Source organism: Strix aluco, chromosome 15 (genome assembly GCF_031877795.1).
Source record: "Strix aluco isolate bStrAlu1 chromosome 15, bStrAlu1.hap1, whole genome shotgun sequence".
Lineage (NCBI taxonomy): Eukaryota > Metazoa > Chordata > Aves > Strigiformes > Strigidae > Strix > Strix aluco.
In genome coordinates, this window is record NC_133945.1 from 21,560,166 (window position 1) to 21,624,834 (window position 64,669).

A 64,669-nucleotide genomic window follows, 5' to 3' on the forward strand; every position below is an offset into this window, starting at 1 on the left:
CACCTTTGATATTCTCTTCTGTATTTTAATGTTTTTGAACTGTACAGTAATCTGGAAAGCAGGCTGTCTTTACTTGGGATTGAACATTGTACCATAAATTTTAAATTATTTGAGGACAAGTGCATGAGACTGTGTCAATGCCTTTTATTATTTATTTGTATGTTTTATTATTCAAGGTGTATGCACTTTTAATATGCAGAATTTATATTTTTATGTTAAAAATCATTTTCTTTCAGAAAGAAGAGTTTGAATATGAGGAATTGGAATTAAGTGCAAAAAGGGGAATATGTAATAAAATACAATAAATTTATTACTAGGCATCCTGCCTGATTGAGCATTTTTCCAGGCCCGTGTCATCGCCTGACGAGGTGGCAGTGGCTGCTCCAGCCTCGCCGTGCTCCCTGCTCTCGCTCGTGGGGCGTGCGGCCACCCCCCCGCCCTGCCTGCTCTCCTGCTGCTGGGTGCCCTGGGGGGGCCTGTGCGGGGACCCCCTTTCTCTTGTCTTGGGTTTGTCTCGAAGCCGCTGGGCTGCGGGTGCTGTGTGCCCGCAGGGAGTCACGGGGGGCTCTAACCTCAGCGGGGCTGCTCTGCCCCCTCCCCACGCAGGTGTGGGGGGGTCAAGTGCTTAGTGACTTCCCTCTGCACCCTGAGCAGGGCTCCTCTGGGCCCCACAGTCGGGCCCCTGAGCCCCATGGGCAGGGGGATGCGAGCCAGCTCCTCATCGGGGCTCGGGGGCTCTACGTGTCCCCCTCCCACCCCGCTGTGCCTCGTGTCTGGGCTCAGCCGCCCCGTTCCTGCCCCTGAAGCCCTGCGAAAGCTCAGGCCTCCGCTCGAAGGCTGCACCTGCCCCGGCTCCTTTCTGCCCGTGGTCTCTGCTCACGGCTCCCCGTCCGTGCTGGCCCCATGGCCCCCTCGCTGTGGCGGGTGCAAGGCTCTGGTGGCAGCATCCCCGTGTCCCCTCTCGTGCGGTGGCAGTGCTGGCCCTGCTCCAGCCTGCTCCTTGGCCCTCGCCGTGCAGCTGTGCTGCTTGAGGTTTGGTTTATTTGGCCTTTTTTTAATGGTTCTTTGCTGAACTGAGGCTTAGACTGTGCACGAGTAACAGAGTGTTTAATTGTGTGCTCCTCTAGCTCTGTCCTAATTAAACACTGCTTTTCGTTTGGCAGGGTGTGCAGCAGTGGCTCTGCGGTCGTGGAGGGGAGCGTGGAAATGCAGAGGGGCTGCTCCTGCCGCCGCCTCGCCTCGGCCCAGCGAGGAGAACGAGGAGGATGGAGTGAGGTAGGAGGAAGACAGGCTGAAGGGAGGATCTCTCCGTGACTGCGTCGTCTGCAGGTGACCCCATGGGCTGGGTGAGCTGCCCCGCTGCGGGCACGGCTGGGCAACCAACCCTGTGGCTGCTGGGCTGCCCGGGCCCCGCTCTGGAGGGGGAAGGGGCTGCGAAACGCTTTAGTAATGCAGCACGTCACCTCGGCTGAGGAACAGGAGGGAAAAATGGAAGATGACGTGGTTGGAGCTGCCCGGGGGCGTTTCCACTGGGGCCTCTGATCCTCCTGCTTGAGTGAGCCGTCAGATCAGCGTGGTAGGGGCTGGTGCTCGTGCTTCACAAACTTGCCTTTCAATGCAATTTTGATTCTTAAGGGTTTTTTTTTTTTCCCCTCTCTCCTCCCTCCTGTGTGTGTATTTTTATCTTCCCACTCTGAGGTGCAGCGTCGCATATGTGCCCAAGCACAGCCAAGGCGAGGCAGCCTGGCGCACGCTGCGCTGCCCGGGCTCCCGTCCCTGCCTGCGGGGCTCTCGCGGGGGGCTGTGGCCAGCTGACTCATTGCGGAGCCGGGGCTGGCTCCTGCTCTTCAGTTGTGCCTCTGCTCTGTTGGTACTGCTCCTGGTCAGCTCTGCAGGGCCTGGGGCGCGAGGGCCAGGCGTTGCCCCTTCCCTGGGGTTCTTGGCTGCTGCTCCTGGGGCTGATCTCCAGGAGTCAGCAGGGGCGAGTGGGGAGAAGGTGGAGAGTCTATTCTGCTTCATTCTGGCCAGTTCTGGGGTGAGGCAGCTCTGCAATGTCCTCGTGGTGTGGAGAGGAGCCTCAGCCCAGCCTCGGTGCTTGCAATAGCTGCTTTTTCTTGCTGTCCTGTCTCAGGGCTGTAGAATATCGTCACCTCTCCGGCCCTGGGGACACCAGAAGCTGCACCACACCGCAGGGTGTGTTGGTGATCTCCAGCTCTCTGGAAAAGAATGGGAAAGGGCAGCTTTGCCCCAGAGCTGCCCAAGCCTGGTGTCCCAGCAGAGCATGGTGGCTCCATGAACCCCCTTGGTCCCCACATCACAGCCGTGTCACCGGCTGTTCTGATCTCCAGCTGCAGTTACAGAAATACTGAAGTTGGCTGGTTTACCAGAAGCCGGACTGTGCTGCCCCGGCCCCAGCGTGGCCCTGGGACCTGAGGGGGTATGCGGGCTCTGCCAGCCCAGCCTTGGTCCCTGTTTGTGTCCATCCTGCTGGGAACGGCCCCCCGGAGCTGAGCCCCCCACGCAGCCCCCCTGTAGGAGCTGGTGGCTGCACGGGGCAGTCACACGTAGGATTCCCATCCTTTTGTTGCACACCGGAGAGAGTAATTGCTTTGTGTCTTGTATGGAAATGGGTATGACAGATGTCATATTAAATCATAGGGTCATCACTTATTTATAGGTGATTACATTAAAGAGATATTAATATAGCCAAAGGCTTCGCAGAATTAGAGTTAATATATTTTTGTTTATTATATTTGCCAATATTTCTCCAATCCAGTCGGGTTTTTATGGCCACTTATTAAATAGAGAGCCTGCTGCAGTTCCCTGAGCCTAGCTGGGAGGGTGGCGAGAGGACGATTGGAAAACACTTGAGAACTTTGATCTTCGAGTGATTAAATTTTATTGCCTCCTTGTTTACGAGGGTCTGAGGGCAGGTGCTTCGTGTGCTGGGAAATTAAGCGAGGGCAGGTTCGGTCTCGAGTGGTTATTAAATCTGGGTCAGCAGGGGAGGCTGAGTCTGGGCACAGAGCTGGAGCCCGCAGATGTTGAGGTCCTCGGCCCAGATTACCGCTGTGCTAAACCGGGATTAGGTCACTGCTGCCTTCTGACACCCCGGGGAGCGCGGGCTGGGAGGGCCCGGCCTTTCCGCCTTGTCCCCGTGCCCCGGGAGCCTGGTCCTGGGGCTGGCAAGTGCCTGTCCCGTGGGGCTGCAGCTCGCTGGCCACCAGCCTGGGGGGCACCAGCAGCCCCCGCGGCCTATCTGCAAACTGGCGGAGCCGAGAAAGCCCCGTGTTGGGCTGGAGACCCCCACCCACGGTGGCTGCACCGCGCGAGGACGGGCCGAGGGCGCGGGGGATGGATGTGCGAGGAGCTGCCCGCTCCCTGCCCGCAGGCAGCTGCTGTCTGTTGGGATATTTATGAACACCTGCCTGCCTCTGAGAGCCAGAACAAAACCCAATCTTTGGAGGCTGTCAATAAATTATAACATATTAGGCACTGTCATCCGTACCCCTGGACTCTTAAATTTTGTTCTAATTAGAGTATCGCTTTTCCTTTCTCAGCACTTTTTCCCCTCTGCTGGGTATTGATCCTTTTTCTGTGGGGATCTGACCAACTGTTGACAATTTATGGAAACATAAAACTAGTACCTCTTATAGCAAAGACCCAGCTTTTAATAAAAACGCTGACACCAGCCTCTCCCTGGCAGCCTAACCTGATTACCAAATGGATTTAGCAGTTAAGGCCGTGCTGATGCCCCGGTCATTTTGCACGTAGGGATTTTTACTGTAACACTTAACGGGCTTTCAATTGTCATAATATTTCATAAATACATATGTACCTAATTGAAAGCTTTGAGGCCAGGAGGAAGTCCTGAGAGCGCTCCCGAAACCTCGCCTGGCTGGTGGACGCTCTCGCAGCTTTTATTCGCGGGTTCGCTGGGGCAGCCGCGGGCCTTGGGGCTGGGTCGCTGATGAAATCGCTCTTTCCGTCTGCTGGGGGACACTTGGGCGCGGGCTTTTGTCGTACGGAGAGAAGAGCCTGGCGAGATCCGAGAGCTGCTGCGGGGGGCTGAGCAGCACCCCGGGGTCTGCCCTGTGGTGCGAACTTGGGGAGCAGAGAGCGGCCGCTGCCCCGGAGCAGATGGTTTTGCGGGTACCGGGGTTTGCTGGCGGGGTGAGGCCCCTTCTGAGGCGCCCGCCCGGCCGGGAGCGCTCACTGGGCTGGTGCTGGTCCTGCTGCCTCTTTTCTGGAGACGTTTAAACTGGGAAACAAGCGCAGTGTTGGCTGCTAGAGCAATTTATCAAGGCACCGCATGGCCCTTTTTCCACATTAGTTTCATCCGGTGAAAAAATAATAAGAAACTGCATGTCTAACATAATGACCTGAATTTCTGAATACATGAATGCAGTGTGGATGGCTGTATGTTTCCCCTTGGTCTGAGCCAAACTGTGATAAATTGATCCTTCCTGAAGGTATTGAATATTTCTCAAACTATTCATCAGCCCCACAACAAATTCCTCTGTCAGCCCTAGCTGACATCTGATTTTAAACGCTTCTTCCAGGCCCGGTGCAGAGGAGTGGCTGCTTGGGAAGCAGGGACCTTATCATTTTTTAATGCACTGCAGTTCCTGGGCTTATGGAATATTTATAACAAAGTCGTTATTTACCAAACAAGCAGAGCATTCACAGAGCCCCTGGTGGGGGATAACCCGGGCACCTCCCGTGGCCCTTGCCTTGGTGGCTGAGGGTCCGCCCGGGGTGTCCCGGCCCCAGATGCCACAGGACCTGGATCCCTGACACGCCTCTGGCTGCGTGCCCCTGCCTGGAGCTTGGGCTCGTTGCTGGGGATGACAAGGAGCTGGTGGCCAGCAGGCAGGCCAGGGCCGGGGCCGGGGCGCTGCTGTGGGTGGGGGCTTTGATGCTGGGAAGCCTCTGAGCCCCTTCCCTCATGCTCCAGCCCCCCTGGCCCCTTCACCGCTCTCCTCCGTTGACAAGCGCTGGTGGCTGTGCAGGTCGCGGCTGGTTGTGGATCCCTGTGGCTCCTCGTCCCACTGGTGTGTCCCTGCGGGTCTCTGGGGCAGATGGCACAGTGGCACTCGGCGCTGGCAGCCCAGCTGCTGCCGTGGGGCACCCCGGTACCCCAGCCCGCCCGTGCCCTCCCTCCCAGCCCGCGGCTGGGGCTGGAAGCTGTAACGCAGCGCTATCAGCTTGTTCTTCTGGGTGTCACCAGCGCTGGAACATCTGCTCTCCCTGCCATTTGCTTCCATCTAATTCTTTTTTTATTGAAATGAGTTTAAATTGTCTGAGAATATATTAGATTACTCTTTCCCTGCGGTTAGCACACTTGTATAGATGTGAATAAACCGCACGGGTAGCAGCGCTCGCACGCGCTCTTGCTCCCTTTTTTAATCTAGAAGCAGCCGGCTCCCTGGAGAACTGGCGCGTTTCCTAACGACCTTAATGAGTTTCCATAGCCGGGGTCAGATTATCTAGAAAGGCGGTAATGGCAGGCCCGGGAGGTGGTTCTCCCTCCACCGCTGCGCCTCTCCGATAGCTTTGTACTCCAGCCTGTAAATAAAGCAGAGTTTGATAGCTCTGCCTGGGTCCGCGATGAATACATTTTCTCCTTTAATAGGCAGAAGTGTGTGTGTTGCAAAGCAATTCGTGAAGCCCATATGACAGTCTTTAAGCATTTTAATGTTTTGCAAATGATTTATCATTGGTAACGAGCAGATGATATACTCCACTTCAAGGGTATGGATTACCTATTAAAGTCCATGTGTAAAAGGCATCTGCAGATGACGTACTGCTGCAGAAAACGGAAAGTACAACTTATCTTTTGTTTTACAGGAGGGGTCAACAGCTTCTGCCACAGCTCAGGAGAGAACGGGCGTCCCCGCTCACTGCTCTATGACGTCGGTAAATATCTGCCGTGGTGGGGTCCTGTGCTGTGCCAGCACCCATCCTGCCCCTGCGCGGCCTTGGGAGGCCTCGGCCCAGCGAACCGCAGCTTGTTTCGTGCCTGGTTAAGAGCGGGGGGTGGTGCTGATTCACTCCCGCGCTGGATGAGTTTATGGGCTGTGATCTCATCTCCCGGGGCTCCCTCTGCTCTGAGGAGCGCGGGAGGCGGCAGCTTGATTTATTTATGAAGCACTTTGTAGGGTGGGGCTGGTCACACCGAGCGCTGCCGCAGCGGGGCTGGGCCCGGGGGTGCTGCCCGGTGGGTGGGGGGCAGCTCCGGGGGGGCTGAGGTGCTCCATCCCTGCCTGGGGCTGCAGAGGGGCTGCCCCCCTCACGTTCTCTGCGCGCCATGCTGGGGGGATTGTGTGTGTAGGGGTGTCTCGTTGCTGCGGGGAGGTGTCCGTGACTCTGGCCTGCCCGCACTGCCCACGCTGCCTGCAGCTCCAGTCCCCAGTGGTGCTGGCTCCATCGCTCGGGGAGGTGCAGCAGGGCTGAGCAGCGCACCTGGACCTGGCTACCTGCAGCAGGTCTGCCCGGGGCTGGCAGAGCCACAGCGGGGGCTGGTGGTAGCTTGGGGACACGCTGGTGGCAGCCTGGGGATGCCCCAGGACCGGTGGATCAGTTGCTGGAAGAGGCCTTGCTGTGCGCTGGCCTGGGGGGCCTGGGAGTCTCGCTGCTGTGAGATGTGTGGGATGGAGAGTTGCCACCTCCCCGTTGGGAAGAGAGCAGGCTGGGGCTTTGAGGCTTAAAGCCCACCCTGGGTGTCCCTTGGAGCCGAGCGTGGACCTGCGAGTGCGAGGTGTGACGCTGTTGTGTGTGACAGAGCTGTGACACTGCGCCTGGCCCCGCGCCCTGGCTGCTCCCTCTGCAGAGGACCCACAGCATGGGGCGTCCCCCATGGGTGCATGGGGCGTCCCCCCTGCCCCCCCAAACCCAATGCACCAGAAGGGGCCGTCCCGCCTGGTTTTGCCAAGACCAGCTGCCGCCCTCCCCGCACGCCCCGGGGGGTGCCGACTGCGGGACTCGTAGCTCTTCACACCCCTCAGTGCCGACTTCGACCCTCTTACACGTGTTTTGCTGTCGGTGCTGCCCGTCCCGGCCATGCTCTGGGGCCGAGTGGGGCCTCCTGGGCTCGGGGTGACAGTGACGGGGGCATCTGCGGCGAGTGTGGCCGCAGAGGCTCGGTGGCCGCAGGCAGGACCCTCGCTGCCCCATGGCAGCTGCCGTCGGCGCGGGGAGGGCGCGTGGCTGCCCCATTGCTATGCCGGCTTCGTTACGGTGAGATTAATGCTGGTTATCGGGTTGGGAGTTTTATCACCTGACTGTTTCCTCTTAGCTCCTGAAACCAACTTCAGCCCAGATTTATTACCTGGTGAATAAATGAAAGTGCAGGTTTATTTTGCCTCCTCGTTCATCAGAAAGGAATGAAAATGTAAGCAAAATATTAAAAATAAAATAGACTCAGTTTTACTTTAATTGACCTTTGATTTTTAACTTAATACCTTCCCCATGTTGCTGCTTCAACCTTTAATTTCTCTTGGTGAAGTGGCTGTGTTCAATGATTCATTCTGTCCCGAGGCAAAGCACACACTGTAATTGGTTTTTAACTTCCTGGAATGTCAAAGCCAGGATTGAAATTTTACGTATCACACCACCAATTCAATACTGGCTTTAATAATAATGTTGCAGAAAGGAAGGCAGATTTACAGCTGTAGAAAAATGTAATCAAATTTTGAGCCAGAATGCAATAAGTCCAAATGCTAGTTTTCATTTGGAAGCTTGTTAGATAAATGTGGTATCACCTGAGCAGTTCCCAGATCATTTCTGCCGCTCCCTGCCACGTCCAGCGGTGCCGGCAGCTGCGGGGGAGCTGCGGGAGCCGCTGCCTGCGGCGCTGCCCTGGGCTGGGGCCAGCCCTGGGTGCCTGCGTGGGCGCCCACCGGGTGCCCCTTGTCCCTCCCCAGTGCCGCAGCCCGGGACAGGCTGACGGGGAGCGTGTGGACGGGAGCAGCCCGTGGTGGCATCTGCCCCAGTGCCCACCCAGGATGGAGCCGTGCTGCGCCTGGGGTTGTGGGCCCATGCCCGGGCCATGCCGTGGTGGCCACCGTGGAACCGCTGCTGGCCTTCTGCTGCGCTGGCCAGGGCACTTCTAGGGGGGAAACACCCCTAATACACTGCAAATGCCAAATAAGTAATCGATTTTGGCCAATTAATGTCTGATAAAAACTAATAACCCTTCTCTCCCTTTCTTATTACCGAATGACCTCCAGCAATCCATTAGTTTAACAAACGAGATGCGAGTGTTCAGCATGGCTAACGACTCTGGATTAAACCCGGTGACACCCAATCCATCAGCGCGCTCCGGCGCCGCAGTGCCCGTTCCGCCCGGCTCTCCTCTGTCACCACCAGTTTCTCGCACCACGCGTCAGCGCGCTCCTGGGCCTGGAGCTGCCCCACGCTGCCTTTGGGGGGCTTCAGGAGAAGCCATCTCGGGGTTGCAGGGCCCGGCAGCCCCGTGGGGGCTTGTGCCGGCGTGGCTGAGCAGCCCGGTGCCGCGTGCCCGGGAGCCGCAGGCTCTGCCATCGTCCTGCTCCACCGCCCGCCCTGCCGCCTGCAGCCCTGCTGTCCCTGCTCTCTACTTAGGCTGTCCTAAAAAGCTAACTAAGCTGAAATTATTTTCTTTCCGTGGAAGAGCCTTTAAATAATGTATCGCCCTCACTTGCTGTTACTGAATGTTTTAAAAATCCAAGGGACTTCTCACCCGTGTCTTTGCATCTGTTTGTTGTGGGGCCGTGAATTACCCTTGGCAGCGTCATTAGAAATTCCCCGTGGAGGCCGCGGCCCCCGCAGCCTCACCGCAGCTGACATGCCAGGATGGGAGTTGGGGCCGAGCCGCCGTCCCTGCGCGCCCAGCGTTGGGGCGTGGGGTGCGTCACCGCAGAGCTTCGGGGGCACCCCCCGTGCAGCTGCACCCGCAGTGTCCCGCCGCCATGCTGCTGGGGGTCTCCTGGCTGGGCTGGCAGCCCCCACCGCCGGCCACGCCGGAGCAGCTGCCCTCAGCTCGGTTTTGATGTCGTACATCACGCTCCCTTTCCCGCGTCGCAGACGCAAAGCCCAGTCCTGGCTGCCCCTGCAGCTCCCCGTCCTGCGTTGGGATGGCAGCGAGTTGCAATTACATTCGAACCGCTGAAGACAGCTCCTGAAACCACCCTCCAGAGGACCTTACCTCCTGGGAAAGGGCGATAAGGTGCTGAAGGAAGGATAATTAAATTACGGGAACTGTCAGCAAAGCAAAGATGTCCTGTCCAGAGCGGCGAGGGAGATGTTTTCCTTTCTGTGCTGATGTTGGATGGAGCCTCGTGTACTCTGGATGTTTTAAATATTATAATCAAAATTTATCAGGCTGTCAGGGGTCCAGCGCTCACGTCCCGGTGCGCGATGCTGCTGTGGGCTGGTGCTTTCGGTCACTTGGAGGGAGATCACTTATTTGAGGCACTTCCCTGGCTGGCAGAGCAGCCAAACTCATTGGCAACCTGAATTTCACAGGAAATGAAGCTCTCCCAAAAGGGCTAAAGAAGACATGAAACTGGGTAAATGTTAAACCTGTTAGAAATTCTTCCCGTGAAGTGCACTGCCACATCGAACGCCGAGATGAGGCGCTGGATAAATATGACATCAAACTCCCCAGGTTGCTTTTAATGTCGGACCCGCCACCTCTGGCTGAGTCCTTGGGCTATTGGGGCTACTTGGGGAGGCAAAGGGCTGCTCGGGGGGGGGTGCCCGAGGAGGAGGAGGGGTGTGGGGTACTGCCTGCTGTCCATGGGCGAGGAAACCTCCCGGTGCTGCTGCGCGGGGCAGCCAGCGGCGTTTTCTGAGCACCGGGAGCTGTCGGGGTGCGCGACGCCCCATGGCTCAGGGCCCTGCTGCGCTGCAGGCGGGGCGGTGGTTGGCCCAGGCCCGGCACCACGGTGATGGGTGCCCGGAGCAAGGCGAGGGGATGCGCAGCATCGTGCACCTGGGCACGAGCGAGACTCGGCCCTCCCCGGCCCCGAGGGCTTCTAGCCTGCGATGGCCAACCAGCCTTTCCAGTAGCCTTCACCCAGAATTCCTGGCCCTGGGGGCAATGGCTGTTGCCCAAAAGGTGCTGCAGGAAGAGAGGCCGTGGGCTGCAGAAAGCGAAGGGGAGTAAATGAAAAGAGGTGGGTGTGAAGCTGTTGCACAGTGCTCCCAGGGAAGCTGGTGCCGGGCTGGGGCTGCGAGGTGGCTGCAGGATTTTCCTTCCTGCTGGACAGGCTTCCCTCTGCATGGGGTGTGTCACAGTCCTGGCGTGATGTGGGACCCCAGGAAGGCGTCCCGGCACGCAGGGCTGTCGTTTCTTCCAGCGGTGAATCCCAAGGAGCGTTTCTCAGCCTTCAATTAGCTGCGGCTTGAAACCTCCGTCCCTCTCCGAGGCCGACTCCTGCGTTGCCGCTCATGCTGGCAGGGACCCCAGGGGCCGGGCCCTTTCCACCAGCACCACTCCCTCCCAGTCCAGCCAGTGTGGGGGAATGGTGAGTCTGGGAGGCCGCAGGGGGGTGATGACACTTTCTGGGGAACTTGCAGCCCCCCGAGCCTGAGAGCAGGGACATCTCACCGCTCAGGCTCAGGCACCGGCTCTTTCTCCAGCCTGGCGCTTTCTCCGGCTGCCGCTGACATTCAGGCTGGGGCTGAGAATACAATAAATAGTGTAATATATGGAAATGAATCCCCAAACTCATACTGTGTCTGTTTTGCATGATTGGTTTCTATTAAATTACTGCTGTGCAAACACGCTGGCAGAGCCCGGTGGGTTTGTGCGTTCTCAAGAGCAGGAGTCTCCGCGCCGGCTGCTCCGAGACGCGTCTCCTGTGAAGAGCCACTCGCGTGATTGTCCTCTTGTTCCCTCCTTCGCAGTGTCTGACTCTCTGTGATGATTCAGCTTCGAGCTTCTCACTCGCTTTAAGGGATAGTTAAATATTTAAATACTTGTCACCAGCGCTGGAGGCTCTGGGCACAGTCACGAGGGGCCTCCTCCTGCCAGCCCCCGTTACGCCAACGGAGCCGTGCACGGGCACCACCGGGACACCGGCCCCAGCCCTCGTAAGCAGCACTCTTAATTACTGAAAGTCCATTTTCAATTCTATTTCTTCTTTTACTTCATTTTTTAATCCTAATTACAGACGATAATCTCAGGTGTCAGTCTGAGGAGCGGAGGAGCTCATCGGATGTGACAGTCCGGTTGTTTCTGCCATTGCTCATGGGTTTGGCTGCGGGTCGTGCCGGCAGCGGCGGGGCTGGCTCTGGTGGTCGTGTCCTCCATCTGCTGGCTGCCTGGGGGTGGCCGGGGTGTCTGTGTCTGTCTGGGACCGTGGCTGAGGGGGGCACGTTCCCAAGCGCACCCCTGGTCTCCTGCACGCCGACACTGCTGCGCCCGTCAGCGCTGGCGGGGCCGCGGTCGCCCCGAGACGTGCAAGTCCTGGGGCAGCCCCCAGGGATGCGCAGCTCACCCGGGGGCTGGGGTGTCGTGGCCGCAGCCTCCTCCCAGTGGCCTCCCCAGGGCAGCTCCCTGGACACTCGGGATCGGGACTGGGGGCTGAGAGGGATTTGCAGAGCCGCAGGGATAAGAGGGAAGGTGGGAGCTGCTCACCAGAATAACGTCTGTCCCCACCACACCGGTTTCTGTGCTCGCTGACTTAGGAAACGAGAGCAAATGAGCCTACTTTGCAGAAATTGAGGAAAATCCCATTTGTCAAATATTTTTTCATGAGGTTTGCAACATTCTATGTTGCTTTGATTCATTTCACCCAACTCTGCCCAAGACTGAGCCACTGTAAGATAAACACGGTGTCTTTGGAAGGTAACAGCAAAGAGCAGGGACTTGATGTGGCTCCTCGCCCTCACGCCCTTGCCCGGGGGGGCAGGGTGGGCACCAGCAATAGCCCGATGGCATCGGTGCGGTGGCCGCTGTGCCACTGGCTAACACCATCGCGTCCTGGTGCGATGGCCCTGCGGCAACCAGGGCAACCAGCTCGGCCACTGGAGCAGAGGGAGAAGTTTGCAGGTGGGAGTCTGAGGCGCTGAGGGTAAAAGCTCCTGGCCTAATTTGCAGCAAAAAAAGCTGAACAGCCCGAGGACTGTTGGGGGAAGGATGAGAAGGGCTCTCAGCCTTGCAGGCTTCCATCCACCAGCTCCACCGCTCGCCCCATCACCCTGCCGTGTGCCCGGCGGCTCCCGGTGGCTGCTCGGTCCCATCGGGAAGAGCCCCCGGGGCCCGCGGCGCGTCCCTGCCACCCGCAGCGGGGCTGCAGCAACTCCTCCGATATCAGCCAAGCTCCTTCCTGCGAGGGTTTGTGAAAGAGGCCCCAGCCTAATTGGTGCTATTGCCGGCGCTGCAGCTAATTCTGGTGTTTTACAGCACCAGGGCTGTGTTTCCTATTGATTTCATAGGTTGCTAATGGTCTTTTTCATACAATAAGAGGCTTTTGTGGGAAGAACTTAATCCAGTCTTATCGCAGGGTGAAATTGCACGGCTTTACTGCTTAGATTTCCAGGACATGATCAGCTTTAATAGCAGGAGGAGTTTTATCTAATATGTTTAATGCTCCAATATTTTTACGGCACGACGGATCCTAATTGAGCTGCATTTCTGTACCGGGAGCGCGGGAGGCCGGGGCTCTGCCGGGGAGGGGGTGGAAGCTGTTGTGGCACGTGGTGGCTCGTGGGGACCTTTGCGCTGTGGCCGTCACCTTCACCAGCTGCTGCGCCGAGCCCCGGCGCTGCCACGATCGCGCGTTATTAAGGCGATGGCGAGGCTGGTGCTGAAGATGACAGAGTTGTGCAGAGAAGTGGAACTTTGTTTTCCCCAGGGTTATTTCTTGTTCTTTCCTCTCTCAGCATCGCTGCTCCTGCCGCTGTGCCGTGAGTGCCATGCGCTGTCGGGCCCGGAGCTGTTTCTGCCGGGTCTGAAGCCGCCGGGCCCGTCTGCTCCCGGGCTGGCGGGGCCGAGAGCCGAGCGCTGGGGCAGCGGGCGCAGGGCGGATGGGGCTGTGCTTCTGCCTTTGAATTCAGCGTGCGGGAGAATAGCTAAATGGATTGTGACGGCCAGGATTAAAGGTTAGGAAATTTCTCTGTGTATCTTATGTAAATGAGGACTAATGAGGTTTTCATGATTACCTTTAATTAGCTTTTCCACAAGTGGTGGTGATTTTCATGGCGTGAGCCTGGACAGATGACACACGTAGATACACGCAGTGGAGCCCTTTCATTAAAACCGTTTTAAAAAATGAATCTGCAATATGCAAATTACCTATTAAATGCTCAAGAAGAAGATTTTAAGGGGGAAAAAAAGGCACAAGCAAAGCACCAGCACCACAAGACTTCCGGGGCGGCAGGCTGGGCTGCGCCATGTGCTGGCCACGCCGCGGGGGACACTGCTGCCCTCGTGGCCGTCCCATGGGGACACCAGTGTCTGGTGTGGGGCATCCCCTCGGTGAAGAGCCTGCAGTCCCAGGGCAGCTCTGCTGGCTCAGCCGTGACTGTGGGTGATCACCCTCCCCTGCCCTGTCTTGCTCGCTGACGGCTTCGGGCTGCGGCAGCGTCACCTCCTGCCCCACCGCCAGCTGGGCAGACGCCATGTGGATGCTGAGCTCCCCAGCCGGGCAGCTCCGCGGGGCCCTCCCGGGTGCTGAGGAGTCACTGGCAGTGCTGGCAGCGCCTGGGCAGACCCTGCACCTCCACGGCCTCCCCTGGGCTCAGCCTCCGGCCGGAGCCGCCCTTGCTGCCTCGTGTGGGGATCGGAGCCGCAGGGCTGGCGCCTGCCCGGCACCAGCAAACCTCTGTCTTCACACACACGAAACCAGATTTCCATCGCCAGTAAAAGACGAGGACCATCATTTCTTGTGGTTGCAGAGATAAACTGGGAAATGAGGCCTCCAGGAGCTGGAACCTGTGCAGCAGATGGTGAGAATGGAGGGAGACGTGCAGGCCCGCGTCCGGAGCTGTGCGGGCTGAGGCGGGTGCGCAACGCAGGTGGGTGCTGGGTGTGCAGTAAGCGGGGTCCTGCGGCAGCCTGGCCCCAAGACCTGCGCGAAGGCGTTTTGGGGAGAAGGGAATTTAAACTGGAGTCAGAAGCAGCTCCCCTGGGAGCTTCCCTCTTGATCCCAAAGAGCTGGAGGATGGTGTCGGGTGGGAGGAGAACGCATTGTACCAAGAGACAGCAGAGTGAGTGAGTGAGATGGCTTGGACAAGTACGTCCAATTAGCCTGACATTAATCCTGGGCAAACGGGTGGAAAAACTAATGCAAGGTTCAATTAATGGGAGAGTTAGAGCCTGGGAATATAAATTCATGCCTGTCAGTGTGGTTGAAAAGAAGTAGGTCCTGTCAAACCAACCTGATTTCATTCTCTGATGAGATTATGAGTTTGGTGGTGGCACAGAAATAACGGGCTCTGGATGGCGTCTCGCTCAGCGCCGCTGTGCCCTGGTTAGAAAGGTGGTGGAAAGTGGATTAGAAAACGGGGCTGGAGAAGCGGGCAGGGATACTGCCGCTGTCGCCGTCTCGCAGCCGGCGGTGGTGGCGATGCCTTCCCGGGGCGCTGTGTCCCGGCCGGGGCCGTGGTGCCGCGGGGCACTGGCTGCCCCAGGGGTGTGAACGGGGGAGAGACGCAAGTGATGTTCGCGCTGCTCTGGGCAGTGAATCACCCGGCTCGCGCGGGAGCGTGTGCTGCCCTCCCCGAGTGACCCACCAGCTCTCCAGGGAAAATGCGCCTTTGCAGAAAATGTCAAGTTTGCTTTATTTTCCCAAACCGTTATGTGAAGATGATTCTGAGTGTAGCAAAAGCAGCGGAAACTGTGCCCAAAGTCAGACCCAAATCCATCTGATTATGAATGGATTTAATTAACCACCATATTCCCTTTTATCAGAGCTCTAGCAACAGACAAATTTATGCAGCTCCTGCCTCATCCCCGCTCGCCACTTCAGTGCCTGTTTCAGAGCGAAGGGAGAGTCCCCCATGCTCTGCCCCGGCACTCAGCACCCGCAGCCCCTGGCAGGGCACCGTGCCCGCAGCCCCCCCGCAGCAGGGGCTCCTCTGTCGAAGCCACCAGTGCTGCCGAGCTCTGGGCAGCTGCTGGAGCTGTGTGTGGGCAGAGGCCTGGTGCTCCCCGGCCGGTACCCGCTGAAGGTGTGCCAGGGGCCTGCCAGCTCCCTGCCTGCGAGAGCACGGGGCCTGCTGAAGTCCTTTATTGCTCCTTTTTAAATACCACTTTTTTTTTTTCCTTAAAATCCAACAGAGGCACAGCTGTGCTGGCCATACATGCAGGCAGGTACAAATCACGCCCCGCATGAGAGCACCTGGGGGAGAGGAAGCAGTCAAGAGCAGGAGAGCAGCGGGACACATGTGTGTGCATGGCCAATGGCCGGACCTCCCCGTGTCCCTCCCCATGTCCTGAGGGGCCAGGGCCAGCCGTCATGGACACACTCTCCAGGAGGGCTGAGCCAGCTGTACCGTGCCGTGCCGGGCCGTGCTGTGCCGTGCTGTGCCAGGGCTGCATTGCCCCATGCGTGCTCCACTGGGGCTGCTCAGCCCCCGGTAAACATCGTGGACCCCACGTGTCCTTTGCACGCAAAGAACCCCATTAGGGTGCATTAGTAAGCCATGACTGATTCCCTTTCTTCTCTAAAATAGTGCGACAGCTTTTCAAACACACCAGTAATGAAAATTTTATTGCAGCCGGCTTGATCTCCTGCAGGTCTGTTGTTTCAGATCGGTGTGCTGGCAGGTCGGAGCCCACCCAGGGCCCCTGAGAGCTGCCACGAAACACTGAGAGGCAGCAGGGACTTTGCTGGAGGTGTCAACCGGTGTCCTGCAGGCAGGTCCTGCCCCGGCGTGGGGGCTGGCAGGCTGCCGCAGGCACTGCGCTGCTGCTGGGGCTCTGCCAGGAGCAGCACGAGGGGAAGGCCACGCTCAGAGTGCTGCATTTGGGGTGCTCTTTGCATTCCCCCAGCCCCAGCAGCTCAGACCCTCACTGTGGCCCTGCCCTGTAAGCCCCCCACAGCGCTGAGGGGCTCGTGCTCTCCCTGGCTCGCTTGCAGGGTCATTCCAGCCCAATTTCTTTGTTTTTCCGTCACTTGCTGGCTGACTGTCTCACTGCCCCTCCGCGCACCTGCTTCCCTCGCACTGTCCAGGCTCTCACGTCTGGAGGCAGCAGGTCCCTGCAGCTTCCAGGAGGCCGGAGGGGGAGCGGGTTTTCATGTTGCCACGGGACACCTTCTGCCGGGACGGGGCTGCCAGCATGGTGAGGCGTGGGGGGGACGCGCATGCCGTGGGGTGCAGTGCCCGGGGCACGTCCGGGTCTGCGCAGTGGCCTGGGGCCGTACCTGCGGTGCCCCAGCTGCGGGATGGCACAGGGGGCTGTGAGTAATGGCCCAGCTCCTGCCCCGCGGGGCTGACGGAAATAAAGTGCAACGAAGCAGCACCAAGTGCTGGGGCCACCCTGTCCGGGGCGACGCGCTCCCATGGTGCCAGTGGCACGTCATGGCCGGAGCAACTCGCCGCCCTGGGCCCGGGCGCTCACCAGTGCCATCGTTGTCCAAAAAGGGGGTTTGTCACCCGCTGTGCAATGGGTCAGTAATCACGTGCTCGGGGAGACGCTGCTTATTCTTTTGAGGGTTGGACAAGCCTCAGTGCTTAGTGGTTCCCCACAAATCCAGCACACCAACGGGACTTTTCACACTATATTTATACACAAAACTTGCAGAGTTAGTAATTTCCCAAGTCCATCCTCTCTACGATGATTGGTTAGTAATTTACATACAATTATAACACTGCTGACTCAATACTTCCACTACTGCGCATGCTCAGGGGAAGGGGCTTCACCTGGCCAAGGGGCTTCTTGACCTGTAGACGCGATTTTTAGTCTTCTGATGAGGGTAGTTCAGCGAAGGATACACAGACCTTGAGTCTGCCTGCCGAGGTGGCACTGTACCCTCTGCAGGGTCTAACGGCTCCAGGATGTCCTTGCTCAAAGGCGGTAGTTCTCCTTGTTCTTCTGATTAGGATGCCTTTGGCATTAACACAGTCAAAGAACATCTTGCTTGACCTAAGCATAATATCACTACATTATTCTAAAAGTTTAACCTTCAACACCATGGCTGCAGGACCTGCCCGTCCCCCGCACCCAGGGAGACGACGGGCAGCCGGGCTGGTGGCTGCTGAGCGACCCGCAGGAGCTGCACGGCTTCGCCACCGCCGCTAACTTTTCCAATTTCCCCCTAGAAATTGTTTCTGTCAATATTTTAATTTCATTTGGGCTGAGCAGGCGGAGAGGAGGCAGCGCATCCTAAGCAGATCATTTGTCTCCCGCTCCGGGTCTCGGCAGGGGCCCAGCACGTGAGATGATGCCGGCGGCTCCTCGCCGATGGAGCCCAGGAGCCGGCTGGGCAGGACAAGCCCGGGCCGGAGGGGTCTAAGCCCCACCACCACACTCCCCCAGTGCCCTGCTGCAGGGCTGGGGCAGATCCGGGGTGGGGGCAGGACGGCGTGGGCAGGGACCCCTCGGTGCCTTCCGTGGGGCTGCCACGGTCCCGCGGAGCTGCTGGAGCGCCAGCGGGGCTGGAGCCCGGCTCGGCAAAGCCCTGTGCGGCAGAAGATCCCAGCGGGCCGATGCAGCATGGCAGAGCGGTGAGCCCCTCACTGCCTCCTCCGCTTTTCCGTGGGCCTGCAGATGCCATTCCTGCCAGTAAGGTTATGTTTGTCTGGGGGAAAGAAAGGAGCTCTTAACCAGATGGTGGGGCTAATAAATTGCTCAGGAAAGGCTAACTAGTACATGCAGCCCGCGTTTCCTCTGCGTATCTAATGCAAAGTGCCAAAAGAAATCTGTCTCAGGAATTATTTCAGAGAGGGTAATTTCTGTTTCCCAGTTGCTGTCATACATTAGAAATATCTGAAATGCCTCCAGTTGGTTACCAGTGGTGAGGAGCAGCCAGGGGCTGCCATGGATGAGAAGCACTAAAAGAAAATAAATTAGCCTCTTGCACTCAGCCCTTCCCTCAGCTGCTGAACCACAAGTGACGAGCGGCTGTTGCTTAAGTAATGACCAGAATAATGAGGAGAACAGGATCCGCAAGGGAATATTAACTCAGAGAAACAACATTTTCTCCCCCTTTTGAAGTTTTCCCCCAGCAGCCCCTGTCCTGGTGCAAAGGTGGGCCATGTCCCGCCAGAGCTGGCAGGGAGGGGTGCCAGGGGTGGGTGTCGAGGCTCTTCCCTTCCTCTCCTCTCACCCATCCCGGGCCAGTCCGTCTCCCCTGGGCTTAGCCAGGTGTAAACCCCCCTGTGTTTCCCATAACCACCCAAACCCAGTCGCCTGCAGCCAGGGAACCACCACGGACGCTGGTCAGCACCGCGCACACACCAGCCCTGCAACGAGGGCAGAGACCACGGAGATGGGAAAAGGCCAGGTTGGACTATGCAGCTAAACCGCTTGTTTTCAAGCAGACTGGCCCAAATTAATCTCAACAAGTAGCTGGAGCAGCCAGAAGCTCATTAATGGCCACGTCTGAGCCCTCGTTTCCAGGTGACGGGGGCGAGGGGTGCCCGCCGCTAACGAGCAGCAAGGGCAGGAGCTGCAGCGTCGGGACCGCTCGCAGGGTGCTCCCGGGAGCTGCAGCCGAGCAAACACGGAACCGGCTTGTGAGCACCTGGGAGTAAACCAGGAGAGAGGAACAGCCAACACGGGTCTGTCACGAGCACATCGTCTCATCCGATCCAGTTTCCCTCCAGGACAGGGACCATGGGGCTGGCGGGGCCGGGTGCAGGTGATGCAGCGTTGGCCCTTCGCACCCGCGAGCAGCATCCCGGTGGGACCTGGGGCTGGTGAGCCCCCGCGCGTCCTCCCGAGCCCCCTGCAAAGCCACGGGCCGTCGCTGCGGGTGTTGGTGGGTGCAGCCGGAGAAGAGTGCACAGGGCCTGTCCCGGCACGCGCACTGTCTGCGCGAGAAGTGACGGCGGGACGCAGCTGAGCCTGGTGGTGTTGAAGGTTAAACTTTTAGAACTATGTAGCGATGTTATGCTTAGGTCGAGCAAGATGTTCTTTGACTGTGTTAATGCCAAAGGCATCCTAATCAGAAGAACAAGAACTACCGCCTTTGAGCAAGGACATCCTGGAGCTGTTAGACCCTGCAGAGGGTACAGTGCCACCTCGGCAGGCAGACTCAAGGTCTGTGTATCCTTCGCTGAACTACCCTCATCAGAAGACTAAAAATCGCGTCTACAGGTCAAGAAGCCCCTTGGCCAGGTGAAGCCCCTTCCCCTGAGCATGCGCCAGTAGTGGAAGTATTGAGTCAGCAGTGTTATAATTGTATGTAAATTACTAACCAATCATCGTAGAGAGGATGGACTTGGGAAATTACTAGCTCTGCAAGTTTTGTGTATAAATATAGTGTGAAAAGTCCCGTTGGTGTGCTGGATTTGTGGGGAACCACTAAACGCCGAGACTCACACAACCCTCAAAGCAGCGTCTCCCCGAGCGTGTGACTATTGACCCGTTGCACAGCGGGTGATGAACCCCCTTTTCAGACAACAGTGTGACCACCAGCCCAGGGCTGGTGCCTCTGCAGGTGGATTAGCCAGGGCAGCTAGCGAAAAATGAGCAGATTTGCACCAAGCAGCACAGACATCTGCCCAGGGCCGCGCCGTGGGCTGGTTCTGCAGAGCCTGAAGTGCAGGTCCTCTGTGCAGCAGGTGAAATACAGCCCCGTGTTTTCCACCACTTCTGCAGCTCGACTCTTTACAGCCTTGGGCCATCTCTGCTTCAGGTACAGCCCAGCCAACCCGGGGCAGCCGACAGCGGTTCTGCTGCCGGGAGGCGTCTGTCAGTGCGTGCACGGCTGCTATTTGGAGACATGAAATGTCTTAATCACAGGTAACGTGCACCCTGAGCACTGGCAGTCTGTCCCCTCTTATTCCTCCGACTGCAGCTCACGTTCTCTAACTGCTGGTTTCACTAATTGCAGCGGCTGTGGTGGCTCCGGTGCTCTGGCGAAGCTGCGTGACTGCAGGCAGGGCCGGGGCTGGGCTGGGGGGGTGGCAGGACACTGAGTATGGGGTCTCACGCTACTTTGGATCGTTTTATTGGCCCTAGGAGCTGCTGTCACTCTGCACAGCGCCTCGGGCACCCTGCTAGCACCTGGGAGCTCCAGTCCTGTCCCCACACCTTCAGCGGCTCTGCCCGGTCGCCTCCAGTTCCCGGGGCTCCCCTTGCTGGTATTTCGTATTTCAGAGCCAAGCGGGTGCATTTGTTCTGTTCTTAAAGGAATGGCCCAGTTTTGAGCCCCGCTGTGTCGCAATGAGCATTTTAAGGAAGTTCATCCCTCTGATGATGTAAACCAGGAGCACTCCTGAATTTCAATTCCTTTATCTCCTCTGGCTCTGAGTCATCTGGGGAACATTACCCTGACTTACTGCTCCTTGTTTGTATCCACTAACAATTATATGGGGGTGCAGTTTGGAGAACTACCTCATTTCACAGTGTGTGATAAATGACAGAAATCTTCTTTCCCATTTAGCAGTTTGTTAGATACCTGTTGCAGCTGCAGCTACCCCCAGGAGGATGCGTGTTCACTTAATGTGTCGTTGCAGGGAAAACAAGGCATTCTTCTACTAAAAAAAGGCAACGAAACAAACCTAAATGGGGCTATAAGTTTTCTTTGTCTTGTTTTCCTCCAACACCCTTTTCTATCCATCCCACATGTGTGAGCATTAGGGAAGAAGACATTTCACGTGTGCTCTCCCCAAGGGAAATACTGGGCTGTCTTCATCTCAGTCTTTCCTGTGGGTGTGATTAATCCACTGAGCGGCTGGCGCAGGGGCTGTGCTGCCCAGCTCTCCGTGCTGGCAGCGCCGCGGGCAGGGTGGCAGCCGCCGCCTCGGCTGGCAGGGGCAGCACATCTTGCCCCCGACGGTGCCGACCACCACAGGGGCCTCCGGGGACGGGTTTCACAGTGCTGGGCTGGTCGGAGAGATGTAACTGCCCTGGCAGCCACGCTGGCATGTCCCCGGCTGCTCCCGCGGGGTGGCAAGGCCACGGCTGTGACCATCCCTCCGGCTGCCCCCGCGGCCGAGCTGTGATGAGCAGCGGGGGCGGCTGTTGCGTTAATAATGCAGACGTGCGCTTCTGCTGGGCTTTCCCCACCGGGCTTCCTTGGATTCGTGTCAAGATAAGATTTTCTTGCTCCTAATCCTCCGGGGTCAACGCAGTGCGGAGGAATCTGCCTCGGCTCGGAGCAGGATCACCGCCAGCCTGCGGGCTGGGCTGGCAGCCTGGCACCCCCGGGACGGACGGGGCTGCCCACATCTGGGGTCAGACCCGCTGCCAGGGTGCGGGCAGCTCTTGGGTCTTGGCAGAGGAGCTGGCGGGGGCTGGAGGGGCTTCCAGCCCCCACCGTCACCGGGGATGGGCTGAGCCGCATGGCTCTGGTGTCTCCCCCGCTGAGCTCCATGAATACAGGGCTGGCTCTGAGAAACAAGGAGTGGTTTTGGGATGGAAACAGTGTGTGCAGGGAGAGCAGAGTGCGCAGAGCCCGTGGGGAGCACAAAGACCCCATGGGGAGGACACAGAGTCCGCCCCCAGAGCCCGTGCCCGCGTGTGGCCTGGCCGGGGCAGTGACGGTGTGTCTGACAGTTGCGGAGCTGCTGGCTGCTGCCGCGGCTGCTGGCTCCAGGGGAGGCAGCTCTGGCAGCATCTCTGCCTTAGGCAGCGGCCACAGCGCGATGGCATTAACATGCTTGTGTTGATCTGGCAGAGGCAGCCCTGGGACATCAACAACGTTTTGCTGGGAAAAAGGAAAATGACAATACTCTCCATCAAAATTATTATAGCGCTGTCCCTTAGAGTCATCAGTCCGAGAGCTGTGATGGAGGTTTTCTTATTTGCTTTTTTTCCCTAATAAGGAGAGTTTTAATGGCACTTAGCAGAGCTCCGGCCACAAGGTCCCTGGGCCCGGAGCCATCCGGTGTGCTGTGGGGGTGCTGGTTCACCAAAGCTGAAATGGTGCCCCCAGCCTGGGGCCGGGGGCCAGCGCTGGCCTGGGGAACGCTCCCTGCACCGCGTATTTCTACAGAGACGCAGATCTGAACGAGCTTGTCAAGCGAAATTTTCTGTCTGGTTAGAAATGGATTTTTGAGCTCCTCGCTCATATGTAAACATTTTTAGTGGTCCCCAGCCAAAGCAGAAACAGCGAAAGCAAACATCAGCCTGAGCAAACCCAGTCCCTGCAGGGAAATCACCGGCCACAGAAGGAACAAAATGCATGATGGCTTCAAAAGACATCCATTAAACTGTGTGCGGAAGTGATTCATGGTGCTGCTAGTTAGACTTTAATTAGATCTTAATCACGTAATTTTATCTTTGTTTTAGAAATTAGAGCTTAATGACTGTATTGCTCTCATAACAGCGCCGTGGCTAAATACAGTAGCATCACATGGCAGCACTGCAGTGGGCAGAGATGGGACAGAGATGATCTGCTGGTCTCGGATCATTATTTCTTAAATAAAGGAATATATTTAAAATACACATATCCAGCAGGACCTGCTGGCACTTCTACCAGGTGGGGAGGTGGGAGAGTGTAGGAGCGGTGTAAAGAGGAGGGGTAGGGGCTGAAGCCCCTGTCTCTGGACACCAGCTGGCCACAGAGCTGGGGTGTGAGCCCGGGCACTGCAGCCAAGAGGAGGGGAATATGGGGGGTGATAACGGGAAATGGACCGTGGGCTTTCACTTCAGCTGGCAGGTCGGATCCTTCATGACATTAGCAGCAGAGTAATCCATCTCAGTCACTCCCGGGCACTTTTCCTCTTGTGTTGCCATTTTGAGCATCCACATGCCTGCAGGTGCCCCCACCCTGCGAGCGGAGCTGCCGTGCCCCGCGGTGCGTGGGGATGGACGTGTGCTGAATGGCAACGGCAGCGTGGGCTGTGCGCTTTGCAAACACACACGGACCCCAGACACGTCTCCCAGGAGGGGGCTGTTCTCCCTCGCTCGCTGTGGGGGTACATCAATACCTGCTGCAGAGGATAACAAGCTCTCTGCCTTGCATCCTGCTCTTTATTTATTTTATTTTAGTTGAATCACATGCAGTTGCGGGGTGAGTCCATGTGGCAGGCAGGACCGGGACGATGCTGCCGAGCTGCAGCCCGGCTCTGCGGGGGTGCAGAGCCCAACCCAGGGCTGCCCCGGGGAGCCCGGACTCGCCCCGTGCCCAGCACCAGCACGTCCCTCGCAGCCACACCGGACCAGGGGAGCAGCAGTTCCACCCAGCTCTCGGCTTCTTTTTTGCCTTTCAGAGGTGGCCGAGCTCTGCCGGGGCCCTGCCCAGGGCTCGCCCTCGACCCGCAGCTCGGGGGGCGAAGCGGCAGCGTCGTGTCCCTCAACGGTGTTGCTGTGTCGGCGGCAGCTCCCAGGCCAAGCGGCTCTGCTGTCATTGAGCCCTGCCCTGCCCTGGCTGCGGAAGGCAGTGGGCCCCTTCCCACCTTCCCTTTCCTGCTTATTATGCCACATGAGCCACTTGAACTCATTACTGTGGCAGATTATAGGTCCCCAGGTAATAACACGTATTCAGATAATTACTAACAGATCCCGTAATAGGAATGAACTCAGCTGAATCCGTTCAGTCACTGGGTAAATATTTATACCTAAGCCGTCCCGCTTGCCAGCCACCAGCACATGCCGGAGCTGGGGTTGGTGTCCTCGGGGCTGTGGGTAGTGGGGAGCTGCACGGACCCTGCCAGCGCCGGTGTGGTCCTGCCTCACACTGTGGCTCAGGACCAGCCAGGGACCCAGCACCACACGGTGTGACCCCTCAACCAGCCGCCCTTTCCCTCCTTGGAGCTAGCATGGCAGCAGCCTGCCCAGCTGAGCTGTGCCCATCCCCGGGGCGCCTGGCTCTTCCCCTCGGTTCTGGCCGCGCTCACACCGCCCCGTGCCGCTGGGGCTGCTGCAGGAATCGGCGTTCCTGCGGGGCTGCAGGGAGCCCCAATCCTCCGCCGGGGTTTGCCAGGAGCTTCCGCAGCCGTCGCTGTGCGTGGCACCGTTGGCAGCAGCTCCATGTGGCCCCCGACACCCTTGCTGAGCCACCAGTGTGGCCACCTGTGTGCCGGCAAGTGTCAGCCCCGCTCCGTGTGCCCTGAGCCCCGGCTGCAGAGGAGTCACCCTAATTGGACCAGCCGGCTAATTAGCTGTCAGGGAATGAATTATGCAGTGATGCCTGGACCTCGGTGCGGTATTGACACCATCAGCTCCTCTCCTTTCTCCATGCTCCTGTTCGCTGAGCAGGGCTTGTGGAAGAGCTTGGAAAACTTTCAAAGTGAATTAAACATGTTAATCAGTTGTGCATGGTGGGAAGTGGCTGGGGGACCGGCAGGCACCGGCAGCTCGGCTGGCAGCCGCAGGGACAGGTGGCAGCTCCTCCTCTGCAGAGCTTGTCACCGCCGTGCTCCGGGCGGGCAGGGGATGGCCTTGGGGGGCTCCGTGTCCCTGGGCAGCTCCCTGCCCTGCTCCGAGTGCCTGCGGGCAGGAGAGAGGGGCAAGAGGAAGGAAAGCAGATGGGGGGGTTGGAGGCGGGTGGTTCCTGGGAGCCTGGCAGAGATGCCTGTGCTGGGAGAGGCTGGAGGTTCCCACTGGGAAGGGGAGGACGGGTGGTGGGGTGCAGCTCCCAGGGCCGTGTGTGGGACTGGTGCTGCAGAGGGGGGGCTACTGGCTCCTGGTGCAGAGCTGGCACTTCAGGCACCCCGTGTTCCGTGTCTGCTGCTGTCCTGGGGTGTCAGGCGGGCACTGGCATCATCAGGTGACACCGCAGCTGTACCCATCCTGGGCAGTGGTGGCAGAGCCCCGGGGTTCAGCCAACAGCATGTTTCCGTCCCTCACTGCAGCATGAAAACATAATAGGAGGAAACTCGACCTACCTGAACGTATCAGCATCCCAGCTCTTCCTGAGCATTAATCATTTCCAAGGGGTTAGAGGTTTCTGTTAATGATCGTATTAATTTGCTGCCCAGCTCCGTGTTGGGTGGCAGGAGAGGGGGTGTGAGCAATGTCTGTAGCTCGGTGCAGAGGCATGGCCATGGCGGGGGGTTGTGAGAGCCAACCCCAGTCGGGGGTCCAGCTCCCAACTGTCACGGCAGGGGGACAGGGCTGGGGGTCCCCCACCACGGGGCTGCCCCCCGCCCTGCTCCCAGGGCCTTGCTTGCATTTCCCATCCCTGCCGCTGCCAATAAACATGGAGCCAGCAGTGAAACTGAATCATATTAATTAACAAGAAGTTAATCAAATTTTCACAGTGCTCACGGCGCTGTGATCCTGCCTTGGTCTGAGAGATGAATGATGCTCCTTGCGAAAATACTCGGGCTTCATTTAATGGGCTGGTCCAGCACCACAGCTGGAGGTTGCTGGTGTGGAGCTTGGGCGGCTCATGCCTGGGGTCGGGGAAGGGAAGGAGCTAACCAAGATGCCAAGTTGAAGTTATCGTCTCTGATGGGGGTCCTGGGATGGTTCTGCTGAGGAGGGGGCATTCAGGGCCGTTTTGGGGAGGAGAAGCTGCTGCCAGGCAGGAGAGGTGCCGCGGCTCCTGGGGATGTGCCAGTGGCTCCGTGGGGCAGCGCACTTGCCAGTGATGTAAATGCACCCTGGGAAGGTTTCCCCTGACCAGCGCGTCTCAAGAGCTCCTCAGCGTGAATAGGATTAGGGACCACTTAAGTCGCATTCATTACATTTAAGTATTTATGAGCTGATAAATATTAAACAGCCACTCTCTGGGGTTCAAGCCTGAGTGGACCGATCAAAACACGGTGCACGTGGCAGCTGTGGCCGTGCCGCTGGGGCAGCCGGAGCCACAGGATGTGGGGCACGAGGGATGGCTTCGCACGGCAGCGTGCACCCTCCTGACCAGCGCTGAGGGCCTCTTGGCACCTTCTGGAGTAGCCAGCACCCTGGGCCAGTGCCACCGGCTTCACAGGTAGGACACGAGCCCCAGGGTGACCCCGACAGCCTCCATGCAGGGTGAAGGGCAGCGCTGTGTCCCTGCGCGCTCGGCTCCAGGTCTGGCATCCTGCTGCTGCAGCCTCTGCGGAGAAGCTGGTCCAGCACTTTGAACCTGGCACCCACATTAATCCAGTCAGCAAAAGGTCCCCTCGTTGGCCAGTCTGGGGACACCAGCATCGAGGCTTTGCTGTACACTCTAGCGAGGTGCTACATCCCCTTTTGCAAAGAAACAGTCGCCATAAGCCACGTACCTTCCGGCCCAGTAAAAATTATACAGCAGTCGTTACAATTTACATGCTGGCTTATAAAATTTGCGCCTAAGAAAGCGTTTTCCTCCCGACTGTTCCAGCTGTTTCACGGCGTGGGAGCTGCTCAGGGCGGCAGCTGGATAACACAGGACACGCTTTTCAGAGCCAATTCCCTGCGATCGCACCGCAGGTCTCACTCCCGCTCAGGGCCGTACCGAGCATTTTGTGAACAGACCTCAATGGTCAGGGAAGAGCCCAGCACCCACCCGCTGACGTCCCCACATCAGGGCCCTCCAGCTCCCCGCAGGTGCCGGTGGCCGGTGAGAGTCCTCTGGTTTGGCCGGTGCCAGACCCACCGTGGCTGGACCTTGAGCCAGTCCCACACCTTCACCCAGAAGCTCTCGTCCCTTCCTATCTGCCTCGGCCGGGTCTCACAGTGCTTGCAAGGCCAGAGCTCAGAGCAGATTTACCCTGGGAGGGGATTAGTCCAGCTAAGCCAGTCTGCTTGAAATCACCCTGTTGTGTCTGGCAGGACCGGCTGATGTTTTGGGGCTCTCGGGGGGAGGAGGAGGCCAGCGATGCACCATGGTGCTCACCCAGAGCCTCCGTGCTCAGGGAGGGGGTGGCTGGAGCAGGACATGTGCTCGGGCCCCCCAGGTTCCCCGGGCTGGGGACATTCACGGCAGGGAGGACCAGACTGGCTGAGCCAGGGGGGTCCCGCTGGAAGCCCCTCTGCTCGGCGTCGGTGTCACCAAACCAGCGCCGCTCCCATCCTTCCCAAACCGCCCGTCGTGCCTCTTTGGAATGCAGGTTGTCTACTCTGAGGCTCTTTAAGCTGCGTTTTAGGAGCTCCTAATGTGCTAAGCATTTTCAGTACAGCTCTTCCTGAGCCCTCATTTGCTTACCCTTTGGAAATCTAATACTTGATTTAAGCGCATTTCTGCTCCCTCCATTTGTAAGGACAAATGTAAAGTAATTGTTTGATATTGCAGCGGTTTCCTCAGGCTCCAGCTCTAATTTCCCACTAATACAGTATTGTCAGGGGGATCAATCTAACCTGGCACCTTCTGCCTCCTTGGAGTGGATTGGAAATGGCTTTTCTACTGCGAGGCTGGGATTTGTGAGTCTCACTGTGAATGTTTTTCTCCTTTAAAGGAAAAATCATACAAGAAAATATTCTATCTTCCTTTAGACGGCCGTTAATCCCCCGCTCTCCCTCCGCCTGCCCACAGCTGGCTCTGGGTACCCTCGCTGCTGGGCCCCCCCCGCAGCTCCTCTGGCTGCTGCTGGATGATGGTGGAAGAGATGCAGATAGGGCTCTATTAGATCTCTGCTAATTACCTCCAATTTGTTCCTATTAGAGCTCGCTGGATGGTAATCACTTCCAGTAAGGCCTCCAAAACGGGTCTGTGGTTGTGTTGCATCTCCACATGGCCACCACCCATTGCTCCACGGCACCCCCAGCCCCATGCCAGAGGACGGGGGGGGCCTGGGGCTGCAGCTCCCTGCCAGTCACCAGCCCTGCTCCCTCTGGCATGGGGCTCTGGACACACCGGCAGATCCCCCGGGGCTGACCCCTCCCCGGGAATCCTGCGGTGCGTGCTAGGGGAGCACAGGTTTCAGCGATACGTGTCCCTCAGCCTGACCCTTGGAGTCACCAGCTCCGGGGGTGTCCGTGTCCCCCACACCACGGGGTGACATCGTGTCCTCCTGGGTCACAGCCAGCCCGGACAGCCCAATGCCCGGCTTGGGCAGGCACCGGGGAGAGGCTGGAGGCTCGGCTGGAGATTTAGATGCTCAAGGTAAATTGCAACCTTTGACAGAAATGCCCAAGATTTACTACGAAAATCAATAGATGATTCAAACAGTCCAGCGCTCGGAAAGGCAAATAACAGCGCTCCAACAAGAGCCGTTATTGATATTCATGACCAGCCGTGCTCATTACAGGGGCTGCTGACAGGCTCCCGCGATGGATCGCTGTGGATGGGATGGGGCCGCGCCTGCGGGTGCTCCCACGGCCGGCCGGGACCCCGCGCTGCTGGGCTGCGCTCGACGGCTCGTCCCCGTGGCTGAGCCCCATGGGGGCTGGTTGGACCCCCCCCAGCTGCTCACGGTGGTGCTGACCCAGACCCACAGTGGCACTGAGCCAAGAGCACAGTGATGCTGTGCCTGCCTCCGAGCACCCGAGGGTGCAGCCCGTCCATCCCAGCTCCTGGCAGGGTGCTGAGCTGCGAGGACCCCCCTGTCCCTGAGCACGGTGACAGTCAGAGGGGAGCTGGCCCCGGGGTGGGCTCTGAGGGGTGTGGGGAGCAGGGGGGTGCTTGCAGCGGGGGCTGATCCAGCCTGAGACGGCAGCACTGTGATGTCTGGACAGCCGAGGGTGGGGACCAGGGACCCACAGGGACCAGGGCTGGGGGTCAGCGAGGGGGCACGGCCGATCACGCTGCCTGGGACATGCGTGTGCCGAGGCACGGCCCCAACACCCGTCTGTGGGCACTGCGGCTGCCGCTCGGCTTCGTGCAGCTGCAACAGGGCTGGGGGGGCACCTGCCTGTCCCTGCCTGCAGAGCCTGCCCACGGCGCAGCTCCTCCGGGAGATAAATCAAAGGACAAGGGTGGCTGATGCAAGGGGAGGTGTGCGCAGGCCGGGGGGCACCTGGCGAAGCGTGCAGCACTTGGTATTTCGGTGTAACGGCGGCTCCCGTCAAACAGCCTGTTCAGTTCGACCATAAATCCCGGCAGCGTCCGCCCCGCGCCTGGCAGGAGGCGGCTGTAACTCCCGTGCAGGGCTGTGCCGCGGGTCCTGCTGTCCTGCCCAGCCCTGTGCCCGCCACCTCGGCTGCCCCACGGCCACGGTGGGGCTCGGCACGGCCCTGGCAGTGGCGCACGGGCAGCGGTGCCACACGGGGCTGCCCAGCCTCGCCCTAAGAAAAGCCGATGCAGAGGGACCGGTGGTAGCCGCCTTTATTTACACAAAGGGATCACATGCTGAACAAGGACGCTAGTGCCACTGAAGTACCCGTAACAGCAGGATTCTGTGCTTTATTCACAGGACAAAATATTGGTACAACATTTTTCATAGACTTCTTTTTTCAAGCAGATACATCTCACTGTCCTCATGGTTACACACTGCGCGTAAGTGACAAAAGGCAAAGTGGAGCGGCCAGAGCTCTGCCTGCCCAGCACCGTGGCGGGATGTGGCCCCACGGGGACAGCCCCACGGCCAGGGGGCCCCTTCGCTTTGGGACACAGAGGAGGGACGTGCTTTGGAGCAGCCCACGCATAGGCTGCAGGACGCGGCCATCCCCGTGGCCCCGGGGACCACATGGTGGTAAAAGCAAATGGGACCCCACGGAGCAAACCACGGTGCCGTGACCTGCTGGGACGGGCTGCGCCTGGTGGGCACTCACCCTGCGAGGGCAGGACTCTGGGTCTTCCCCCATCCCGGCTTGCCCAGGAGCATCCCGGCCTCCCGAGGGCTGGGGAAGCCCCTTGCCTGCCTCTGCTCATGGATTCTGGCCGGGGTCCTAGCTCCAGCCCCCCTGGGCCCCCCTCATGGAAGCCTGCAGCCTCACATCACCGCAGCTCTGCTCCTGGATGCTTATTCCCACCTGAAGTCCTGCCCGACTGTTTCATAGAATTTGATATTATAAGGTCTATAAAAGTCCCGAAGCTGCTCGATCACCTCGGGGTCTATCTGCACATGAGTCCTGCCTTTGGACTTGCCCAGGCAGCGAGGCAAGCCGCTGCTCTCCGACTTCTTCAGGCAAGGAAAGCCTTTTGTCTTGTTGAAGTAGAAGTGCTTGTCTGTGATAACCCGTTTGATGCCCAGGAAGTCCTGGACTTTGCCCATCTCCCCGGCTGGGTCCGTGATCAGCTTCTCCCCGCTGACAAAGTGGATCTGGGAGAGGGGGAAGTACTGGAGCCAGCTCTCCAGGTGCACGGCGTACATCCCGATGCGGATGGCATTCCAGGAGGTGTCCACCAGCCCCAGGCTGCGGTTGCGGAAGGACAGCCCCTCGAAGGTGGGGATGTCTGGCTTCTTGGAGAGCGTCTGCGTGTAGTCTGAGATGGCCCGGGTGACCGGGTTCCTCACCACCACGATCAGCTTCGTGTCCCGGGACATGTTGAAGATCCGCCGTGGTGCCTCCTTGGTGACGAAGTAGCTGGGGGTCTTCTCCACTGTGATCTGGCTGTCGAGTGTTCGTGGCATCAGGCTCCTGCAAGCAAAGCAGAAGGTGATGGTGAGGAAGGAGCTGGGCTGGGCACTGGGAGGTGGTGTCTGCAGCATGGGGCTGGGGGGGTGTCCCCTCCCAGCAGGAGAAGGCAGCAGAAGCTCCTGCACAGCTCCCTCCTGCAGTGCTGCCAAAGGCCCCTGGCCATGGTTATCTCCCGGGTCCACACCAGCCCCAGGGGCCCCCCCGCGCAGAGGATGGGGGCACCGTCTGCCCCGCACACACAGCAGCAAGCAGAGACACTCCTGAGGGAGCCCAGAGCCAGGCAGAACAGAGGGCAAGGTCGCGGCCAGGCTGCTGGGGACCCCGGGGCTGCTCCGTCCCCATCAGCAGTGAATTCATTACTGATGCAAGGAAAGGGCCGGAGCTGCAGCGGGAAGGGGAGCGGGTCCTGGCACGGACGCATCACCCCGCATGCCGGGCTCAGCCTTTCCTTCCCTGTTCCTACAACCCTTGTGCGGGGCTGGGATGCAGGAGCACGGTGGCTGTGTGACACCAGCGCCACGGAAAGCTGTGGGGAGGGATGGATGAGACCCCGGGGCACTGTGTTGCTCCACTGGTGGGAGCCGGGAGCAAGGGGCTGCCCGGGGACACGGGGCTCGTGCCCATGAGTGTATCACCTGCCAGGCCAGGGCCTGCCCAAGGCTCCGAGACAGGTCCTGCGGGCACCCAGCTGTTTCTGGCACGGAGAGCCGGGCTGCCAGGCCAGGGAGGGAGCACCAGACTGGGGGAAAACGTGGCGTCCCTGCAGCCCAGCTTAGCACTAATTAAATCATTTGCTTTGACATGTGAACATCCAAATCAAATAAAAACTAATGGGATGGAAAGATTTATAAATTGGTCTTGTATTACCAGAGTCAACTATTAAATCCATTGCAGCCAGATTCATGGCGCCACAGGGTCCCCTGGCTGGAGCGGGCAGGGAGAGGGCAGGGAGCAGGCAGGGAGCAGGCAGGGAGCAGGCAGGAGCACCGGCAGCAGGACAAGGCCAGTGCCCCACTGCTGCACCTCCCGACAGTTCATGGCTCAGACACATCCGCCTCTTTTCCCACCGGGCAGCACAAGTTGGTGTCTTGCGTTCACAAAGCGGCCGGTTTGGGCTCAGCTGTGCAGATGAACAGGCTGAGAGGCGCAGGCAGGCGCTGCTGGGGGGCAGTTTTATGAGGAACGGTGAATTTTTTTTAAAACTGAGCCCGTATATTTAACGCAGGGCACACACAGGTGCCTGGCACGGAGCAGCACACTGGCTGCGGGGAGCTCACAGGCAGCCTGGCCACGGGGAACCCAGGAGCAGGAGGGGTGTCCCTGAGCCGGTCACCTCCTGCTGCACCTTTCCGGGGGCCCAGTGGTGGGTCCCCACTGGAGCTGGGACACTCCCCGTGAAGGTGACGTGGGGACAAGAGGAGACCGTGGTCCCGGGGGGACCAGACGAGCAGCTGGAAGAGACCTGCGGAGAGAGAGACTGAGACGAGCCCCGAGGCCTGCACCAGGCTGCTGCGGAGCTCCTGGGGATGAGGGCTGAGGCCACCGCGCTCCCCTGGGCGCTGGCACGGGGCCGGGGTCCCCGTGCGGCCCCAGAGCTGCCGCCCCGTTGCCCCGTGGGCGAGGGGCTGGGGGCTGCGCGTGGGGCCAGGAGCGGGGCAGCGCGGCGGCCAGCCCAGGCACCCTCATGCGCTCTCGACCGGTTTCCTCATTTGGAAGAGAACAAACTAATTAGTTAGCATAAATTAGCAGGGCTGTTTTACAGAGGTACCTGAGCACCGATGTGGCTTAATTGGCCTTTCCCACTGCGCCGCTTCAAACCCCATAAATCCAGATTACGATTCCCATTGTTTAATGACTGTCAGGAAATGCTAATTTAGTGGCAGGCACCACGGCTGTATCTCCGCATCACAAACAAGTTTCATCATAAATCAGCACGGGACAGCTTTATAAGTGATTCACTATTACAATATATTGGTGAAGAATCATAAAACTGCTGTTTCATTAATGGCTCATCTTCAGGCTTGTTAGACTTTCATTACGTGAGCTATTAGGTCCATGTATTCAAAAAACAAAATTACAGGTTCTAATCCATTATGAAAAACACAAAATCTCTGCATAGTAAATTACTGAAATGAGACAAGAGTTGGTTTTTTTTATATGGACTCCTAGTGTTTGCTGCTCCTGAACAACAGAGACTGCTGAGACAACAAAACACAACCTGAATAGATAAATAAATCACCAGTGAAACCATGCAAGGGGGAAAAATGTCATCCAGGCATTCATCTCTACGCTAACGGCGGGATCCCCAGGGCTGCAAGAGCAGGGAAATGCATTGCAAACTTAATTACAGTTGACTTTAAAATGATTTTTTTGGACTTCTGCATTCACGGAGTTATTTGCATACAAATAGCATGTCACAGAGTTTCAGGCCCAAGGCTTGCATGTTTAGGTGGGGAGGCTCTCGGTGGCCTGCTCACGGTGGCCTGTGGCCAGGGCTCAGGCAGGAGCCGCTCCCGGCACAGGGACCCATCCTGGGCGCCTGCAACCTCGGCAAAGCTCCCAGCCGGGCTCGGCCCCGGCTCCCAGCACACGCTGGGCGAGGCGCTGCCAGGCGGTGCCAGAGCTGCCGCCAGCACGGTGACAGGGACAGTGACAGTGACGGTGACGTACCAGCGATGCCAGCAGGGAGGGACGGCTGGAGTACTCACGGGGTATGGAGAGGAGACGCCAAACCTGCTGCTCAGCCCCCGGGTGCCGAGGGTCAGCAGAGCTGCCCCCTGCTCCAGGGACAGGGACACGGGGAGGGGGATGGCATGGCTGCCCCCACGACCCTGCTCGATAATGGGTCCCCCCGCGACGGCAGAGCTGGGGGGTCACCTCTGCTGCCAGAGGGGTGGGGGGTGGCTTGGGTGGCCGGGAGGGCAGCACAAGGCTGCTGCCCTTGGCCCAGCCCTCCCCTCCAACCCCTCCGGCTCCCTGACAGCATGAAGAAATACTGAGGCTCCCTCCGCCCGGCACGAGCCCCCCGCACCAAATCCTGGTGATGGGAATCTGCGATGCGGCAGAATTGGAGGTCAAAAACGCTGATGCTGAGTGAATACCAGGGCAGCTCGGCACAGAAATCATCGGGGACGTAGCGGAGCAAACTCCACCCCGGCCTCGCAGCAAGGCCACGGGCTGGAGAGCAGGAGCAGCCTGTCCCTGCCCTGCACCCACCTCCCTCACAGAGAAAAGCTCGGAGAGAGCTCCCTGACTGGGCAAGAGCTGCTGCCAGCTCCGCTGCCTGTTTCGCTGCCCACTCCACTGCCCGCTCTGCTGCCTGCTCCCATCCGCAGGCGCCGTTCAGCAGCCGCAGGCTTTTCACTTCACCCGTTCCCATTGCTCTCGCCAGGGAGGGCGACGCTCTGACCAACCAAGAGGCGTTTAATCATCAGGGGTGTCACAGGTTCCCCGGGGAGAGCCCGTCAGTCAGGGGCTGCGGGCACGCGTGCAACAATGCCCTGCAAACACCCCTCCGGGGCTGGGCCCCCACAGAGCAGGACCTACTGGGCGTACTGGGGGGAGTGAGGGGCATCCCTGGCGCCAGCCACATCCCCCGCTCGACGCATTACTCTGTCTGGAGAGACGGCACTCACTCCTCTGGAATTAGAGATTATTTTCATTACAGTTACTCAATTCTTAAAGCCCTTTTAGTGCCATTTGAATTGGGCACTAACGCTCCCGTCCAACCTGCAGAATCAGAGGTTATGTCGGCTCACGTTACTGCAGGGGGGGGCACGTCAGGTACATCCAGTGGCTGGCACGGCCCCGGGACAGCCCCCACGGCTGTGGGGCGGCAGCAGCAGCGAGCGCGGCCCCGTGCGAAGGCAGCGCCTCGCCCCAAAGGAGTCAATGTCTCACCAGCACCTTTCCTCGACCTGAATTATTAATTTTCTTATAATCTGCCTTTGGGCACCCTGCAGCCCCTACAACACTCCCACATTAAAGAAACATGTGCTCCCTTGCTGGCTGCGCTGCTTTGATGTTGAACATGCGTGAAACACTCTCCAAGGGAGGAATTTGTACAAAAATTCATCAGGCGATTGAGATATTGCAGATAAGCGTGCGTGGGGAGAGCGCCCAGCCGAGAATCCCATAATGGCACCGGCCGGTCCCTCCATCCAGCTCGCGGGGTGCGGGGGAGAGCAGGGCAGCTCCTGGGTAAATATTTGCCTGAGCAGGTCGCTGCACGCGAGGACGTGGCAGGTGCATCCCGGGCTCTCCTCGGTGGCTACAGACTGACGTGTGCGTAATCCTGGGCTCCATCCACTCATCGGCATAAAAGCAAACTGTTTAATTTGGCAAAAAACCCCGAGTGCTGGCTCTCATGACGAGGGTTGTGCGCTCTCCCTCTTCCAGCTGCTGCTGCAGGCTCAGGGCTGCATCCTGGGCACAGCCAGGGCAAGGTGAGGCACCAGGCTGGGGGTCAGAACCCCCAGCACAAGCGAGCACCCACTCCCGGCAGGGCTGGAGGGGCTGGGGCTCGCAGGGCAGCGGCGAGGGTCACCGATATCTTGGGGACGAGCACGGGAAATCTTCCAAGAGCACAGGCTGGCAGCGGGGTGGGCCCATGGGACTGTGCCACCCTGACCCGACGGCAGGTCCCCTCCCCTCGCCCCCTCGCCCGGAGCTGGGGACGGCACCGCCACAACCCCACCGGCAACGGCGGAGCGAGCCCAGCTGCTGCCCGGGAGTCGGCACTGCCCTGCTCGCTGCCGAGGGGGCTGTGTCGTGCCGTGCCATCCCATGCCGTGCCACACCGTGCCGTGCAGGCAGCTGACAGCCACCACTGGCTCTCCCCTGGGCTCAGCAGGACCGCGGCAGCATCAGTAGCTGAAAGCTCAAGCAAAGCTACACGAAGGTTTAAGCAAAACTGGGTCAAGCATGCAAGAAACCGATGTGTGAGGAAGATGAAAAGCTCTTCCCGGCTGAGTCTGGGGCACGGGGACAGCCCGGCCGAGAGCCGCATGGCAGGTGCTCTGCAGGGAAGATCCCGGCGAGGGCCGGCCCCGGGCGCAGGGTCCCCCCCACGCTGAGCCGGACGGACTCGCAGCCCCCTCCCAGCCCACGTCGATCGAGGTGCACCACGTCCATGGCGGGGAAATGCCACCCCGAGGGACCGTGGCCCAGGCAGCCCTGGCCCAGCCCCATGGCCCCGCTGCCACCGCCTCGGATTTAATGATGGAGCGACTGCTTTTAATAAATGTTTATGTTCAAAGAATTTACACCAGTGCTCACAGACAGCTAATGAGGGACATTTCAATGCATAAAAGCAGTGTGAACACAGTAATTAACTTTGTTGCTGATTCATTTTTAATCATTTAAACGCTCCAGAGATTTGCAGTGTCCTTTAAGTCAACAAAATCTTTTCCAAAGGGCACGCTGCCGCCGCCCTTCATGCCCACGCGCTGCTGTGTAACTCCCATCTTCCTAAATAACCATCCAGCCCTGACTGAGGGTCTGACAAAGCCCAAGGCCAGCGCCGAGGGGAGCGTGGCCAGGAAGCAGCGGGTGGCGAGGCCTTGCCAGCGTGGTGCCCACGGAGCCCAGGCTACTGTGGGGTTGGGACAAGCAGCCCCAGCCCAGCGTGAGCCCACGGAAGGCTGGAGCCCCCGCATCTCCCATTTCCAAGGCAACTCCTTCCACAGGTAAAACTTCAAAAATTAATATTCATTTTAAAAAATCACCTAATGTGCCCCAGCTGCTGCAGCGATTCCCTAATTAAAAGCTGGTGCCAGAGATACGTTGCCCACTTGGTGATTCTTCAGAGCTCAGGAGTGGGCAAAGGGCAACGCGGCGGCACCAAGAACAAACCACACCGACCCAGCGGCAGGTCCCACAGACGCCACGTCGCATGTGGGTGACTCCACCACGTCCAACGCACCCGCTGCCGGGGAAGCACCCGGGACACGGAGGACCCAGGGCCGCAGACACCCGTCCCCAGCCGCAGAGGCCGGGTGCCGGGGGCTGCGTGCCCGGGAGCCCCCGAGCACACAAATCCCACAGACAGCACCTCAACAGACACCGAAGGTCACCAGGGACCCATGTCCTTCACTCGAAAGCTTCGTGAAGCATCCGTGCCCAAGGCCACGCTGGGTTACAGGCTGGATTTCACACCACCGAAGGGAAGGTTAGAGCAAACTGCAGCATTTACAAACAAGGTCACGGAAGACAGAGCAGGAACACACATCATTAATATTGAAGGCTTGGCACCCTGCGTGGATTCACCTCCCAGCCCTTCTCCCACAGAAGGAAGCCCTCCAGGGCCTGAGCGAGGGTCTCTACAGCACCCGGGCCCGCCCGGAGGAGGGCAGGGCAGGACCACTGCCCACAGGCAGACGGAGGCAAGGCAGTGACCAGGGAACAGCCCCACACAAACATCTCCACTGGAGGTTTCATACCCATTCCTCAGAGCCAGGGCACTCTCTGAAGTCAAGGAAATTTCAAAGCATCCTTGAAGCTTGCTGCCTTCCTCTCTTCTTACTAATTAACTTTAGCAAAATGCACTGTCAGTCAAGCCCACAAAACAGTCCGTGTTGTTGGGCAAAGCCTAATGGGCTCCCATTTGTGTGAGAGCCAACCCGGCCATTAGCAGAGAGCAATTAGCGAGGCGGAGTGCGGGAGCAGGTTCGCAGGCTCCCTCCTCTCCCTCCCGCGGGTGGAGGGACGGGGCGACGGCGCAGCGATGCTCCCGCCCGGCGGGGTCGGCTCCCCCGGCGCTGCCCCAGCCCCAGGAGCTCCCCGAAACCAGGGGCAGCACAGGTGGCCCCAGGGACCTGTCGCACCAGCACATGGGGACACCGGGGCTCAGCCCAAGCACCGTCCCTGGGGCAGGACTCAGGCTGGTGGATCCGTGTGGGAGCCAGATGGAACTTGTTGGGCAGGAGCCGGGCCCAGCCTGCAGCCGGCCAGCGAGGAAAAGCCCCTCTCTGTGAAAATAATGCTGGAGCGTCTGACAGGGTCACTTAGGAATCCCAGGGAGGAAAACTGCACCCTGAGATGCTGTAATTAGAGTCACTGCTCCAAGTTAACTGCAAATTAAACGACACTGTCTTCCCTGTGTTCTGGAAAATATTGAAGGTTATTGGCAGACGCTACCTGCAGCAGGAAAAAGCTCTATATTGAACATTTAGTCCAGGATTGGTAATGAATCGATATTCCCCAGTAGCTGGCTGTTTGGTTTCAGTTCTCTTAAAACAGATCTTGCTAAAAATACCTTTCCTGTAGTGTATCTGTAGCTAATGAGGTGGATTAGAGAGGCTGATGGGAACTGGAGACGGCACGGGCGTTTTGGGTCTGGTGAGCAGGCAGCTCCCGGGCAGAGGTCCGATGCAGGGGACGGGCAGAGGGGCCGGGCTCTGCCCAGTGTGTCGACCCCAGAGCGGAGCCAGCCGAGGCTGCCCGGGGCCACGGCAGGAGCCGAGGCAGGAGGCACCGTCAAAGCAGCAGCTGTGAGCAAGCACGACATTTGGAGCCGGGAAGGACAGGTGGATCAGGAGATGTCCCCTCCCGCTGGTTCTGCCACTGCTGCCATCTCAGAGCAGCGCCGGGGCTGGGAGAATGTGGGAAAACAGGCTCCGATGTTTCCAGCACTGATGTTTCCGAAGCGTCGCAGGGGCTCAGCTTTGAGGCCACTCTCAGCCGCATCGAAGACTTGGTCCCTCTGCTCGGCTCCCACTGGGGCAGGAGGTGGGAAGGATGGAGCCAGGGGCTCCTGCAGGCCGAGGCTCTGATCCCGACAGGGAAAGCCTTTGCCTTTGCCTTTCCGAGGGGTCTGTGCTCCGGGCTACTCGCAGAGACCCCCCAAGCACGAGAGCATCACCTCTCCAAGGCTGGGCACAGCCGCCGACCAGGCCAGGAGCAGCCCCCCCGCCGCGGGGTCCCGGCCCGGCAGCCCCTCACAGCCCCCGGTGTGGGCTCTGCCCTTCCCCAGGACGTGGCTGTCGGCACCACCCGGCTCTCCCGCGCCCCGGCCTCTTGGCAGAGCGACAGGAGCTCATCACGCTGCGGGTTAGACCTGCTCCGCATTTAATTGCTCCACTTGCAAGGAGGAAAATCAATTCCACGTTTTATACATTAGCAGCCTCTGTGCTTAAGTTTTGGCACATTTGCGAGGTTAAAAAAAAAGAAGAAAAAAGCGATAAAACTAGGGAAGTGTCATTTAATTGTTTTAGCTGAACTAATTTGGAGGCTCCGCTGCTCCAGTGTGATCTCTCCATCGATCCCGACACAGAGCCAGGCCCGGGGCAGCACGCTGCTCGCCCGACCGTGCCCCATCGCTCCCCCACCTCGCTCGGCAGCTGCCGGTCGCCGCAGCCACTTGCTGTCATGGGCCGCGTCCCCCCTGCACGCGGGCAAGCCCCTTCCCAGGGAGGATCCAGGCTGAGCCACAACGGGAGGTCGGCCGCTTGCTGCCGCAGCCCCTCGACGCCAAGGTGTGGGCAGCCCCGGATCGCCCGCACCGACCGCGCGTGGGGATCACGAGAGCCAAGGACTGCGGGGGGGGACCCCAGCTCAGGACTAGGGGTGGGGGGGGTGGGCTTCCCAGCCAGGTGCTGAGCACGCACAGCTCCCCTCTGGGCGAGGGGCTCAGCCAGGAGCCGTGTCCCGCTCCATCACCCGTCCCGCCGCGCTGATGCCCTTCAGCGAAGCCACCGCTGCCCCTGTCCGCACGCGCCTGTATGGCTGCGCTGCTCCCGGCTCTTGGCGGTTGGGTGGTGCAGGATGGGGGACAGCGACTGAGGCCGGGGGGGGGGGAATGACACAGACCCACCAAGGAGTGAGAGCAGGCGAAGGACACAGCCGCAGCTGCTCTTGAAGGGCGGGAGGAGCGGGGCGGGAGGCAGGACAGCCTTGGGAGGGAGAAACAGCTTCGGCGAGCTCCACCCGCGCCTGCCCGGGCTCTCCCGGCACCCGCCGCCAGCACCGCTGCAAAAGGAGCCAAACGCCTCGCCAGGCCACAGCACCTGCTGCGCAGCGCAGCTCGGACCCACTCACGGTCCCAAACCGGCACGGGTGGGACTTACACCAGCCCAGCACGGTGACACACCGGGACCGGGTGTCACGGTGCCTCCGGACCCGCATGGCAGCCAGCGAGCGCTGCCTGGCTCTGAACACGGGACATCCTGCTGCCAAGGTGGAGCGAGGGAGGCGTGTGGCCCTGCGGCTGCCTCCTGCCACGCACCGCGGGGCTCCTCTCCCCTGGGCAAGCTCACAGGCAGCCGTGGCCAGGCCGAGCCCTCCTCTGCCTCCTGAGGCCGATGCCCTGCCCGGGAGCAGCCCAGCCACCCCTGCGCTGGCTCGGACACAGTGGCGAGCGGCACTGAGCGCGGGGCCACGGGCCAGAGACGAGCCCATGGATGCCGTGACCTGCTCACATGGGCACTTGCTGCCTCTCCGCGAGCCCCCCCAAGCTCCTCACAAAAGCCTTCGCTGAAATTAAAATCCCACCATCTCCTGCTGGTTCTCGGGAGGTTCCTGGAGCTCTCGGCCAGACCCAATGTGAGTTCGGAGACACGATGGTGAGGGACGGGGACTGTCCCTCTCCCAGATAAACCCGATGGCGGGGGGTGCCGCGGCGCTCGGGGCAGGGCTGCGGGGAGGGTCGCTGGCCGGTGGGCCCCTCATCCCTCGTGTTTTGGAGGCCCCTCCACGCAGGCGGGTGTTTCCTCAGGTGGGATGGGAAACCAGACCCGCTCCCGTCAGGGCTGGGCGGCTCCCGCCGTTCCGTGGCCGTTGCGGGGGAACACACGGAGCCGGGCACGGCGGGGTCACAGCTGCCCTGCCCGGGCCCCGCTCCGCACTGCGGGACGCGGAGGAAGAGGAAGAGGAGGAGGAGGAGGAGGAAGCATTCCCCGAGCGCGACTGTGCCACGGCACAAGGACTGTCCGCCGGCTCCGCGGGACGTGGCGGAACCCGCCGCGGACACGAGGGGACCCGAGACCCGCGGCCGCCCCGAAGGCGCCGGGAGGGGCGGGGGGGGGGGGGGGGCGGCCCGTGGATGTCCCGCCGTGGGGAGGCGGGGGGGGGTCCCTTACCTGTACCACTCCAGCCCGCGGTCGTAGTTCCTGTCGAAGAAGTGGGGTTCGGTGCCCAGGGCGCGCACGTCGGGGTGCACCCGGATGAACTCCAGCACGGCGCGGGTCCCCCCCTTCTTGACGCCCACCACGATGGCCTGCGGCAGGCGCTTGGCGCCCGGGCGGGCCGGCCCGGGGGGGCTGCCGGCCGGCGGCGGGGGGGGCTCCGGCTCCGGGGGGCGGCCCGGGGGCTGGGCGGGGGGCGGCCGCCCGCACGGCCGCGACTTCTGCAGAAGTTTCTTGGCGGCGGCGGCGGGGCGGGGGGGCGCGCAGCGGGCGCGGGGCGCGGGGGGGCCGCCGCCGCAGCAGCAGAGGAGGCTGTAGCAGAGGTAGGAGCAGGAGAGCGACAGCGTGAAGAGGACGAGGACGCCCCGCGCCAGCCGCCGGGACGGAGCCGGAGCCCGCCCGCTCAGCGCCCTATGCGCCATGGCTCCATGGGGCCGCGCCGCCGGGCATGGCCCGGCCCGGCCCGGCGCGGCTCGGCGGGGCGAGCCGGTGCCCCCGGGGCCGCCCCGGGGGGCTGCGCCCGCCGCCCCGGCCCCTGCGCGCCCGCCGCGCCCCCCCCGCCGCCGCCGCGGCTCCCATCCCCGGCGGGCGCGGCGCTCGGACGGCGGCGGCTCCGGCTCCCGCCTCCGCGGGAAGTGCCGGGGCAGAGGCGGCTGCGCTGCTATTTAAGGGGCCGCCTGACGTCAGCTCCTCCCGGAGCCCCCGCGATCGCTCGGCGGCCGCAGCCTCCCCCGGGCCGGGCCGGGGGCTCCCGCCGCCCAGAGCCCTCCGGACCGGGACCGGGGGGGGCCGCTCCCCCGCGGAGCCCGGCGCTGCCCGGCCCGGCCCGGCCCCGGTGCGAGCATCCCGGGCGGTCCCCCGGGCAGCCCCGCACCGGCAGCAAGCCCTCGGCGGTGCGGAGCCGGGGAAGGGGCCCCCCGCGGCTGCCCCCGCCGGGACCGGGGCCGGGCAACGAGGCACCGAGCCCGGGCAGTCCCCAGGGCTGCACCTTCCCCCGGGCCGGGGCCGCTCAGCGCCGCACCGGCATCCTGCGGGGGGGGCTTGGGGTGGGGGGGACCGCCCCGCAGGGCAGCAGCGGTTCCTCGTCCCCAGCAAGGGCAGGGACAGCGGCCAGCGGCCGTGCGGTGCCGCCGGGGAGCGCGGAGGGAGGGCTCGGAGGCGATGCGAGAATTCAGCCTCTGTGCCAGGCTGGGGACGCGCGGCCTCACCCGGGGGTTCGTGACGCCCTACAAGCAGCCTGGCCCGGGAAAACCAGAAGGAAAAGCAGGGGCTGTGGCAGGGCACGGATTGCTGCTCCGTCCCCCCGCTTCCTTCCCCGCCAGCCCCGGCTTCTGCTCAGCTGCTCACGCTGAAGCCGAAGGGCTGCCGGGCGTGCAGCACCACTCACACGTTAACAGTCGCTGTCCCCGCGTCCTCAGCTCTGAGGGCTTGTTCAGCTGCAGAAAACTACTTGTCTTGTTACTTGGGAAGGAGGATGGTGATAGAGAGAGACAGGCAGAAGCGCCAGCCCAGCGCAAGCCAGGATGCTCTGAGTTCCCTGGCAGCCACTCCCGGGGGGTGAGGTGTCCTCTCGTGCAGCACCCAGGAACGTGGGGCCGGTGTGAAGAAAGATGGAAAACCCGCTGGAAAGCAGCGCTGTCACCAGCAGCCCCTTTGCCCTGCACTGGCATGGTGGGATCGCACCTCCCTGGGAGTTTAAACACAGTTTGTTAAGGAAGAAAGAGTCTGCTGGCTGAGGAGAGCTCAAGCGGAGGACGGGAGCTGAGTCCTCGCAGAGCCCAGCTCAGCACCCTGCCCCGCCGAGGCGACCCGCGGGGGTTTCACACTTGGGACATTTGGTGCCGTGTTCGTTGCTCTGGGCGCCAGCAGCTTCTGCAGGGCCAGGCCAGGCGCAGGGGGGGTCAAGGCAGGGAGGCAGAGCCAGGCTGGGCCTTCACCCAGGCCGTGCGGTCTCCAGCCCAGCCGAGTGGCCAGTGGCCCTGACAGAGCCCACGGGGCTCCAGCCCCTCGACCAGGGACACTGCCCTGCCCGGGCAGGAGCAGGGGAGCGGGGGCAGCCGTGGGGCTGGGCCTTGGCGGGCTCCCCTGCCAGCGGCGGGAGGTGTCCATCGCTCGATTCCGCTCCGTGACAAACTGCCAAATCTGTGGAAAAGTTGGGTTTTCCATTTTTAGCCGTTTTATTGCCTCCATGTGGTGATCCAGCCTCGGCAGCAAACACATTGCTTAAGCATGAACATTAGAGGCGTCTGGATAAATAAAGCGGGTGTGGATGCCTAGACACCTCCAGGTTTCTCTGCTTGCAAGAGAGAAATGTTTTGTGAAGCTGACAATTTTCCTTTCAGTCTTTGTATCTTTGCAGGGCACGTCTTTCCCATGACATGTTTGCTGTTTACCCCCCACTCCACATAAACAACAGCTTTCAGGCGCTCTCAGCACGTTCCCAGCCCCGTCACCTGCGCTAACAGGAGCCCCAGGAGCGGGCCCCAGTGGGATCCCCCCGCGGGGGGCGGCGGGAAGCCAGGCCCCGTGCAGCTGCCAGAGCTGCCCCAGCATCGTGGGAGGAAGGAGCCCTCTGAACCGCTGCTGAGGTGCCCCTCTCGGCAGCACGGGGGCTGGAGGAATGGCTGCGAGCAATGCAGAAGGTTCTGCCCCCCCTCTGCCCCCCCTTCACCCGTTCCTGAACCGAGCTGGCACTGCTGCGTTTTGCTGCCAGCCTTACACCTTTCTCTGTCTTTTCTCCACAGCCGTTAGCCCCTTCTCGGGGTCCCACGGGTGCCCCCCTCTCCTCCTCACCTCTCCGGGGTTCCTGGCTCTCTTCCCAAGTTGATCTTTCCCATCTGTCCTCCTCCATCGCTCCCAAGGTCTCTGATCTCCCTGCTGGGGTGGGATTTATCAAAGCAGCTCAAGCCCGCACTGCCCGGCCCAGCATTATCCCTGAGGGCCCCTCACAGGCCGGTCGCAGCTCACCCCACGGTCCTGGGTGCTGGTTTGCCCCCAGACACTTTGTCTGAATGCCCCCAGGAAGCCCCTCTTGCTCCTCCCTTCCCACCCTGCCTGAGCAGCGCCCAGCTCACGGGACCACGGGGGCCGAGCCTGGACAGCACTTGTGACACAAACACTGTGGAAGGTATTTGGAGTTTGTCCTCGTCCCTCAGCCCTTTTGCTTTGCGCCCCCCCCCGCCCCCCCCCCGGCACTGATGACCCTGGGCCACAGACCGACAGCAGGTGAGCACCACTGCCGAGGGGCTCCCGGCTCAGTGGATTCACCAGGGGGGACCCAGTCCAAGGGCTCATCCCAAGCACAGGCAGGCAAAGAGAGAACGGCTGCAGAAATGTAGGGATCAGAAGATTTTTACAGAAATACACAACGAAAGTCTGTGCTAGGAGCACATGAAACCTATAGGAAAAAAGGGGAGCAATAAATGCATACTGGAAATAGCAAATAAGATTAAAGGTGGTATTCTGCCCTTGATGTCTTCAGGTTGTAGGCAGAAGAGATCAAGGTTAAAATCTATTTCCAGAGTCAGAAAAAAGCCCTCAGGGCCAAAGTGTCACTGTTAATCCAGTTTTCTGTGTCTAATATGTATGTCATTAACAACCTTTGGGTTCTGGGCTGACAAGCTGCCACCTTCCTTGGTGCTGGGAGCTGAAGGCTGAGCGGTATGTGTACCTGGCGGGGCGGGGGCGCCTCTGTGGTGCCGCAGGGCAGCTGGGCTGAGCCCCACGGCCCTGGCAGTGCCCTTGAACACTGGCGTAAAGCCTCCACCACGGGGCCTGCTGCTCAGGCATCAACCCCTTCTCCCTGTCCTGGCTGGAGACTTGGAGCTGGAAAAAGGACATTTCAGTGTTTTGTAGCCGGGAATCAGAGGAGCAAGGGGTGCAGCCGAGCCAGATCCGTGGGCAGCAACGGGGGGCTGGGAGGGTGCGAGGACGGGGGTCAGGGATGATAGTGCTTGGAGACCTGTGGCACATCCCCGGGACACTGCAGGCACCGTGGTGGGGCACACGCCAGCGGGACCTGGCCAGTCCCACACGCTGGGACTGTTCCCTCCCGCTCCAGCCAACGCCAAAGGCTCTGGCATCACCGCAGTGGCTGTCAGTCAGCACTCAGGTCGTTCTTCCTCCCCCCTCTTTGGCGCAGCCCTCGCACCATCCTGGCCCTGGCGAGAGCCCCAGGCTGGGTGGGGCAGGGGACAGAGGCAATACTGAGTCCCATCAGCTAATGGCATCTCAGCTGCCCCGACCCCAGAGCGGCTTCCCAAGGCTGATCCCAGCTCCCGCAGCCCCTCGGCTCACATCACCCCGCTCGGCGCCGGCTGGCAGGGCTCCCAGCTCTGAAGTGTGGGGGGTCTCGAGGGCAGCGGAGGCCAAAAGTGCCCATCAGACATCAGGGTGGAAGCAGAGACGTTCCGAGCTGCCTTGAATTGAGTCTGAAACTCCCATTAAGCCTCGTTAATCAGTTGGAAAAGCACTGTATTCTGAATAAGGCCAGAAACAATAAATTTAATTTTGACTCTGACTCAAGCTACTTTGGTCCTAATTCTGAGCCTCTTGCCCAGCCGGAGCAGCCAGCCCTGGCCATGCTGCACAAACTCATTTGATTCTGAAATGCATTTTTAAGCAGGATGGAGTGGTGCTTAAAAGCTAAATGGCTTCCCCCGGCTGTAATCACTGCTAGCGGAGTCCTGGAATGAAAGGGATAAAGTGTGGGGGCGGGGGGAGGTTTTAATCTCCCTGAGTAGATTACAGAGATTACTGCAATTTAATCCTTACATATCTGTCACTGACGCTGCAAAGACCGTAACTGGCGGTGGGCAGGGGTGCACCAGCACCCCCGAGCTCCTGCCCCAGCCCTGCCACCCACCGCGCTGGAGGCAATGGCTGCTCCTGCCGGGATGGGGTCTGGTGCTGCAGTGGCAGAGGGGAATGCCAAGTCAGGCTGATCCTCCATCCCCAGCCACGACTGACTGGGCAGAGGCAGCAGCTGCCACAGGACCACGGGCCGAATCCTGCCCACAGGGCTGGGCACCTCCTGGCTGCGCTGGAGGTGGAGGTGCACGAAGGCCCCAAGGAGGGAAGGGGAACGACCCTGGGAGCAGGCAGAGCAAGCATGACCCCCAGGCTCTGCACGTCCTGGCCCTCGAGGGCAGCTGGATCCTCCCTCTCTCCACCCCGAGCATCCTTCCTCCCCTCGAAGGGGCCAGGGGCACCCTCCTGGTGTCGGGGGGCTCTGGGCAGCCCCCGGCAGCATCTCGTGCCGCGGAGCCGCTGTTCGAGCCGCACAGTGCAGAACGTGATGCAGCCGGCAGAGATCATCTACACGCTGCAGCAGCCGGGGACCCTGTCACCATCCTCTGCTCCTCATCATTACACCACCACGCACGAAGCTCTCCCCAGCTCTCCACAGCGTCTGCTTAGGTTAAATCTCATTATCATTCCTTGGGGATCACAGGGGCAGCAGCTAGTTCTCCAATAACTAGAAATATCTCTTTGGCTCACAGACCTTCACAATTATATTTAACTGCAAATGAGGAATCTGTACTCAAACACAAGCTGGTAATTTTTTTTTTAAAGCTTGTTTTCAGTGTCACCTCATGTTCAGCCCAGCTCTTCTGTAGCTTTATAACCCCATCCTCTCCTTATGTAAACTTTAAGGCAGAAAATAAGCAGCAAGCTGCCCCATTCACACTGAAGGGAGAGAACAGGGTAATTCACACTCACTCCCATCACTGCCATGTCCTCTGGCAGCATCGCTGGGTGCAGGAAGGCCTGTTCTCTTCTTCCTCACTGCACTGGGGAGACCCTCTCTGCGTGCCAGGAGGTGTCACTCCCCATGATAGAAGCCATGGGCTGGCTAAACACCCACAACAGACCAAAGGGGGGACTGGTGCTGGCAGAGGGCTCAGCAGCCCCCCAGCCCAGGGTGGGGGTGTCCCTGCAATCACCCCAACACCAGCACCAACCCACCTGCACCATCTCCTGGGTTCTGCTGGGCATCTGTGAGCAGCTCCCTCCTCTTCTGACCCCTCCAGGCAAGCAGTCCAGTGGCTCCGATGCTGGGGGGTGCAGGGGGGGCCCTGGGACCCCCCCCAGCACAGGGTACCCACCTGAGCCTCCCCCAAGCTCTGTGCCAGCCCATGCAGAGGGGGCCCAAACAACACCAACCCCAACCCTGCACTGCTGGAGCCTTTTAAAGCCTCACCTGCCACCAATTTAAAGGTCCTGACTAATCACCTGGATGCTCCTCATCTGGATGCTCCTCACCTGGATGCTCCTCACCTGGGATGGGGGGGCCCAGAGGAGACCTGCACCCCCAGGGTCTCTCCGTGGGGCTGCTCGGTAGGGACCTGCTGCTGGCAGCCCGGGGAGGGGAGTGCGGCTGTACCAGACACAAGAGTTTGTGCCAGGCAGGACACCAGAAGCTTCTGTGGCAGCTTTGCACTAAAATTAATTTATTTGAGAGCAGTTTCTGGTGCATTTCCACGGGAGTCCGATCTGCAAGTGAGTGAAGCTCATGGGTGGGAGCTCACAAGCGAAGTGTTCCCTGTCTTGGCGAGCTGCAGGCAGGGGCAGAGATGCAGCAGCGCAGAGCTGCAGGGCACTGCCAGCCCAGGGGAGCAGGAGGGGCTGCGGGGCTGGACCCATCCTGCCCTGTGCGATGAGCTGAGCTGGGACTGGGCTGGCGCTGCCTGTGCTCTCCTCCCTGCACAACCCCTGGCACCAACACCCCTCTCCGGCTGTTGGGAACAGCCTAAACCAGCTGCCGGTGACATTGCAGCGTCCTCTGGCTGCGCAGGAGGTGGCAGATGTGCTACAAGGAGTCAGCGTGCTGGTGGTGGCCCAGCTGCCCAGGGATGGAGCGCGGGGCCCAGCCCCGGTTCACGCCGGTGCCATGAGGCCGCCAGCCCGCGGTGCCACGGCGGGGCAGGGCTGCAGGAGCCGGGGCTCTTCCCGCTGGTGCAGCCGCTGGCTGCAGAAGACGCGTTTCCCGGTGAACACGCAACCTTCAGATCAGAAGCACTCTCCAGCACTTTGAAACACCCTGCCTTCTATTTTTAATGGGATTGAAAAGAGAACAAAACCATTTAAGAACTTGAGGAATCAAAGCAAGTGTCCCCACGTCACACCCAGCGCTCACAGCTATATCCTGATTAATGACAAGAAGGAGAGGGGAAACAATATTTAATCACACCCTGTTTATACTGGAGCCAAAAATCAAAGCGCTGCATTCCTCTTTCATGAGAAAAACGAGGTGGGCATTTCCCCTCTGGTGATTAAGTTTCCCACTACAAGCACATCCATTTCCGTGATTTGGCACGGGGTCCTCTATCACACCACAAACGAGGGCTTCCTTAGCAACAAAATATTACAAACGCCGAGCCAGATCCATACACAAGACACCGACGTACATCCATCATTTTGTCTGGATTATCTCAATGCGTGTCTCCTTGGGGAGCTGGAGAGAAAGCGCCTGCAGCCAAACCACCGGTAACGATTGGCACGGCTGCAGCAGACTCCGCCAGGGATGCCACCGTGCTCCAGCCACCGGCCCCACGGCCCCCGGGCACAGTGTGTGGCTGAGGAGCGGGCAGAGCAGAGATGAAGGTTTTGGGGGGCTGAACCCCGCAGGCCGGACCCCCATGGTGCCGGCAGCACCGCTGCGGTGCTGTCACCGGCTGGACCCGCAGCAGGAGCCAGGCCCCATGTTGCTGCAGCCACACAGACCCCTGTGCCGAGGGGGGGGGCAGAGTGAGGTTGGGGGGTGGCCCAGCCCCGGGGGCCGCGGGAGCCGGCGTGGGGACCCCAGCTCCGCTCTCAGCCCAGAAAAGTGGGTCAGGCAGCACGTCAGCCCCACGACACCTGCTTGCTCCCTCCCCTGCTTCCCTCCTGCCCGCATTGATTTGCTCTGGATTCCTTGATTAATTAATCTCACAGAAATGCAAGGTCTGTTAATTACCCCTGATTAATTAGGGTGAACTTTTAATTGTATCCCTAAGCTGGGATGTGCTGTTCAATAGGCTCCGTAATTAGTGACCCAGCAATCTCTTTTAAACCAATTAGCCCAGTGTAAGGAGCCGGGGTGCTCCCGTGGCGCTCGGGCACGGCCGCACTCGCTGGGCCACTGGCGGGGCCACGGGGACGATGGAGTGGGTGGCGGTGGCCGCTCGGCCTCACACAGGGCCGTCGGTGCCGTGCTGTCCCCACGCTGCGTGTCCCCCATCCCACGGGATGGGCCTGGCCCTGGGCGCGACGGTGCCGGGAGGCTGCGGTGAGGGGCAGCCATGCCTTCCCCTCCCTGGGGACCCCGGGAGGTTTTGTGTCCTTGGGGAGCTCCCTGGCGAGCTCTGATGTTAAAAATACAACCCCACCTCCACCCAGAGACAGGGAGAGGCAGAGACTGATCTGGTTTAAAAAGTCTTTCCAGGCCTTTGGGGGGCTGACACCCCCCGAGCCCGCAGCCGCTGCAGAGAGGCCCCCCCGGGCAGTGCTGGCCCCCATGAGTGTCCCCCGGCCGCAGCACGGCGGGGGCCAGAACGTGGGGACGTGGGGCCTGGCAGAGGGACGGCACGCGCAGCCAGCCCCGCTCGCCCTTCCCCACCACGTCCTTCCGTCCCTCTGTCCTTCTGTCCCTCTGCCCAGCACTTGCACCCTTGAGCACAAGGCTCTGGCAGGCAGAAGAAAACTTTCTTCCCATTGACATATTTTCATTATCTGCTGCAATTTAATATCCAGGTCAGGAAGCAGATGGAAACCAGCCCAGTTGTCCCGGCTAATGGGGACAGGAACCGCTGTTTACGAGTGCTTGTTTACCGAGTCAATTAACTGCGCCAGCAAACCTGGCACTCGGCCCCTCCTGCTCCCGCTCCGGCCCTGCGGCAGCTCGGCGGGTCCAGCGACGCGGGGTGTGGGGGGACACACACACAGACACCCCCGGCCACGCGCTGCCCCAGGGGCAGGATCCCGTGGGGAAACTGAGGCAGCACAGGCTGATCCCAGGGCCGGAGGAGGGTCCAGCCACAGTGACCCCCCCCGCCAGCTCCAACTCCCCCCAGACTGGGGGCCACGTCTCAGATGCGCCTGTGGAAATGCTCCAGCCTGTGCCATGGGGCCCCCCCGGCCCTGCCGGCTGCCCGTGGGGGCCAGGTTCCCCCCGGCCAGCTCCGCACCCTCGTCCTGCCCAACGGTCACTCACTGCCCGCCCGGTGCCAGGGACACCCACCGCCACTGCCAGACTCCTGTGGGAACTGCCAGCAGCCCGGGGAAGTCATTAGTAATTAATTTGGTTTCTAATCCTCTAATCCAGCTGCTCCTTGATTTGATAAGCGAAAAATCTGCTCTGGCCACATGGTCCCTGTTGTGTGTGACATCCCCCCCACCCCAGCACTGCCCAGCACGTGCCACCCCGCGTTCCCCCGGGGCAGAGAACGCCGGGTCCTGCCCAGCCATGCCGTGCCATGCCGTGCTGTGCCATACCATGCTGTCCCACGCTGTGCCATGCCACCCTGTCCCATGCTGTCCCCTGCCATGCCATACTGTGCCATGCCCAGTCACTGGTGCAGGTGCAGCAGGACCACGCTGGCCTCATCCTGCTGGGCGCAGGCAGAGGACTAAAGGGGTCAGACCCTGATCCCAGCTCAGAGTGAAGGGGCCGACGGGACCACGTGCCCCCAGCTCGATCTTTGCTGGACCTGGAGCTGAGGCAGGACAATTCCCAGCTCTGCTTCAGGGCTGAGTTCGGGAGCCACTGCACGCCTCGGGGCATGAGGAGAGGAGCCTTCCCTGTCCCAGTGTCCCACGGTCTCATGGTCCCACTTGGCGTGGGCAGAGCCACTGACTGGCCGTGCTCCAGTGGCAGCGACTATGAAACCAGCCCTGCTTTGTCCCCAGGGCTGTGCTCCCTCCTCCAGGGTACCCAGCGCCCCAGGCCATTGTTCTCCTCCAAAGCAGAGCAACAGCACAGGAGCCGCGTGCCCGCCCTGGTCCCCCCAGTCCCCCCAGTCCTCCTGGCACTGAGGACACGGGGCCACGTGCCGCCCGTGGGGCCACCAGCCGAGAGCTGCCTGATGGAGCAGTCAGCCGTGGGGCTGCGGCACACGACGGGATGAGGGAACATCACAGATGAGAGGCCAAATCCTTCATTAAATCCCACATTAATCTCTAAGAACAGCAATGTCAAAAAATCTTAGCTGCAAAATTAAATTTTGTAGCTGTATTTCAGCTGCACAAAATCAATATTAATTACAGTGAGAGAGACATTGCTGTGAAAGGGCCTGACCCAGTATTTACCCGCTGCAGTAAAACTCCAGCTTGGTAACTTGTTTATATAAAATAACTGCACATGTTTTTGTGGCAAACAGCTTCCAATCTGGCGGGATGCTGGGGCTGAATACAGAAGTAGCTGGGACAGTGAATGTCCCCTCCACAGAGGCACTGGCACCGTGTGCCCTCTGTGCTGGGCTCTGCTCCTTGGGCATTTACTTTCAGTCAGAACAAAGCTCGTGTCAGAGGGTTAAATCCAGTTTTTAACCATATTTTCCTTACAGTTACATTAAAAATGAGTCCCAGAGTGCCAAGTGGGACCTTTTGTGTTCATCAGCTCCCTGGGCAGGCTATCGCCATCCTTCTGAAATCCCGTTTTACTCATCCCGCTTTGGTCACTTATAACCAGAGACAAGCCAGAGTGTGGTCTGGAGCACGGGGGGAAAACGGCCAGGGACAGAGCGGGATGTGGCTTTTGCTGGAGCAGGGGCACATCTGGCAGGGCAGGGGCACATCTGGCCAGGGCAGGGACTCAGCTGCCCGGGGCAGGAGCAGGGGTGGGCAGGGGTGTCCCCACGCACCCCAGCCCCGCGGTGCTGGGTCCAGGCTGCCACAGCTCTGCTCACCAGCCTCAGGGCCCCAGCTGGTCCAGCACGGGCCACCCCAGGCTGCCTGTTGCAGGCATTTAGTGTCACATTAGGAGATGATCCAGAAGAGGGAGTTTGGGGGCAAAGGAATTAAAATGGGAGGGAGAGTTTTAATTACAGAAAGAAGTCAGAGCCCGTAATCAGGCGGGTGAGTGCCTGCCTGCTGCGGGGAATTCTCTGTGTGTCAAATGGCATCAATCAAAATGCCACTTCTTGTAAAACAGCCTCTGTGCGGGAGGAGAGGTGGCTCTGTCCCTTGGGCAGGGCACCCCCCCAGCTGCAGTCCCCCAGGTCCCCACGGTGCTGGGGGGGCAGGGCCAGCCTGTCCCATGTCCCTGTGGAGCTGGCACTGGCTCTGCAGCGTCAGGTTCCCGCGCTGGTGACAGTGGCTTTGTTGTGGGGGTGTCCTGCTGTGCCCTGCTCCGGCCCCCAGCCCTGAGCCGGGGGCCAGGCACTGGATGGCTTTTTCGGGGGCCATAACCGGCTCCCGTGTGGATCTGTAGGCTCATCCCGGGTAACATTAATGGCTGAAAACCTTTTTAATGGTCAGAAATGCAACAGGAGCGTGTTTCCTGGTGTGCCGGGGCAGGAGGTGGTGCCCGGTGAGCAGGAGGCTGATAAATGGGTCCCTTTGGTCCTGATCCTGCAGCAGCCGCAGAGACCCTCGGCAGCACACGCAGGCAGCCCAGCAGCCTTGGCGATGCCAGTCCTGGGCCTGCAGGAGAGGGGCTGCGTGCTGGGAGCAGCGGGTCCCGCTTGGGCCCAGTCTGGCAGTGCCAGGGCCTGGGAGCGGGGCCGTGACGCCAGCGGGGACGGGAGGCCTTGGCCACGCCAGCCCTGCCGCTTCCCGCTCGCCTGGTGCAAGCTCCGGTGAGTCGCCACCCGTCCGCGCCGGGCTGGCTCATCTGACATCTGTGGGGTTCCTCTAGAAACATATTTCATGCACCAATTGTTCAACAGCGCGGAGGTAAAACGGTTCCTGCACTGTGCTTTGCTGGGAAGGGAGCAGCCCTCCTGGAGACGGAGCAGTTGGGGCGGGAAGAGGAGCGTGGCCGCGCTGACCGGTGACGAGGGCCGGGGCTGAGCCCTGTGGGATGTGGATGCAGCGGGAGCCATGCGAGGCTGGGGCAGCCCCCGCGGGGAAGTGCCCCTCCTGTGGCACTGGATCATGGCCACGGGCCACTGTGAGCCACCGAGGTGCCGCATCTCCCAGGGCCTCCTCTGCTGCCTCCTCTGACTGGCCCAAGGACCTGGTCACAATTAGCCACGAGGGCTGCGCTGCCCGGGGCTCCCTGCCCCGTGTCCCCACGCACAGGGTGTTCTCACTGTGCCAGCAGCTGAGCTAAACACTTTTGACTCTATTTATTACTAAAAAATTATGCAACTGGGTCGTGTTCTTGCTATTTTTTATGCATGAGCCAAGCAGCAAATTCCATTATTTAAAAAAACTGTTTTAGCTAGTGATGCACTAGACCACGCAAGTAAATGCCCAAAATAATTCCAGCTGACACCTTTATGAAGGCAGAGTGAAGTTTAAAGTCTACACAAGCCTTTCATTTGTGATCTCACATCCCTCCTAACCGGCTTCGGGGAGCTGCGCTTTCATCTGGCTCTTTAATCCCCTTTTCTGGCTGTGCCCGCGCCCTGGGGGGTTCAGCCCCCGACCTCGGCACAGGACCGAGTGTCCAGGGGAACAGGGGCCGGGGGCTGCTCTGCTCATGCAGCCGGGGTGGGCTTTGGCCCAGAGACCCCGCTGTGACACGACAACGTCTGCAAACATCTGCAACCAGCACTCAGGGCGGAGGCACGAACCGGGAAGGTCTTCGAGGGCAAAAATCCTGCAAAGAAACAGGGAGAGGCAGAGCCCCAGAGGGAGCCTGGGGGAAGCTCCTGGAAGGTCCCTGCAGCCCCCGGGTGCCCTGTCACCCCCCCGGAGTGCACGGGGGGACCCTGGGAACCCTCCCCAGGCCCGCGGGGGCCAGCCTGCTGCCCCCAGCCCCCTCGGAGACAGTGCAGGGTGATCGCGGCACCCGGCGAGGGACGGGGTAGGAAGCGCAGGAGCTCTGCCTGTTCCTGCCCGTCGCCTGCTCTCTGCCCGGTTACTGGCAGTTTCTACAGACGCCTCTGCCAGCAGCCGGTGGCCGACGCTTTGTTCCTCTGGCTGCCGGCTTCACCGGTGTCTTGATCCGAGAGGTGGCGAGGCCATAGTTAATCACACCAACCTGATTATTTCCAGCTAAATTCCACCTTTCGGCCTGACCTTGCTACTTTAATGAACAGGACGCTGAGATTTTTTCTTACCATAAAAAATTTTGGTTGACCCCAAAAGTAAAAGATGACAAACAAACTGTGATATAAATAACCTGGCCTCTGGAAAAAAGCATTAAAGGTAACTTATCAATTAGCCCTTTTCTCACCCATAAGTCACCGTACTGTAGCACCTGACCCCAGCCAGGCTGACATTCTATAACCCATTTGCCACCGTTCACGTATTAAATGGCTTCCAGTCACCCTAAATTTGGAGATTTTAATCTCCTATATTAAGTCAGTGGTTCTTAGTAATTCAGTGATTTTATTTTTATTGGCTTTGTAAATCAGAGTTATCCATGTCAGTGACCGTGGTCAGGGAGAGAAGCGTTTGTCTGTGAAATTGGGTTGACACAGACCATTGACTGTGATGATAACAGGTGATTTGCAGGGCTGGCTGGACAAGCCATTTACACCCAGCAGATTATAATATAACAATAAAAAGAGTTTCATTACTGGAAAAACAGTCAAAGCTACGGCACACCTGGACAAAAGGGGCAGAGTGGGGAAGGGATGCCCTCGCTCCGCCATGCTGGTGCTGAGCCCCTGGGGTGGGGACAGGACCCCTCAGGGACACAGCCGAGGGTGCAGGAGGGGCTAAATGAGGAATAACGGCTCTGACCTCGGTCTGCGGGACGCCGGCCTGTGCCCGGTGCCCAGGGAACAGCCCTGGGTGCTGCTCCTGCTGCGGGACTGCCCTGCACCCGCGGGCTGCAGCATGCCCAGCCCCTGGGAACGTCCCCACCTGCAAGAAGAGGAACTCCCAGACAGGGAACACGTGCCATTTTTAAGAGCTATTGTGATTATTTCATTGGCTTGAGGCTAAACATCGATTCCCGCAGAGAAGTGGGCACCCCCGGGAAAACAACCTGGAATTAATACATTGGCCCACCCGTGCCAGCGCTGCCTTTGAACATGCTCCGGCGCCAACGCGGGCTGATGGCACATGTGGGCTCTGCAAGCAGGCAGGGCGTGGCGTTGGCCTCTCCCCAGCTGCCTGGGGGGGTTGTTCCAGGGTTCCTTCAAGGGTTGTGCCCTGGTCTGTGTGGAGGGGACAGGGGTGTGGGGACACGGCCTGAAGCTCAGGCACTGCGGGCGCAAGCCTGGCGTGAGGAGCGGCCACACCGCGACTGGCACCGTGGCATGGCTCGTAAATCTGAGGCTGAGCAGTGGCTGGCGAGGCGGTGGGCAGCGGGGATTAACGGAGCATGCAGAAGGCATGGCAGTTGCCTCGGCCAGCTCTGCTGGGAGCAGTCACTGAGGGCTGCCCTGAGCTGGGATTTACACACCGGGCTGGTGAGAACTCTCTGGTCTCCTCCCGCTTTTGGTGGTGCGCGGAGGGTGCTCTGTGCATCCGGAGGGATGGGGCTGGGAGCTGGGAGCAGCTCGGATCGGCTCGGGAGAAGCAGCACCGGGATGAGGGTCTGGCTGGTGCTGGAGGTCCTGAGCTGGGCTGGGCTGTGCAGGGGCTGCTGCAGCCTCAGGACGCCCTCGGGGACGGCTCTGCAGCCCACGTCCCGCACGGCCCTGGGCTCCGGGGCTGGCACGGGGCTCTGGAGGAGACATCTCAGCCACCCCTCCACCAAACCACGTGCACCCAGTGCCTGGGAGCGGAGCTGCCGAGCCCCACGGTCAGCTGCAGCGAGGGGTCAGAGAGGCACGGACCTGCCGGAATGTACCGGCCCTGTACAATGAATATAATGTATAGAACGCATATTATGTATATGATGTATATGATGTATATGATGCACCACACATCTGCCTGTGGTAGGAAGCACAGCCAGAGACAGTTTGTCATTCAACGGCCCTTCCCCAGAAGGGGATGGCAGGTGGCGAGGGTGGCTGTGCCGCCTCATTCTGCAGATCTGGATGCGAGCCTTGTCTGCAGCGTTTCTTTATCCCCGTGAGTGTGGTCGGGGTGCCCTGGCACAGCTGGCGCGATGCTCCGGGGTCTGCGCTGTGCTGAGCACCCTGTAGCTGCCGGGGAAGCACGTCTGCGGGTATTTAGGAGGAGCAGCTCCCTGGCAGAGCTGAATAATGTCATCAGCTGTTGAACACGTGTTGGATGACCTTTCCCTGCACTCTCCACAAAACCCCATTAATCAGAAGAGCAGAGCAGAGCTAAGAACTCTTTAACAAAATTATTGTAATCTCTGGGTTTCTCATTCATCACGCAGCAGCTCGGCAGCCTCCTCACTCCCCGTGGGTGTCAGAGGATCCCCTGGTCTTTGCTTTGAAACACCCTTCCCCTTCCCCTTTCTGTCCTTCAGCTCTGCAGCCTTGCGGCTCCTTTGCCCGTCGGAGCTTTGCGCATCCCCACTCCCCAGGCTCGTGGGTTCACTCCCCTTGGTGGGCACCTCCTGGCCCCTTCCCAAACGGCTGGCAGAGTGGGGGGACTGCGGGCTGGCGGGTGGGGGTGACGCTGCTGGCTGTCACCGCAGCAGAGATGCCGGGAGGGGAGCGGAGACACCACGGTGACCCCGTCATGCTGGCAGAGTGGTGAACTCCTCCTGTGGCAAGTGCCCACAGGTGGGCACACACGTGTGCAAGGGGATGCCCTCTCCGCCCTGGTGCAACCGCCCCGGCCCTTGGGGGGATTCCATGGGGGGGCCGCGGTGCTGGGGGGTGCCTGGGGCTGCGGGACCCCCAGCCTCGGGCGCTCCAGCGACTGCACATTGCAGAGTCCCCGGTGAGCCAGCGGCTCGTGGCGGGGCTCGCTGAGCTACTCCATCGTGGGTGATTCGGGCTGGCTTGGGTCTGTGATCCAGAGCCACCCCCGAATATTCTCACTTTAATGAGGCTGTGCTCTGGGGAAGGGGCTTGTCAAAGTTGGTATTTCTGCTGCAAGATGAAAGAAAAAATATGTAAACGAGAGGCAGTGAGAGAGAGAGAGAGATGGAGCAGATTTACAGCTGTGATCGTCTGCCCGGCATGGAAATTCCCAGGAAGGCTGTTGCCTGGAGCACGCTCAGACAAGTGGCTGTTAACCCCGGGGTCCATGGGACCTGGGAGCACTCCGCTCTCCTTGTGGCGGGGTGTGAGGCTGAATTAGCCCTTTTCCCCAGGAAAACAGGAGCGCTGCTGGCTGCTGCTGGCACAGGGTGTCCTGGGAATGGTGAAGCACAAGCTGCTTGTGACTCCCCAGGCACCAGGGCCGGCAGCTCCACTGTGGCCCCATGTTCCCGGTGATCCCCGGCCCCGGCTGTGCTGCCAGCGCGGGGCTGGGCTGGGGACACCGTCCCTCACTGGCAGCAGCATGAGCATCCTCGGCCGCGCTCATTTAACATGCAGGAACCTGTGACAGCGCCGAATCCCTCAGATGTGCTGCACAGATCTGGCGCCTTTGATTTGCGGAGTCTGAGCTTGTCCGGGTGTTTCTAATGAGGGTGCGCTGCAAAGCAACAGGATCTGGGTTGCTGGCTGACACTCTGCTTCCAAACTCACAAGAAAAGGAGATCAGTTGAGGTAACTGTTTGCCTTTTCAAAACTTTGCAAGCCACAAAGCGTGGGTCAAATGCAGACAGGAATAATTCTGGCCAGAGCTTGCCTATTGCTCACACGGGAAGCCCGGGGGCTTCTCTGCCCAGCGACCTGCCAGCGCCCGGCACGGGGCCGTGATGGGTGATGGGTGATGGGTGACGGGTGACAGGCAGGGTGGGAGCTCCTCCACTGTGGCAGCTCCCATCCCGCCCCTGCCACCGTCCCAAGCCACCAACCCTGCCTCCCCACTGCGGGCAGGGGACATCTCCAGCCCTGTGGCATCTCTGGCCAGAGCCCCCAGATCTTCCTTGGTTGTTGGTAATCACAACTCAGGACAAAGCCAAATTTTCTGATATCTTGTGGACAGGCCAGTTGGGGAGAAAGTGAGTTCAGAGGCTGCAGAAGGATCCCACTGGAATGTTTCATGGGGATAATGTGAATGTGATGGTGCAGAAAATACTGCAGGAAAGCTGGAGCAAAACAATGAGGGAGAGTTGTAATGAAAGATGGCATTTATACTTCAAATCATCTCCAGTTTTTCTGCTGAGAGTTTCATCAGTGCTGACACTCCCCTCACAACACCCAGGGCTGGCGTGGGAGGCGTTTGGCCAAGAGGGTCTCACCCAGTGCTGGTGGTGGCACTGCCCATGTCCTTTCCCCAAAGCAGGGGATGGCTCCTGCCCCCCTCCCAGCCAGCCCGACGAGGCAGCTCCCTGCCGTGGTTTTGGCGGGTCGGAGCCCCCCATGAGCGCTGGGGCTGGGCGGTGCCGCCGGTTTGCCCAGCTCCGGTCCCGTGCAGTCACTGATCACGGCACCACAGACGTCCCCGCTGCCTTGCTGGCCAGGGCAGAGCTGGTCTCTGCCCCAGGACTTGCTGCTCCTTTGGCTGCAACTGCAGCATCCCAGAGCTGCTAATTACCAGCTCCAGTCCTTTTAATCCACACAACATCTTGAAGAATTAATTTTCAGCTGTAGAGCAGCATTCAGAAATATCCCCCTGGCATCTCCCTTTTCAGTAAGTCCCAGCTTGCAAGGCCTGTGCTTAATTAGTGACTTAAATACCCCAGAGTTCAGGCTGGCTTGTTGTAACTCAAGTCCTCTCACGCTGCAGTGTCCCTGCAGACACCCCCAAGCACGGAGGATGTCACCGGGCTGGCGGTGGGGCTGTGCCAGGCTCAGGGGAGCCTCTTGCACATTGAACTTCGGTCAGGAGCAGGGATGAGCCTTTCTAAGGAGGATTTTTTCCTGCCTCAGAGAGCAGCAAAGATGGACCGAGTGGTCTCACATCCCCCCTCCCACCCCATCCCGGCTCTGGCCCCCAGCACAGGACAGGGTGAGCAGGGCACTGCTGGCACCGGGGTGGTCAGTGTTACCAGGGGTCGGAGCAAGAAAGCAGATGCAGTCTTAGGGGGTTTTGCTGCAGCACCAAACAGAGTCCCAGTGAGGTGCCGCCGTCCCCATGTCAGGATCAGCCCGGGGCTGGGGTCCGTGGCTGTGCTGACCCGTGCTGCAGAGCTGCAGTCACTGGGCTGCCATGGGAGGAACAGGCGGCTGAGGGGAGCCGGGGACTTTCCCAGGACACGGACCCCATTCTGGGGGCAGGGGAAGGTGCAAAGCGCGGCAGAAGAGCAGCAAGCGAAGGACGAGTAACTCGGGACTGTGGAGCCAAACACAGGCGTCTCAAATCCAGCAATTTTAAAAAGCATTTATCACAGCAGAGCAGTCTGAACTCTGGCCCCAGCACAGGCCACTTCTTCATGAGTAATCACTAGGTATAAGTAGAGCACATTAATAATGCACATATCGATCGGCTCCAATGCTGCACCACATACCTGCTTAAATCAATGATCCTGCTTAAGTACACCTACCACAAAACTTTCAAGAAATACCACCCCTACACTTGCACAACACTGGGATGTCACCTCCTAAATTTATTAATCGACAACGCTCCCATCACACCCATCTCCAGCCCTGGCCCTGCCCGCACCCGCAGTGACCCCCCCTTTGTCAGCCCCGGCCCCCGAGGGAGCGGGACGCTGCCCCTGAGCCAGCCGTGCCCCCAGCGCAGCGGAGAGGAGCCCGCTGGCCACCAGCACGGGCCCGGGGACGTGGGGACGTGCCCGCAGACGCAAGGCACGGGACATGCTTAAACACAGATGCAAACGGCCACCCGGCGGGAGCAGAGGGTGAGATTTGCTCCGTGGACCACGTCGTTCAACGGTTTACTTCAGGGCGGTTAAACACTGTTTTACATATTTATTAAATTGAAGACAGTTTCTTCCTACGGAAGCGTATCAGCAATTATTCTGCCTGACAAACAGCCGCCGACGGCTGGAAGCGGCGTCTGACTTGCAGCACTTGCATTTTCTATATCACCCTGCGATGACGCTGCTCGAGCTGCGCAGCAGCACCCAGGAGCGCACAGAAGCAACGGCTGAAGGGAAGATTTAGGAAAAAACCATCAGGATGATGCCGGCACCAGGGTGCTGTACTCTGCACGCCCGACATGGCACTTCTGATTGATGAGTCCTGCACTTCACTCCAATCTGTTCAGAGTTAGGCGATGGCAATCATTTTTTTCAAGCCTTGTCACATATAAAAGCAATTGAGTCAGCAGGCACCAGTTGTCTGGCACAAGAAGAGATTATATTTTTACAAGGTTTTGCAGAAGGTCTATAAAAGTTTGTTCTTTCTTTAAAAAATAAATACAGATATGTCAACGCCTCTCTGAAAGAAAACAGAAAAAAATTAAACTTGCAAATTGAAACATTATGTCTGCAGAAGATGTGCTTAAAGAGTCTTTCTATCACTCATATTAAATGACAAGGATTTTTGTGTATAAACTGTGTTTTGGGCCAATGCCTTTGGAAAATGGGGAATTTCCCTGCTAGTTCTGGTCCCAGATTTGGAAACGCTGCTGTTGCTGAACGCTCGCTCCCACGGAGGAGAGCAGACGGGCCCTTCCCCTGCCCTGGGTGCTCTGCTGGGGTCCCCTCACTGCCCCACGCAGCAGGACCGGCCAGGGGGGAGCTGCAAAGCTGCTGGTGCCCCCAGTTTGGTGACAATAACCAGACAGGCGGGGACAGCCAGCCAGCGGCAGAGCTGGGGGTGGCACCGTGGTGGCACTGTGGTGGCACCGCAATGCCCTGAGTCCCTAGGGAGTCCCCACAGCCCTGCACCGAGGGACTGGCTGGGGTTTCTGTTGGGGATTGGAGCAGGAGCCGAGACAGAGAGTGTTGCTGCTTGGCTTGCGCTGCACCCAGCAGCACCCAGCGGCACCCAGTGGCACCCCAAAGGAGGCCCGGGGGGCTCTGCCATGCCGGTCCCGCCGGGGCCTGCGGCTGCCGGCGTCAGTTCATTAGTGCCAGTGGCTCAGCAGTTGTTGGAGCTGTAGGAAACACCGACATGAATCTGCAGCTATGGATTTTTTTTTGACAGAAGCTGACCCCTCGGGATTGCTGTTCATTATGTGTTCGAGAAGGAGCTACTGTAGTTATAGCAAATCTCTTTATAATGATCTTTCATTGTAGATGTAGAGTATTAATTATCAGAGGGTATTAAAAAAAGCATTAGCCCTCTGACCCCGGGAGATGCACACGGGCTTTTCAAGTGTCTCCCGCAGATCTATGGGGGCCGTGGGCCGTTCCTCAGGACAGGGACAGGTGAGCAGCTGATGGGAGCTCAGCCTCCATGCCAGGGGCCACCCTGCTGGCAGCCCCTTGCCCTGCAGAGGGTCACTGGCCACAGTTTAGGAGCCCGTCCCAGGCGAGAACACCTCAGGTGTTGCACGGCCCTGGAGCTGGGCAGTGGAGAGACAATGCCCCCCTGCTCCTGGCCGCCCCTCGGGACCCTTTGGATCGCCCGACTGCCCTGCCCCACCACAGCCAGAATCTCCCTGGGGCAGCGACTGCCGAGGCCAGGGCCCCCCCTGCCCATCCGCCCTGGGCGGGAGGTGATGGGCACGGTGGAGGATCAGCCCCGCACACCCCACGGCACACGGCTCCGGTGGTGCCGGAGCAGCGCTGGCAGCCCTGCGCACCTCCCACCTGGACACACTCATTCTGAGCTTGAAATGCGTGTTAAAAGTTTGTTTTCACCTTCATTAATGCCAGAATTTATTGCAGAAGAGAGAGTTTCTTTATTTTAAAAAACCTATAGGTGGAACACAAGCAAATTGCTAGCTTTTACTAGCATATAAACTGGGAGAAACCTTTGAGATACATCTACATTACACTAAACTGCATCCATAATTCATACCTAAAGGAGAAATTTTTAGCTCCTTCGGAGGTTTGCTGGTATCTATTATTGATGGGACCATGTTAGGCAACAATAGACTCCCTCTTATTCACACGCCATTTACTGGTTGAGTCAGGCTGCAGCACCTCCGCTCAGCAGCAGGAGCTCTCAATTAGATTTTTGCAAGGATTTGGAAGGGATTTAGTTAAGCAGCTGGAGTGATGTAGACTGAGTGAGTTGGGAGAGTATTTCTAGAGGGATTCCCACTCTCGGTGGTTAATCAATAGATCAGGAACGTGAAAGACACTCGGAACAATTAGTTTCTATTCAGATCTCCAAAAGCAGCGTTTGCTCAGCAAAACTCTGCGGATACGAGCGTCTTCTGACCTGGGAATGCAGTAATCCATTAATCGCGGTGAGTGGCAGGCGGCCCGCAGGGGAGCAGAGGCTCAGGGCGGAATCGCCAGCGTTCAGCTGTGCACGATGCGGGCGGCCTCAGCTCCCGCCTGCCGGTCGTTACGGCCGCGATCGCGCCTTTGCAGACCTGTCAGAGCCGGCCGGATGCCGCCAGCGCTGCAGGGAGCCACTGTCCCTGTGTCCCCAGGTTTGGGGCTGATGGGGGAGGCTGGATGCTGGCATCTCCCTCCCGGGAGGTCCCGCGTTGGCATGCGGAGCTACCGAGAGCCCCAGAGCCCACAGCTGGGTGCTGCGGGGCCACAGGCATCCCCAGCCCCCCCTCACTCACAGCCCCCCGGGGTGAAGAGGTACCAGCCCTGAACCCCTCGGGGGGGTCTGAAAAGACTACGGAGGGATTGCACGGACTCCAAGCTGGGACCATTGGCACTACCAATCCCAACCCCTCTCTTCCTCCTTTCCCAAATGTGAAATTTAGCCAAAACATTCCTGAAGCAGCTCCGTGACCAGCAAAGAGCAAGAGGAATGGTTTGTGAAAAGGCCTGCAAAATTTGTTTTTCTTTTGAAAATATTTGAGGGTTTTTTTTTAGTTCAGTCAAAAATAAAAATCAAACAGATACTGAAATGTGCCCTACCATTACGGGGCACCTCATCTCCACCGACAGAAACAGGGCAGCTCCGGCCCCTGCGGGCCAAGGCAGGGCCAGGGCAGGGGAACAGTGTCCGGGTGGTCCCACAGCCGGGGCCGAGCCGTGCTCCAGGACACCCAAATCCCACCTCCAGGGCTTGGGTGAAAGGGACCATTTGGAGGGAGAAGAGGAACCAACAGCAGTTCTCCTCATGATTATGAATTAAGGAAACGTGTCTAGCACATGCACGTATTTACAGAGCATGTTAGCTTAAATCTAAGACAAAGGTTGCTGTTAACATAAAAATCCCATCCTTCCCAACCCATCAATTCTGAATTGAATTGGATCCAGGAACCACAATGCAAATCTCAGGGCTACAAATCTCGCTGACAATATGTTTTGTTCCACAAACAGATGCAAAGCCAAGTATAAAACCACACAACAATCCTTATCTGACAGATTTCCCTTTGATTAGCTTTTAATTGCTCATTAAGATTTGGGTGGTTTATGTCTTTTCGGCATGGCAGAGGAGCAGCGTCCCCACAGGGCTGTGGTGATGGGCAGCCAGCAAACCCGGGCCCGCTCAGCCCGCCTCGGGTGCCGCTCTCTGTTTGGGTCCTGGTCTCCGTATCCCCCCTCCCTGCTGTATTTCAGTGTTGGGTAGCAGTGAGGATGGAAACAAATGATTGCTGAAAGAGCTGCAAACAAAATCTTTCTGGAACAAAACACATCAGTTGTTGTGGCTCAGAGCCAAGGCAGTTATTGCAGAATTTCCCCGGCATTACCCAGATCTGAGAGATTATGATTTTCCTCCGTTTGCCAGCTCAGCTGGAGGAGGGTGCCCGGTGCTGGGGCAGAGCTAGCACCGTCCCTGCCCTGGGGGTGCCACGCCGTGGGCGCAGGCACAGAGCTCCGGCCACTGCTGGGGGCAGGTGGGATGCAGACACGGACCCCCCCGTGCCACTGCTGCCGGCTGCGCCCACCCTCGCAAGCTGCAGGGGGGTGGATGCTCGTTTCAGGTGCGAGTGCCAGGATTAGCAGAGGCTGAGCACGTCAGGGGTCTCATGTTATTGTTTATGAGAAGTTTGCATGAAATTTTAGGATTTACAAAGTAGTCATATCATTTAATCCCCTTTAATGAGGTTTGGGGATTTATGGGCCAGACATATTCATTTGCAGCTCGCACAATTAACCTTGGTTAACCTATAAAGAAAACTTCAGGATAAGTTTGAATTCTTCAATCATTAAAGCCAGGTTGGAAGAGCGACAGCAGCCCTGGCTCCTGACGCTATTGACTGTCGTGTCCAGAGGAGCCGGCAGCATCCCTTGCGTTGGGGCGGTCCTGCCTCCCCACTGTGTCCATGCTCGTGCACACCCGTTCCCCAACAGTTTATCCAGGGATTAAGCGTCTGTGCTGAGCTGTGGCAGAGCTCGGCAGCGCCGCTGGGCCCGGAGCAGTGGCCGCTTGCCCAGGGTGCCCTCCCGACGGGGCCCTGTGGCAGCTCCGCAGGCAGATGCTCCTCTCCTGCTGGGCAGGGAGCCGACAGGAGCGAACCCCGACCCGGAGCCCCAGCGGACACCGCTGCTGCGGCTGGAAGCGCTTCACAGAGACATCAGCGACGGCACAGGGCACTCGGCTGCCAGCAGCGTGGGCAGGCAGCAAGTCCTGCGCTCCTGGGGAACACCAGCAACGCAGGCACGGATGGCTGAGGAGCAGCAGGGACACGGGGCATGGATGACTGAGGAACATCAGGGACACGGGGCACGGATGTGCAGGCACCTATGGCAGCAGGAGAAGCACCTCGCCCTGGACCCCGGCTTTGCTGCGGCGCTGATGGCCCTGAGGCCACCTGGAGCTCCCAAGCACAAGGGGATCCCTGTGCCCCGGCCGCGGAGTCCCGGGCTCCTCCGCCCGCAGCCCCCAGCAGAGCCCGTGCTGGCGGCCGCGGTTCGGGCAGCACCCACCGCGTTTGGAGGACAAAGCAAACCCACGGCAGACGGCGGCACAGCAAAGCCTGCGGCCTGCGGGAGGGGAGAGCCCTCGGCGTGAGAGGGAACACCTGGGCAGCGTCTCCAGCCAGTGCTGACACCTGGGCA

At 59.6% G+C, this 64,669-nt stretch overlaps 2 protein-coding genes across 4 annotated transcripts in view; one reads left to right on the forward strand and one right to left on the reverse strand.

Annotated features, from left to right (window-relative positions):
• Window positions 1–5,905, forward strand: part of USP31 (ubiquitin specific peptidase 31) — a 40,096-nt gene extending 34,191 nt beyond the window's left edge. The window contains exons 17-18 of one of the 3 annotated variants that reach the window (XR_012625252.1): window positions 1,164–1,346; window positions 5,851–5,905. The gene's annotated coding sequence lies outside the window, so the exon portion shown is untranslated. Of the gene's footprint in view, window positions 321–1,163; window positions 2,590–5,850 lie in introns of those variants that run through there. The other 2 variants (XM_074840888.1, XM_074840887.1) reach the window with 2 other exon arrangements.
• Window positions 5,906–29,205: 23,300 nt separating this feature from the next.
• On the reverse strand, window positions 29,206–41,021 carry HS3ST2 (heparan sulfate-glucosamine 3-sulfotransferase 2). Its single transcript, XM_074841248.1, has 2 exons — window positions 40,555–41,021; window positions 29,206–30,478 (listed from the first exon to the last, which is right to left on the reverse strand). The coding sequence occupies exons 1-2, from the start codon at window positions 41,019–41,021 to the stop codon at window positions 29,860–29,862; spliced, it is 1,086 nt and encodes a 361-aa protein (XP_074697349.1). The 3' UTR covers window positions 29,206–29,859.
• Between the last annotated feature and the right edge of the window lie 23,648 nt (window positions 41,022–64,669).

What these genes read in the sequence shown, in the direction of transcription:
- HS3ST2 (XM_074841248.1), bottom strand. Translation starts at nt 41,021, where the DNA reads ATGGCGCATAGGGCGCTGAGCGGGCGGGCTCCGGCTCCGTCCCGGCGG. An exon ending in CGCGGGCTGGAGTGGTACAG is followed by an intron (nt 30,479 to 40,554) that starts GTAAGGGACCCC and finishes CTTTGCTTGCAG; the next exon opens with GAGCCTGATGCCACGAACAC.